The 71,810-nt window shown below is 49.1% G+C and overlaps 1 long non-coding RNA gene across 1 annotated transcript; it reads right to left on the bottom strand.

Annotated features, from left to right (window-relative positions):
• Window positions 1-34,221: 34,221 nt before the first annotated feature.
• Window positions 34,222-51,329, bottom strand: LOC115298041. The gene is made up of 3 exons (XR_003911575.1): window positions 51,267-51,329; window positions 34,529-34,708; window positions 34,222-34,281 (listed from the first exon to the last, which is right to left on the bottom strand). It is a non-coding gene; the product is annotated as an uncharacterized LOC115298041 (long non-coding RNA).
• Window positions 51,330-71,810: the final 20,481 nt, after the last annotated feature.

Below are 71,810 nucleotides of genomic sequence, written 5' to 3'. Positions count from 1 at the left end.
GGGCTGCAAATCCAATGAGCAGCGTCCTGAGAAGAGAAAGGAGAGATTTGAGGCACTGGGGAAGGCCGTGAGCACACAGAGGAAGAGGCCAGCGTCATCAGCCCCCAGAAGCTAGGAGACAACCACGGAACAGATGCCCCTTTGGGACCTCCAGAGGGGCCCACCCTGCCACCCCTTGATTCCAGATTCCTGTTCTCTGGACTAGGAAACAGCAAATGTCTATGCTGTTACAGCACCTGGTTGGTGGCACTTTGTTGCCACAGCCCTAGGAAACTGTTACTGAGAGAAGTCTCAGATGAGCACGTTCCCCAAAGCAGGTGGGGAATCCGGAAGCCACACAGCAGGCAGTGGGAGTCTAGGACTGACTCCCAGAAGATTACTGTGGATGTCAGAGAAGCTTCCCCATGTGGCAGTGATCCCTATGGCCAAACTGCATCCCCCACCCCCACCAAATTCATGTGTAGAAGCCCTAACCCTAGGGGTGGCCATATTTGCAGATGAAGCCTTAATTTAACCTTAGTTAAATGATGTCATAAGGAAGGGGCCCTAATCTAATAAGGTTGGTGTCTTATAAGAAGAGGGACAGACACCAGAGCTCTCTCTCTGCCACGTGAACTAGGAGGCAGGTGTCTACAAACCACGAAAAGAGGCCTCAGGACACAACCCACCTGGCTGGGCACCTTGATCTTGGACTTCTTACCTCCGGAACCAGGAGAAATAAATTTCTGCTGTGTAAGCACGCAGTCAGCGGTATTTGTCATGGTGGCCCGAGCTGAGCAAGACGGCGATGAATTCAACTAATATTCTGGGACACTTACTACGTATGTGCCGGGCACTGTTTGGATGCTGAGGATGCAGCAGGAAATGAAATAAGGAGAAATTCCTGCTATCATGGAGTTTATATTGTAGTAAATAGATATTGCTATATATATAAGCAGAATCTATACAGGATCTGTCTATCTACTTACCTATTTGTCTACAGTAAAACGTTGGTGTGGGAGCATAATTCATTCCAGAAACATGCTTGTAATCCAAAGCACTTGTATGTCGAAGCGAATTTCCCCATAAGAAATAATGGAAACTCAGATGATTCATTCCACAACCCCAAAGTATTTAGATAACAATGGTGACAGTACTGTAATGTAATACAAAATAAAAAAGAAAATACAAAAGATGAAGACAAAGAAACAAATTAACCTACGCTTCGTGGCTGGTGCGAGGGAGACTTATTGTTGTAAAAGATGGTGTTCCCTATCACTAACGGATGTTGACTTCAGTACTGTGTTAATGAACTCTTGTCATATACGGTGTTTAATGGAACTGGCACCAAGGCAGAGGAGAGGGTCTTTATCTGCAGGCAGCCTGACCTGGAGTGAAGCCAGGCGTTCCTAAGCTCATCTTGTCTGGGAAAGCAAAGGACTGTCCACAGGTACTTGGAAGTGACAAAAAATATGCCAGGGCCGGTTACGGGCACCTTCATTCTGAAAAATCACTGATTTCTGCCAAACACCTCAGCCTGAGACTGAGTATCTGAGCATGGGAGACGATCACCCACGATTTTGCAGTGAGAGAGGGAGAGAGAGGAGGGGGGAGAGAGAGAGAGAGAGAGAGAGAAGAACCATTAGCTCAGTTGTGATCATGTGGCATCATGTACTACTCGTATGGCAAGACATCACTTTATCAAGATAAAATGTATTAGAAATGTTTGCTTGTCTTGCAGAACACTCACGGAATAAGGTACTCACCATCCAAGATTTTACTGTATTTACTTATCACCTTTATACAATTATATATACGGTAAAATGTATACCGTAATTGCACGAGTCAGGGCTCTCCAGAGAAGGAGAACCGACAACGTGCACAGGCAGAGGGAAGGCAGGTGTAGAGCCCCTGACGTGAGCCATTCTCAGATGAACACAGGGCAGCAGGGCCTGTGTGGCAGGAGGAGGAAAGTGATGAGGCAGGGTCTCTGGGCTGCTGCTTCTGGGGCCTCCATGCCCAGGGTTAAGGACTTTGGATTTCATTCCAGTATCAGGGAAAGCCGCTGGAATTTCCAGATGACAACACTGTCCAACTTAGGCTTGAAAAGGGGCCCCCTGGCTCTGCAGGGACAGGCTGTAGGGACCCAAGGAGAAGGCAAGGAGAACAGAGAGTCTGTCTGGCAACTCAGGACAGACATGGCGGTGGCTGAGCCCAGGGTCTTGGCAGTGGAGTCAATGAGAGGGGCTTAGCTTCCAGACTGACTTTGAAGGTAGGGCCACCAAAGTTTCCCTGCAGGTTGGCTGTGAGGATGTGTTTGGGCCAGGGCTCGGGGCGTGCTGGTGCTTTGTGCTGAGCCTGAGAACAGAAGCACTGGGTTTGGGGATATGGCATGGCCGGTGTGGGCACTGGACCTAGAGGGGTCTGTCGGCATCTGGTGGGTGCGTGCATCAGAGTCCAGACACCGGCTGGGATGAGAATCTGAAAGCTGAGGCACAGAGGTCGAAATGAAGCCACACATCACCCAAGACACAGAGGGGGCACTAGGTCCTGGACACCCCGGGTTAGAGGTCAAGAGAGCAGAGGAACTGAGTGGGAGCAGCTGGGGACAGGATGAAAATGCGCAGTGTGGCATCCAGCACACTTTGGGAAGGAGGGAGACAGGAGGCACCTGCCAAGTGTGCTGGGTTGAACACTTCCCCTCTCAAGTCCATGTCCACATAGCCCCTCAGTATGTGACCTCAGTTATAGGGGCTTTGCAGGTGTCATTAGTTAAGATGAAGTCATCCTGGATCCAGGTGGGCGCTGCATTCAGTGACCAGGGTCCCTCAAAGAGGAGACACAGAGACACATAGGAAGAGGTGATGTGCTCACAGAAGCAGGGATACAGCTATGAGCCAGGAGTGCCACCGTGAGCTGGCAGGGGTGAGGATGGGTCCCCTCCTCCAGGAGAGAGAGCATGGCCCTGCAGACACCTTGATTTTGCATGCCTGGCCTCCAGAACTGGGAGAGAATAAATTTCTATTCTTTGAAGCTGCCTGAGTTTGAGGCGCTTTGCTCCAGGAAAGGAACACAGATCCCTCTCTATCGCCAGCCCACCGCAGGAGACATCCAGAGAGTTATCCAGAAGGTTGGCACCTTGACCCACTCTGCCTTGTCCCCTCTGTCTCCCTCCTACCCTGACCCACCACAGCTGAGACCTCTAGTGACTCTCTGTGGGAGTCTCTAGATGAAACTTCTGTGTCCAGGGGGCCAGGGTTCGAGTCCTGCTCTGCTACTTTTTAGCAGAGCCCGTTCCCCACTCAGAGCCTTGTTTCCTCACCTGATGAATGGGAGCCACAGCATCAAGGAGCACTTAATTCACATGCAGAAGTCTGCCTAGAGGGCCTCTCACAGAGAAGCCTCTATCAGAAATAGCAGCTTTAGCTCCCCGCAACGCCCGGGTGGGGACTTGATCTGCAGAATTCACCAGGGAGGATAAGCCCAGCCCCTTGCATCACAGGATGTCATGGATGGAAAGAAGGATTGACGAGAAGACTGTTGGTAGGCTTTGCTGCAGAGGAGAATCTTTGCCTGGGCCAGCTTTGGAGGTGGGGGTGTCTCTGGGCTACAGTGTAGCTTTTGGCACCTGGGGGCACAACACACCATACTCTTAGGATTGACAGTTAAATACAGGATGCCCACTAAAATCAGAATTTTGGATAAACACTAAATAATTTTGTAGTGTAAGTATATCCCAAATACTGCATGGGATATACTTATGCTACCAAATTGTTCGGTGTTTATCTGAACTTCAGCTTGAGTGGGGCATTTTGTGTTTTTATTTGCTAAATCTGGCAACCTTTCATTTGCTAAAGCTTGCTTCCCCCCTCACCTAGGATTTATGGCCAGGTTTTGTAAAGAGGCGACCCACCAACCTCTTGGTTAGAGAAACGCAGAGTCCTCCCCTCACCCACCTCGGCCTCTCTCCACCTCCCACATCTTGGCTCCTTGTCTGCCATGGGCTGAACACTCTTTCCTGTTACACCTACGTCCCCAAATATGAGGAATCAATAACAATTTTAGGGAGAAAATACAGTTGTCATGGGAAAAAAATGGAGTGAATTCAGAGTTCATTAGGCAAGCTAATCAAGTTGTCCAGCCGTGCCTTGCTGCTTCTTGGAGCCATCTGGCCCTCCTGGATCAATGCTGGGCCCAGTGGGAGGTGTTCTGGAGTGGGGGAGGAGCACAGACATGCCAGCAGGGAACAGGACGGGAGACCCTGGCAGAACCCGAGGCCCTCGGAGTGTGTTACCTCACGCAGGGCAGAGCAGCTCAGTCTGGACCTCCCACCAGCTCCCATGCTTCTTTTCTCCTGAGCTTCCTGCCCAAGAGAAAGAGGAGCAAAGGGCCGCCATTGGCTGAAGTGCATCTGCTCTCCCGCCCATGTGTCCTGGGCTCCTGCCCTGTCCAGCCACCTTTCCAGGCGGTGAGCCAGCCAGACCCTGATTCCGTGTTCCCAGGGCTGATAGCCCAGACTGGGTGGGTGGTCAGCATAGGAGCAAGCACAGAAGGCACAGCTTCCTGAGCTGCAGGGCTGCTATGCCCCCACCAAGTTCCCTGGTGGGCCCGACCCCCTCCACAGGGGCCAGTGATCCGTTGTCTTGGTGGGTGCCTGACCCCACCAAATTTATCCTTTGCTTGGCTGACATGTCAGACCCCAGGGTCAGGGAGCAGGCTCACTTGTCCCCCAGAGCTCACCTGCTCTGGCTTCTCAGGAATTCACTCCCACTGTCTCCCTTCTCCCTGCTGAGTGTGCCGTCTGGGCCGAGGTGCCAATGCTTACCCAGAAATGAAAGTTCTTTTGTCTCCATCCTGTGTTCTCTTATACGTATGTGTCTTAGCTTGGGATCCCTAGGAGCAGACCAGAACAGGGACTCAGGTGCAGGTGGTGACCGGGGAGGCAGGAATTAAAGAGCACGGAAACCAAGGTGGACAGGGAATCAGAAGGGCATGTTAAGGAGTGGGTTCCCATGAGAGCTGAGACTCACAGCCGTCCCACCAGGAGACGATTTAGCTACTTATCCCCCGTGTTCCATTCCCCCACAGCTGATGCTGATGCCAAGGGTGTTAAGTCCCCGGATTGCCTGGGCTTCTCTGCCCCCATTAAATGTTAACTGCCCCTCCCCCATCCCCTGGAAACTAGCATTTTACTTCTCTACTGTTCTACCATCTGACGATCCTAGGTCCCTCATATAAGTAGAATCATACAGGATTTGAGCTTCTGTGACTGGCTTATTTCACTAAACATAATGTCTTCAATGTTCATGTGGTAGCACATATCAGAATATTCTTCCTTTCTAAAAAAATGTTTATTTATTTTTGAGATAAGGAGCACCAGTGGGGGAGGGACAGGGAGAGAGGAGGACAGAGGATCCAAAGCGGGCTCTGCACTGACAGCAGAGAGCCTGATGTGGGGTTCAAACTCATGAATCATGAGATCATGACCTGAACCGAAGTCAGACACTCAACTACCTGAGCCACCCAGGCACCCCTAGAATTTCCTTCCTTTTTAAGACTGTATAATATTCCACTGTATCTATAGACCACATTTTGTTTATCTACTCATCTGTCGATGGATACCTGGCTTGCATGTACATTTTAGCTATTATGAATAATGCTGTGATGAACATGGGTTTACTCACCAGGGATTTTTTTGAAGAGACTTTTGAATGAAGGGTCTGTTTACTGAGTTAGGGGCAAAATGGAAGAACAAAAAATGGTGATACACCCAGAGACTCCCAAGAGTGGAGAGTCATTACCACCTCCAGGCCTGATGGGCAAGGTCAATGAGAGGTGTTGGCAGAATCCAGGGAGTGTTTGGGGCGGCTCAGCAGAAACTGTAGCTTCTAGAACCACAACGAAGCAGAGAGATGGCAGGACCATTGGTGCTGGGGTACTGATGCCCTGACATCCTTCCTCCAGCTATCTGATCTGGTGAGGCCTTCCAACAGAGCTTGGGTGTGCACTGGTCAGCTTTTGTCATTGCCATGCTCGTAACATAAAATTCAGTTGGCTTCCAACAAAAATCATTTATTCTCATGTTCAAGGGTATTCAGCTCAAAAGGGCAGCTCTGCTCCATCTGTCTCATATCGCATCCTGTGGCCCAGGCGGAGGGGCCACAGCTTCCCAGGGTGTGTCCTTGTCATGGGTGAGTAGAAGCACAAGAAGGTGGGTCCAACTGTGCAAGCACATTTGAGCCTGGGTTCCTCAGGTCCGTTGGCTTCCCGTTGGCCAGATCAGTGGGTGGGGAGGACCAGTCTGCCTGCCACCCAGCCATGACAAGGGTACGGAGGTGTATTTCTGTATTAGGGAGTGAGGAATCATGAGCAATAATCCATCACCAGGGAAGGGGAGGGATAGTCTTCAGAGTCAGGTTCTGGAACCCCAGGGCAGGGGGGCTGGATGGGCAAACAGAGTGGGAAGCAGCCCCCATCCCTCTGCAGGCTCATCCCAGCCCCTTCCCACATGAGCCTGCATCGTCCCCCCTTCCTGCCACCAGCACACACGTTCCGCAGAGAGGGACTTGGCGTGTGGTGCTCTCAGCCGCCGTGGTCAGAGGCCGGGAAGGGTTAACCGGAGAAGTGCACCAAATCACAGAGAGAGACTTTTTCAAAGACTTGATAAATAAATCACCACTCATGTTTAATTCAAAGCCCCCGCTGCCTACAGAGAACACAGGGAAGCGGCGATCTTTCAATTAAAACAGCTCTGAGGGGCTTCTCCTGTTCTCCTGGGGCTTTCTGGCCTCTCTCTCTGGCCGGAGGAGGCCGTAGCAGGGAGAGTGATCCCCGCAGTGTGCCCAGGACAGCTGGGAATGGAACGCAGATCCCTCATCCGGGCCGTCCAGGGGGCCCAGTCTCGGCTCACCGGCCACCCTCCTCCCTGATCTCACCCTCCCAGGTTGCCCCTTACTGGTTCCTCTCAGAACCCAGTTTTCTCTTCTCCATAGCTCGTGTCCTGATGCAAAGTTTCCTTTGTAGGTTTTCCTTATTTCCTTATCGTCTGTCTCCCCCGCTAGAATGTCACCTCTGTTAGAGCGGAAAATGGGTTCATCTCCTCCCTGCCAAGTCCCTAGCATCCAGGACAGCACTTAGTAACACAGTGGGTGCTCAATAGATGTGTGTCTATGTTTGCACCTTTCCACTTTGAGGCTAAACACCCCCAGCTCCTCCGGTTTCCAGCATGAAGCAGCATGTGGAACATTCCCTTGGCCTCCTGGATTTCTCAGAGCTTAGGTCGGAGCAAGAAGCCCAGAGAAATGAGGGGCTCCACGTTGCAACAGGTCAGCACCATGCTGAGCACTTTGCATGGATGGAGCAGCCCATCATCACCAGAACCCATTTTAGAGATGAGCCAACCAAGGCACACTGAGATCAAGTCACCTTTGCCAGGTGGCACCATTAGTAAGTGTGGTGGAGGTAGGACATGAACCCAGGCCCAGAGCCTCCAGAGCACGCACCCTGAGTCACTCTTCTCAAAGGGGAGAGCTTTTTATAACCCCTGGGTGCTGTGAGGGATGAGTTACCACACACCTCAGGAAATCCCAAGTGGCAAAGTCAGGCCTGGAGACGAAAGAGAGACGGACTATTCTTGTAGGCTGGGATCAAAATAAGTTCTCAATCAATATTTCAGGCTTAAAACCTGTTCTTTCATGTTTGTCAAAAATATATCCTGTTCCCAGTATAGCTCTCTCTTTTAGGAGAGATCTAGGTGCCAGCATTCAGCACACCTTAGGTGATTTATCTCAGCAATATCATGCAATTGGTATTTTTTAAAAAGATTTTATTTTTAGAGAGAGAGAGAGAAAGCATATGAGCAGGGGAGGGGCTGAGAGAGGGAAGCAGAGAATCCCGTGGAGCCTGACTTGGGGCTGGACCTCACCAACCATGAGATCATGACCTGAGCTGAAACCAAGAGTTGGATGCTCAACCGACTGAGCCCCCCAGGTGACCCCATGCCATTGATAGTTTAAATCTCCATTTTCTCTATAAGAAAACTGAGTCCCCCCAAAGTTGAATAACCCAGTCATCCCACTTGGGAGTGTCAGAGTTCTGACCCCAGAATCATGTTCTTTCTATAATCCCAAGTGATTATACTGTTTGCTGCAATCATCCTCACTGACATTTAATGGACACTTACTGGGTGCTGGACTGTGTGTTCAATGATTACAGTTGTTAACTCATTGCTCCTAATTACAGCCCTAGGAGGAAAATACTACTTTTAGCCCCATTTTATTTTTTTCAAAAATTTTTTATTAGTTTATTTATTTTGAGAGAAAGAGAGAGAGTGAGTTGGGGAGGGGCAGAGGGGGGACAGAGGATCCGAATGAAGCAGGCTCTGTGCTGACAGCAGCTAGCCCAATGTGGGGCTTAAACTCATGAAATGTGAGATCATGATCTGAGCCAAGTCAGTTGATTAAACATCTGACTTATGATTTGGCTCAGGTCATGATCTCACGATTTGTGACATTGAGTCCCCCGACAGGTTCCACGCCGATAGCACAGAGCCTCCTTGGGATTCTCTCTCTGCCCCTCCCCCACTCACACTTTCTTTTTCTTTCTCACAAAATAAGTAAAAAAAAAAAAAAAGATGAAGGTCTGGATGGTTAAGAAACGGTTTTAAAATGTAGGTCGTATTAGCATTCAGGTGTGGTGAGGCCACCAGATCAAGAGACAATAGGCATTGAAGAGATAGTTTGTTGGGATCCCGGGTGGTTGAGTTTGTTGAACATCCTACTGTGGCTCAGGTCATGATCTCCTGGTCTGTGGGTTCGAGCCCCGTGTCAGGCTCTGTGCTGACAGCTTGGAGTCTGAAGCCTGCTGTGTATTCTGTGTCTCCCTCTCTCTCCGCTTCTCCCTTGCTCGAGCTGTCTCTCTCTCAAAAATAAACATTAAAAGAAATTTTTTAAGAAAAAAGAAATAATTGTTCCTCCTGGTCCCCAAGAGGCCATGCCACACCACACCACTCCACACCACGCCACACCATGCAGGTTAACAGGGAATCACCATCACTGGGCAGAAGTCATGGAGAAACATGGGCAAGAGACTTTATTGTGGTTTCCAGGGGAAGACAACCTTAGGACTGGCTAGTTTGAACAATTTCAGGAGGCTCCAGAGCAAAGGGCTGTGGCTAGTTGTCTGGTACCTGGCTGAGGGGTGATGAGGGCAGGGGCTGGAGGCCCAGAGGGTGAGAGGCTGGTAAACAAGGAGGTTGAGGACGAGCTCCAGCCAGGTTGGTGTACATGTAAGAGACACACGAGGTGAGCACTTGAGTCCCTAGGAATTGGCTTAGCCCCGGATGGAACGGTCTCTCCGGGGTCAGCAGGCTCCAGGTGTCAACGTCAGCAGCACAGGGTCCCTGTAAGGACGCGGGTCTGGTTCAAGTTTCCCCTCTGACTTTGGAGGCCTATGTGTTGGCTTCTCAGAATCATTAGACAATAGAAGGCACACGTTGCCCAAGGAAGGAGGGACAACCCTTGTAACACCCAATCAGGAAAGGCCAGTTAACACCTTTTAACATTTCTAAGGGCAGGCCTAGAGATACAAGCTACGCCCTCTGTGAGGGTCCTGGGTCCACTCTGTAATTGGATAAAGTTACTGCCAATGATGTTATGCTATAATGATTGGACCCCTGTACCTGTGTCACAATTTCCTGTAACTCCCCCTTCCCAAAAAAGGCCCTGCCGCACCATGTTCGGGGCTCTCCACATGGATCCACTGTGTTGGTGAAGTCTGTGAGCCCGAGCTTGTAAGCCCGTAATATTAATAAAGCCCTTCGCTTTTGCATGTGTGACTCGGTCTCCCTGATAGTCTCTGGTTTTGGGGGGTGATATTGGAAACTTAGGTATAACATCCTCAGGGTCCCCCAGCACAGAACCAGAAACCTAGTTCGGCTAGGTTCAGAGCCCTTGCTCGTAGCCGGCCTACAGTGAGATTTTCTCTCTGCAGCAAAGGGTTGCTAATGCAGCACTTTGAGAGAGCTCAGGGGAAGTTACACAAACACCGAGGTGTGAACAGGAGTCCAGCGGAGGCTGCAGGTGGGAATAGGGTGGGGGGCAGGAGCCAGGAAGGCTGTTTGGGGTTTTCTTCAGCCAGACAAAGGGCCCCGGAGAGGCTGGTTAATCCCCGTTGATTATATTGTCATTTCAGTTTGGCAGAAAGCAGCCACGCCTGACAGAAACTTGAATCCCACCTCCCCACCCCCATCACGAAAGAGCCCAAATTGGATCCAACGGACCCCTCTGCTTGGCTGGGCCGTGTCCTGGTTGTGTTCTGACACGGGAGCATAGTTGCTGGGCTTCCAGATGATTTGGATGATGTGCCTGATCTGGGATAGGCAGCTGGGACGGGAGGCCCTACTGAAGTAGCAACATCTGTTGGAAGCTCCCAGGAGAAAAATTCTCCTTTTGTTGTATATTAAGTCATTAAAACGCAAAAAAGAAAAAGGGACATTAATTTCCCCACCATATGCAGACAATATTTTAATGCAAAGGTACCAAGGGACGTGTCACCTGCGTTCTGCTAACAGTCTGTGGAAGGAGTGTCAGGCAGATGGGGGGCCGGGGGAGGGTGACCCTCCACAGGAGCCAATTTGTCCCCTGCGGAGAGGGGACCCAGGAGCCTGGACTGGCTCTGCCCAATCCCGTATTCCGAGTTTCTTTCTGCTTCCTGGGCCTGAGTTTGGCTTCAAGTTCTGGCTTGTGCTTACATCATTGTCCCAGATCCTTTTATTATTTTATTTTATTTTTTTAATTTATTTTTAAACATTTTAAAAATTTATTTTTGAGAGGGAGAGGCAGAGTGAGAATTAGGGAGGGGCAGAGAGAGAGAGAGGGAGACACAGAATCTGAAGCAGGCTCCAGGCTCTGAGCTGTCAGCACAGAGCGCGATGTGGGGCTTGAACCCACAAAGTGTGGATCATGACCTGAGCCGAAGTCAGACGCTCAACTGACTGAGCCACCCAGGCGCCCCTATTTTATTTTATTTTTTAATATATTTTTTTGTCAAATTGGCTAACATACAGTGTGTAAAGTGTGCTCTTGGTAAAAACCAGAAGTCCTGCACTGGAGAGGCTGCTCCAACCACTTAAATGGCTCTGTGACTTCGGGACTTGGCATCTCAGGGTCTCCATGTTGTAGAATGGAGGCCGTTGTGCAGTGACGGGTTTGTGAGGTCTGCAGCCAGCACTGGCATCTGTGCAGACCAGGCGCGCCCAGAGCTGGGGAGCAGGGGAGGGGCACCTGTTCTCTCACCTTCTGATGGATAATCGTTCCTGCCCCAACGTGCTCAGCTGGGATCCCTGCAGGCAGAGTGCGAGGTGGCTTCGTCCAAGCTGGCCCTTGTCACATGACCCCTCGTTGCAGGGGCTTCTTGCCCCACTGTCTCTGATACCTTCTGCCAGGAAGCCCGTGCCCTCTACATGGTGGCAGCAGTGCAGCTAATGTGGCGAGCCTCTGCCTGTTTCTGTATTGAGGGAGCAAACCACCCACAGGCCCTGGCCTCTGTCTTCCACCTTCCCTGACTTCCTTGGTCCAGACAGAGCATCCTTCCTGCTCCATCTCCTGGCACAGGGGCCCCATCTCTGCCCTGAGCTAGACATCCGGCAAGCAGCTTCTCCAGGCAGTGCCTGTCCAGGCCAGGCCAGCCCTTGGCAAAACCTCTTTGCATCTTGCATATCAGCCCCCACTCAGCCACCGCCTTTTTACTTTATTTTATTTTTAAATAGAGAGAGTGAGAGAGCAGGGGAGAGGGGCAGAGAGAGGGAGAGAGAGGGAGAGTCCCAAGCAGGCTCCACACATAGTGCGTAGCTAGATCATACCTACCGGGCTTGATCTCACAAACCCTCAGATCATGACCTGTGCTGAAATCAAGAGTTGGATGTTTAACCAACTGAGCCACACAGGCACCCCACAGCCACTGCCTTTTGTGTGCCTGAGGCAGCCCTTGTGGGTGGTTCAGAGCCAACCTCTTCCTTCCAGGATGCCCTTGAGGCCCTCCCTTGGGGGGAAGATGGTCATTTGTTTTCTACCCTAGGAACAAAAAGCCCAGAACAAAGTGTCATTTGCAATGGTAGCAACCACCCCAGCCAGGATCCTGTATCTTATGACCAGTTTACTGAGTACTTGACCTGGAAGAGCATATTAGTCAGGTTAAGTGAGGCTCTATGGCTGTAATAAACACTCCTAAATCCCATGGCTTTAACCCAGTTGATGTTCATTTCTTGCTCACATAAGTTCCCATGCTTGGACAGGGGATTCTCCAGACAACCATCCTCTAGATCCTAAGAATACAAGCTCTGTGGTCTTCAGTCCCCCATCGACATGACCTTCCCAGGGAAGAGGGGTCCTAGAGAGTCACACTAGCTTTTATGGGGTTTCACATGGAAGACCCCATGACCCTGCTGCTCACATTTCATTGGCCAAGGCAAATGATATGCCTGGTTCCAGAGGAGGGCAGGGAGGTGCAAGCATCCTCAGAAGGAGAGGACAGTTGGAAGGTGGGGGGCAGTAGTAATGATAACAAAACCCTCACAGCACTTACCGTGACCCAGCAGCGATGTGTGAACCCGTTGAATCCTCACAGTGATCTATTTTCACCCCCCTTTTACAGATGAGAAAACTGAGGCTCAGATGAATGCAGTGACTTGCCTAAAGCCTGCACAGCCTGGCATCCAGTGGGTGCCGCCTCCAGATAAACAGCGCTGATAGGGACACAGGGAGCAGACCCCAATCTTCTTGGGTTCCCTGGGGAGCTGGCTGGGGCTGGAATCCAGTCTCCCTGGAGTGGGGGAGGGGCAGTGGTGGCAGCAGCCCAGCAGGGTTTAAACTGAGATCAGCACCAGATTCCCAGCTCTCCTGTTGGAAGCAGCTTTTCTGCAGAGACCTCAAAATCTTTGACCCCAGTAATGACATGGTAGAACCACTAAGGAAATGGAAATTTCTACCCCTAAAATTCTCTGGACACTCTGGTGGTGTTTTGTAGGTTGAATCCTTGGCTTTTTGACAAATTGAAGTTCATTCTAATGCTGTTTTCCAGGGCCCAGCCCAAGCCCCCTTGGATGGGCAGCTTCAAAAGGGTGTAACACTATGGGCTTTGGAGGCCAGGGTGAGTTATTTTTGTTCCCTCTTAAGAAACTACAAACCCAACAAATGGTAGATGAAATAAGAAAGAAGTATCTTTGCCTCATGAAACATGGATTGGGGAAGCCAATCCATGCGTGTCATCAGAAATCCGGATTATTTCTACCTTCCTACCCTGCCATCCTTGGCATGGGGATTTGACTGAATGGTTACAATATGGCTGCTGGGCCTCCAGGTGTCATGCCTGAACTCCAGACAGAATAAAGGGCAAAATTTGAAAGGTCAAATTTGCTCCCAGAACTTCTTCCTGGTCTTTTTTGCTTATGTGTTGATGGCTGGAACTGGTCACTCAGTCACTCCCAGCTGCAAGGCAGTCTGACAAGATGAGGGTTTTCGCTTTCCATTCTCTTTGGGAGAGACAGAAAGCAGGTCGGGAATGGCTCTGGGCACCTGATCCTCTGGCTGCCAGAGACAGACAGATCTGGCAACATGGCTTACAATGACCTTGCACAAAGTATTCCTTTGAACTTGTATTTATTCACTTGGAAAATGAGGACAATTATAGTGCCTCCCTCCCACGGTTGCAATGTCTGGAATACAGAAAAATATTTAATACATGGTAAATATTATTTTAATTATTACAATGGGAAAACAATATTTACATCAAAGGCGGGCAGCAGACCCAGTTAATACATTTCTGGAAAATTATTGAACTGTCCCAAATCACATAGAAATATATTCCGAAAATCCCTGTAGAGGTAGCTTGGAGTGCTGTTTGAAGAGGCCGGAGGGTGAGGGCAGCAGACTGCTGGGGAGCAGATCAGGGAGGAGGCAGAAGGAGGGTGCGGCCAGCACGGGCCCAGTGCTACAGCTCCGAGCCTGCCTGGCCCGCGCAGGACTCCGGACTGGGCAAGATGGGCAGAGTGACAGAGCTGCAGGAGTCCAGCCGCCAGCCTGGCCCACCTTTACTCACCGGTGGAGCTGGGGCCCTCCCCACCCCTGCTCGTACTTCCTGTGAAGCATTTTTTTGCTTGGAACACACAGATGAAAGATGAAAGAAAGCTGGGGGCGGCTGGTCCTACCAACTGGAAACATCTCCGAGCAGGAAGCAGCAGCTGAACTGATTGCCCTTTGGAGCTGTGGGCTGCAGCCCTGATTGCCCTGGGGTTCCTGGGGTCCATGAGGATGAGAACCAGAGAATGAGCAGAGCAGGCAAGCTGAACTCTCGCTGAGGAAGCTCTGGTCTTTGCTTCTCTGGCCCAAGAGCCCCCAAGGGGTCAAGAGAAGGAGAGCGGAGGGGAAGGACCATTTGACCCCTCGAAGACCATTCTGGTTGGGGCTTGTCTCCTACAAGCCCTGGTGGCCACTGGTCCTGAGGAAGGAACGTGGAAGTGTCCTAGGGTCGTGTAGAGGCAGCAGCCATAAGCCATGTGGGCCAAGTGGGTAGGCACGGTATCTGGGATGCGGTGGGTGCTGTGGAGGGCCAGGCTGGGGTGGCAGACGCTGCTCCAGGAAATGCACGCAGCCACTGCTGAATTGGCTGGAGGCCTGGCCTGCCTCCCTGTGATGAGTGACCTCTGTCCTGCCACCTCCCTGGCTGGCACGCCTCCTCCAATGTCCCTTTGCAGCAGGAAAACCAAAGGGGGACTAGAAACTGAGCATCCTGACTGGTGAGATCATTCACGCCTAGTGAGCATACATTGAGCGCCATCTGTGTGCATGGCCCTGGGCAGACGGGGACACCACCCAGCGTTGGAGGCTGCCGCAGGTCTGTACCTAGCTCTTGATTTTCATTTAAAATCTGCTGTTTTTCACCTCTGGCACGTTCTTCTTAGAGACGACTCATGGAGTTATCACTCAGAGAGACACAAAGGAGAAATTAAATTAGGAGTATTTCTTTCCTAATGGCAAATCCAAACAGACACCAAGCAGCTGGCTCTCTTGGGGAATCAGCTTCCCCACGTGGGCCTGGATTTGGGAAAGAAACCAAAAGCTGTTGCCTGACACATGGGTCCTCCTTCTGGGACCTGTGGGCTAAGCTGAGACAGGAAATAGCATCCATCAGTCCCTTCCTCTCCCTTACCAGTCCCCACCCATTCCCAGAGCCTGACCTACAGCTTTGACTCAGTTATTTGATCTTCTCATTAACCTTCAAGGTCATTCCTGCCTCAGGCCCTTTGCACTTGCTCTGCCCTCAGCCAGGGAACAGGATCTCCCCCAAATCTTCGCAAGGCCCATTCTCAGGCTTCAGCTGTCAGCACAAATGTAACAACGTCCTAACAAAGAGTGTCACTCATCCCCTACACCCTTTCTCCTGTTTTATTCCTTACTAACACTTACCTTGAAACGTCTCCTTTGTTGCTCACTTGTTCACTATTCTCCCTTCACCAGGGAGCAGGTGCCATGGCTCCAGCACCTAGAAAGGAACGTGCACATAGCAGCGCTCAGTAAACGTTACCGGGCAAATGAAAGAACCCTATTTGGCAGATGACATAACAGAGGCCCAGAGGCTAACAGAGTTGCCAAAGTCCACCCAAGATGAGTCAGCGTCAGGATTCAAATCTGGGTCTCGGGTCTCCACATCTTGTGTTCCTTCCACCTAGACCCACTCTCTTGAGGAAGTTTTCCAGGTTCCTTATTTCTGTCACAACTTACCCCTCCTGGGTCCTGCTCCCTCAAGAAGGGCAGTGACCTTTGAAGCTGGGCAGTGACCCTGGGAAGCATTTGGTGCATCGACTAGGCCCAGAGGTTGGGCGGCCTGAGCAAAAATCAAGAGTCGGACGCTTGACTGACTGAGCCAGCCCGGCGCCTCATAAGGACTCTTGTTTTAAGCTGAGTGTTGGGATGACTTTTGAATGCTGCAGTAGATAACTAATGTCGTGTTAAAAAGTCCACCAGAGGGGCGCCTGGGTGGCTCAGTTGGTTGAGCGTCCGGCTTCGGCTCAGGTCATGATCTCACGGTTCGTGGGTTGGAGCTCTGCGTCGGGCTCTGTGCTGACAGCTCAGAGCCTGGAGCCTGCTTCGGATTCTGTGTCTCCCTCTCTCTCTGATCCTCCCCTGCTCGTGCTCTCTGTCTCTCAAAAATAAATTAAAAGAAAAAACCTCCACCAGAGGGCATTGCACTCAGATGGGGTCACTGCAAGGTGGTGCTCTACCCTGGGTCCTGGGGTGTCGCCATCGGATTAATTCCCATATCTCCCTTTTCCACCCCATACTCTCCTCTCCCAAATAAATCACTTGTTCTCAAATCCTTGTCTCTGAGTCAGAGAGGCCTTCTAGAGGCCCAACCCAAGACACAGGGAATGCCAGTCTCCACCATGGGGTCCTGTCTCCCCTCTGAGCATCACTGCCCTGGTGGAGTCCTAGCCCCGAGGGCCTGCTTCTTCCATGTGTCTCTCACCTCCCAGGAAACTCATCTCCTCCGTCCTGAGCAGAAAATACCTCCTAAATCCAGGCTGGTGTCAGCACTCAAGGCCTGAGGTTCCCAGCGGCAACTCACACCCTTCCCTCTCCCCTCCTGTGCCCAGCGTGCTGCCGAGAGTTCCTACTGGGGTGGAGAATCTGCCCTCCACCCCCCACTCTGCAGCCGGCATAAATATAATCTCCCCACTGGGGATTACTTTTTGAATGTATGGAAATGCTATGATAAAGAACTTTTAAATTCTTTTTTAAAATGTGCCTGTTCACCCTGTTTATGGCGGCACTACTGACAATAGCCAAAGTATGGGAAGAGCCCAAATGTCCATCAACATGAGTGGGTAAAGAACATGTGGTCTATGTATACAATGGGAGTAGGACCCAGGGATCAAAAAGAATGGAATCTTGCCATTTGCAACAACGTGGATGGAACTAAGTGTATTATGCTAAGTGAAATTAGTCAGAGAAAGACAAATATCCTATGACTTCACTCATATGTAGAATTTAAGATACAAAACAGATGAACATAAGGGAAGGGAAGCAAAAGGAATATAAAAACAGGGAGGGGGGCAAAACATAAGAGACTTAAATATGGGGAGCAAACTGAGGGTTGCTGGAGAGGGTGTGGGTCGGGGCATGGGCTAAATGGGCAAGGGGCACTGAGGAAGACACTTGTTGGGATGAGCACTGGGTGTTCTATGTCAGGATGAATTACTGAATTCTAATCCTGAAATCATTATTGCACTATATGCTAATTAACTTAGGTGTAAGTTAAAAAAAAATGTGCCTGAATTCATTCAAATAGCTGTTTGTCCTCTACTGGTGTCTCCATCCACAGGCTACGTGGATTCTTCTAACATTACAAAGGGGTCCATCCTCCCCCTGAATAAGGGATCCTGTGGTGCAACATAGGCCATTAGCCCAGGGTAGCAGTGTGGGGACAGCCGCAGGCAGTGCCAGGTCAGGAAGGGAAGTGGGAGGTGGGGGACGCTACCTCACAGGTAGGTGATGTCCAGGTTTCCTAGGACAGCTGAGACTCCACAAAGCGATCTTGTTGTCAGCTGTGGGGCCTGATTTGTGTTCTGAAGTTGAGGTCACTGAGGCCTCAGTGGCATCTGCATGGGCTGTCCCCATGTCAGGATGCTTTGCCTTGGTCCTGGTTGTTGACTTTTCTGATCTTGATTTGGGGGGGAGGGGCTGCAGCATCTGGGACCCCCAACAGGTCTGTTATATACAGTTGTGCAGGTTGTAGACCCATGATCCTAGAGGGCTCCATGCACAGGCATTTCTCCAGAGCATTCCCGCCGTCCTGCCGTCCTGCTATTTTCTGGCTTTTCACTTGCTTGTCTGCGCCCCCCCCCCCCCAGCCCTGAGCCCCATGCGAGCTGTCTTCACCACCCCTGTGCTATGTGCCCAGCTGAGGTCGGGCCATCACATAGGCCACACGTGTGATCTAAATTCTCTAAGAGCCATTTTACAACAGCAGATGCAGCAGAGGAGATGGATTTTAATATTGTATTTTATGTACTCCAAAATGTTTATCATTCCAGCATGTGATCAATATAAGATTTATTAATGAAATGTTTTACACTTACTGCATATCCCAACTCAGACGCCTAAATTTTTATCAGAAACACCTGATCTGTATTTAGACTTCATAAAATTTGCGGTTGAAACAAAAAAGCAGATTCATGGGGCACCTGGGTGACTCAGTCTGTTAAGCATCCGACTTCAGCTCAGGGCACGATCTTACAGTTCATGAGTTCGAGGCCTGCACCGGGCTCTGTGCTGACAGCTAGCTCAGAGCCTGGAGCCTGCTTAGGATTCTGTGTCTCCCTGTCTCTCTGTCCCTTCCCTGTTTGCAGAGTTTCTCTCTGTCTCCCCAAAATAATAAACATTAAAAAAAAATTTTAAGCCAATTCAGAGGTCCGAGTTGTTCCAAACATCCTTGAGGATTTTCCAAGAACTGTGTCAAGCATCTACTTTAAAATTTAAATGAATGGAAAACAGACAAAAATTTAAAATGAAGCATTCAGCTCCTTGGTCACTCTAACCACATTTGGGGCCGGTGACCATTGTACTGGGCACCGCAGATAGAGAACATCCCAGTGGGCAGAGACTTCTGTTGGGCAGAACAGATTCCAGCCTTCTTGTCCTTTGGACAGAGGCACTTATTAACAATGAATTAGGGGGTGCCTGGGTGGCTCAGTCAGTTAAGTGTCCGGCATCAGCTCATGATCTCACGGTTCGTGGGTTCGAGCCCCGTGTCAGGGTCTGTGCTGACCGCTAGCTCTGAGCCGGGAGCCTGCTTCAGATTCTGTATCTCCCTCTCTCTCTGACCCTCCCCTGCTCGCACTCTCTCTGTCTCTCAAATATAAATAAAAAGCATTAAAAAAACCAATGAATTAGGACTGTTCTGGACGCTGACTCAGACCCTCACCTCACCCCAGAAGGGGTTTGGGGTGGAGACTTACGCTCTGCCAGGTCCCCAAACACACCCCCACCCGTGAAACTTGTGATGCCTTTACCCTCAAACACAATTCTGCCAATGACGTGGACAAGAAAGCCCAGAGTGAGAAGGCGGATTGATTCAATATTCCCCCTAGACCTTTGCGTTCCAGACGGGGCCTTGAAACCTAAAAATTTCAATATGCTCTTCAGAGACCATTGCTTCCAAGAACGTGTGGAAAAGCAAAGTCTGAGACAAGCACATCTTTAAGCACTTCCCGGGTGGGGCCCATCTAGTTCATTTTTGGTGACACTTAAGGGCAGCGAGGGGCTGTCTGCCCATTAAGCCGGCCACAGGCTGCCGCTTTAATTTACTTTCCGCTATTTCAGGGCCTTGGTCTGCTTGTGTGGATTTTCTCTTAGCCTCAAACAAATAAATAATTCATCCCCAAAGTGGCACATTTGCTGGTATTGCTTAGATTAAAATCCTTAAAATATGTATTTCATTTGGATTTGGTAGGGGCCGTTATCAGTCTCAGATAGCATTGGAGCTAAAATAAAATCTGAGGTAACCCACAAGTCAACTCCGGACGTTCTCTGAAACTGGATTCTTCGCACTGTGGTGTCTCCTAATGACTGGTCTGGAGACAGAAGTGGCGGTGTTTTTATAGCACAAGCTGGTCCTCTGGCTGGGTCCTCCTAATTACCGTGTTGGAGAGCATGTAGCACCTGATATCTGGGCTTGCAGAACTGAGGAAATGTGTTATGTAATATTTATGGTTCCTGTAAAATTCACAGAATAATTTGTGGTGCTTGGCATTTGGTGCCGTTTGTCATGGAGGCTCCCAGGCTTCGGGAGGGGTACCCTCTCCGCCACCTTCCCTGGGGTCAGGCGCACCTGCTCAGGGATCTGCCCTCCTTGAGGGCGTGTGGTCGGGCTCTCCTGGCTGGCACTGGCCTGGGAATTTGGGTCAGTGGTGGGATTAAAACCCCATTTAAAGATGCTCGGCAATGTATTATTAGACTTCCATGAATTCATTTGAAATCCTCACATCTGTCCTGTGTTGACCTTCATCATATGTCTGGCAGAAGCTAGAAGAGACCAGAGAGGAGAGAGTCTTGAAGATAGTAGAGGTGGAGGGGAGAGGGGGACCTCAGGAGACCCAAGATTCTGCCGACCTTCCTCCCTGTCTCCTTCCTTCCTTCTGGTAACATTAAAATAATTTTTTAATGTTGAAAGAGAGAGAGAGTGTGTGTGAGCAGGGGAGGGGCAGGAAGAGAGAGGGGGAGGGAGAGAATCCCAGGCAGGCCCCAAACTGCCAACACAGAGCCCAATGTGGGACTTGAACTCATGAACTGTGAGCTCGTAACCTGAGCCTAAATCAAGAGTCAGACGCTTAACTGACTGAGCCACCCAGGTGTAACATTTAATAAGTACTTGTAACATTTAGTAAGTACCTACTAGGGGCACCTGGGTGGCTCAGTTGGTTAAGTATCTGACTCTTGTTTTTGGCTCAGGTCATGATCTCACTCATGGCTTCATGGATTCGAGCCCCATATTAGGCTCTGTGCTGGCAGTGCAGAGCCTGGTTGGGATTCTCTCCCTCCCTCTCTAGTTGCCCTTCCCCCACTCATGCTGTCTCTGTCTCTCTCAAAATAAATAAATGAACTTAAAAAAATTTTTAAATAAGTACCTACTCTGTGCCAGGCACCCATAAAGATGTCAAATATTACCAACAATGGAGCCACATCCTTGCCAGGAAGAAGCACACACCTGGAGGGGAGGAACTACCCTCAGGAATCACACGTGTAAATTCGCAGTGGTGCCTAGTGCTGCAGAGAAGCATCTGAATGATCTGGTTTTTGAACATGTCAGAGTTCGGGGAGGCACAGGTTTTGGTCCTTGCCGGCCTGATACCCGTGTGGGCACAGGGTAAGGACTCTGGATGTCGGGCATGTGGGCATTGTGACCCAAGCCTGTAAACATCGCATTGTCTGTGCCTTCATTCATTCCCTCCATCCACAAGCATTTGCTGTGCAGACCTCGTGCTGGGTGCTGGGCGGGCAGATTCACTCACAGGCGACGCTAACCCAGCGAGGAGACCCCAGTGCCAGGAGTGAGCTGTGGAGGATGAGGCCTCATGCTCAGGGAGAAGGAAGGGAGGGTCAGTGTGGGCAAAAATGAAGGCCCCCATAATGAGGACCAGCTAAGGCTCTTTATTCAGAACCTCCTAAAGCAAATAAACCTCTCATTTGTGTTTGGCAGAGACGCAAAGGTGGGCAGAGGGGTGGTGGAGCTTTACAATGGGCCATAGGGAAGGCTCAGACTTGCCCTGGCTGGGGTGCCTAAGGAAGCTGGAGGTGGGCTTCCAAGAGGTGGGACATCCTATGTGATTGGTTGGGGGACCATATTTGGCTTTCTCTGGTTTGTGCTAAGTTGCCATCATGAACAAAAATTAGTGAAGCCACCAGTCGACTGGGGCTGGTTGCTGCAGGGAGTTCAAGTTCTATCTTCACATGCGATCTGGCCCACGACTGGCATTTCAGTCTCTCCTCCTGAGTGCTCCTCCTCCATGCCACCATTCCACTGAGCTCTCCTTTCCATGTCCTTACTCCGATCAGGAAGGCATCAGAGCCGTGGGTGCGTGAGCTGAGTCTGGAAGGGAGAGGAGAGAGGAGCTGTCTTGGGGAAGGGAACTTGGGGCAGAAGAAGCAGCGTCAGGAAGGAGCCCGGGACCCCGGCAGTAGTGAGTACCTGGGGGCGGGGGCCCCAAAGGCTTCATGTCAGCAGAGGCACCAAGATGGGATGAGAACAGAGAGCAAGAACCCGGGTCATCAGGAGGCTGGAGGCCACGTGAGACCAATAGGGAGCCACCCAAGGGCTTTCAGCAAGGGCAGGCCACGATCTGAAGTGAGTACTAGAGAGCAGATGTGGCATCCTGGGGACAGTTCACTGTTGTGGGCTGGGGTGGGAGGGAGGAGGTGCTCAAGGGGAGATGGGAAAATCTGCTATGGCCCTTGTGTGGCCAAAATACAAGGAACCAGAGCCATAAGGACAGTCACTGGAGACAGGATGGGCAGCCAGCCATTCCTGTGGGGGATCCTGGGTGTGGAGATGACACAGAGACACTCCTGGGTTCCACACAACAGCCTGGGTGTCCCCAGGAGCACCTCTCAAGATGTGTAGGGCCATATTCTCCACCTCGTCCCTATCAAGGTTAATGACAACATCTCTCAGATTTAGTTGACAGTCAGCTCACAGAGTTCATGTGAATGTGGCAGGCAGGCTGAGACGTCTCCTAACTGAAATGGTACAGGGCAGTACCTTGTTGGCTTGCACAAATGACCACGGAGGCCGGGGCCAATCACCGGTTGTCTCTGATGGGGTGTTACGAACGAACGCATGCATGAGTGAGTGAAGGAATGAATGAATGAATGATACAACAAAGCCCCTTCATCCAACCAGTGCGCTTCTTGCAGAGCGAGAAGTCGGCTTCCTCAATGACTGGGATGTAATTTAGTTCCTAATGAGCCCTTGAGTGTGTATCATAATTAGGGAGCGCTCTGGCGGGTGAACCTGTCGGCCGGACTAACCATTTCTTCGTTGAGTTGAGCTAAGATGGTGATTTACCAAAGTGAAAACTAATGAGATTCCACAGTCACCAGCTTTTATGTGCAGCCATATAATACGAGTGTAATTATACGTGCGCATCCATAAATTGGACGCAGACCTGAAGAGCGTGCTTCTGGTAGCAAAGCAAAAAGAGTCACAAAGCCATAAAAGCTACACGGTACCCACCGTGTGCATGTGAAAGCTGCCATTGGTGGGATGTCTGTTTCCATGAACTCCGTGATCTGGGGGCTGTTTTGTGATTCAGCAGTCTTGCCCTCTCTCCTTCAAGTCAGGCGACGCCCAGGCGTGGTGGCCTCCCTGCGTCTCAGCCGCTGACGTCCGCGAAAGCTTTGTGCGGGCTGGGAGTGTTTCTTGCACTGTGTGGGTTCCTGCCGTGTTGTTAGTTAATCACAGAGCTTAAAATGTGATCAGATGAGATCTGACTTTAGCCTTTCTAAGCTGGCAATTTTGCAGAAGGCCCACGGAATGACATTCATTACATTAATCGTAAAGGCCTTGAACTACTGGTTATACCTGAAGCAAACAGAGGGGCGGGGGCAGGGGGAGGACGAACAGTAAGCCTGCCCCCTCCTTGGAGCCATACCTTCACCTGTAAAGGGGGGTTGGTCCAGTCTGCCTCCTTGTAAGACCTCCCCTAATATTCTAAGGCCCTCATGACTCCCTAGGACATGGCTTCTGTAACTGTCTGAAGCCCACCTTGTGTGAACCAGTATGGAATTGGGTGAAAAGGCTGAGAAACAGATACCCAGGGCATTTTGGCCTCTTGTGCTCAAATGACTCTGGGAAGATACTCTTGTGACCCATTTGCCAAGTCGGGTTGATTCAGCCTGGCCCTTGCAGGCTCTTTGAAACCCTGGAGGGAGAATCTGTTTGGGGGACTGAGTTGGGGTTTTGGGGGGTACCTTCTGTGCATATTTCCCAGTGCTTTTGTAGCTAATCCTTTGTGTCAGCTGCCCTCTAGGGAGGCTGTGGGTGATTCGGGGAATCAAGCTGTTGATGTTCTCTGAGGCCTTCCTGGGGGAGGCAGACAGGCAGTACCTCACCAGCTGGGTGGGATTCTGTTGGACAGAGAGAAAGAGACAAGGCACTTGGTGTTTTCATCTGGGCAGTGACCACCTGGTTATATGCACAAAGATCCACTAAGCCTCTGGAATACCCTACCTGCCAAGAGTGTATTTGCTTACTTGGAGGCCTTGGGCAATGGCAGAGAGTCTAGTAATATGATTTAGAGCGGGGGCTTTGGGTCACAAGGGTCAGCTTGACCTCCAGAGGGGCTGGAGACTGAGGTCAGCCATATGTAGGGAGTCAACTATGTCTATGTTATAGATCCCCAGTTAAGACTCTAGGGGCGGCTGGGTGACTTCGTTGGTTGAGCATTCAACTCTTGGTTTCAGCTCAGGTCATGATTCCAAGATCATAGGATCAAGCCCTGTGTCAGGCTCCACGCTGAGCATGAAGCCTGCTCAAGACTCTCTCTCTGTCTCTCTCTCTCCCCTTCTGCTTCTCTCTCCCATTTGCATGCTCTGTCTGTCTGTCTGTCTGTCTCTCTCTCTCTCTCTCTCTTTCTCTCTCAATTAATAAAAATAAAAATAAAAGACTCTGGACACCAAGACTGGGAGGTTTCCCTGATTGGCAGTATTTCACGCATACTGTCCCTGGGTGATATAGTGCTCCCCTTAACTCCACTGATAGGCGACAAGTGGAAGCTCCATGTTTGGATCTTTACTATCCTCTACCCCATGAGCATCTTCCTGGTACTGATTTTAATCTGTATTCTTTCACTGTGATAACCTTGACCTTGTGGGTAACAGTTCTTGGTGAATTCTGTGAGTCCTTTCAGTGAATTCACCAAACCTGAAGCTGGTCTTGGGAACCACTGATGTCAAAAGTGAGGGTGGTCTTGTGGTCTGTTCTCCTAACTCTGGAAATGGCCAGGCCCTCAATTGGGTTTTCCACCAGTTGCAAAATATACACTCAGCCCAGCTCACACTGGCCACCTGCACCTGGAGCAGATGAGGGAGGACCAGGGGATGGGGGGAACGTCCCTTGAGGCCCTTTCTAGAAGCTATTTCTCTTTAGAAGAACAGGTCACTGCCACTGAGTCCTCACACAGAACCCCCCCCCCCCCACTTCCCTGCTTTGATGCCAACAAACAAAGAAGCAGACGATGCACTCCTGATCCGCAGAGTTACGGACCCTCCTTGGGAAACGGCCCTTTGAGTCTCATCCTTCCGTTCCAGTCCCTGTCTCTCCTCCCCAGTCACATGTCCCCGGAGGAAAGTGAACGTTTCCAAGAAACTTCCAACCGCATGAGGTCGGTTTCTTTAGATCCCATTGGACTTTTCTCCCCTGCTACCCACAGAATCTGAAAAAAAGCAAATGAGTTCTGGAGAAAATTTATTGGGAGAAGAGAAGATAGCAAACAATTATGTGTATCTGTTGGTTTGTTTTTCACATCTGGTCACCAGGCCAAAGAAACATAATTAATTTTTTGGTTCCAAAGAGACAATTCCACCAATGATACACATCTTTAATTAGCCCAGCTCGACAATTGTGCCCCGGTACTTTATTTCAGGGAGCTCCACGCTGACACGTTAATGGAAGATGGTGCCAGACTCCGGGGTAGGAATAAAAGTGATTGCACGGGCCCGAAATGAAGGTGGTCGCTCATGCAAGATAAGCCCTGGTTTCATTCTAGAAGTGATCTAATCGGTTGTGCATCTAAGAGTCACATGCAAACGGACAAGAGCAGCGTAGAATCCATTAGGGGGGAAGGAGAGGGAAGCCAAAGCGGTTTGGGGACTGTCTTCGTAAATCGCTTGAGATGGTATTTTGCACGTGGTGGAAAATCCAATATGAACTAGTATGAGCATCCAGGATTTTTGTCCTCTTACCAATCTGAAGAGTCCTGTGGCGGGGCTCTCCGAGCGGGCTCTGAGCCGGTTCCTCTGCCATTCTCTCGTCTCCCTTCCTCTGCTTGTTGGCTTCCTCCTCATGCTGGTCTTCCTCGCCGTCACAAGATGGCTGCCTGGGGACATGCGGCCGCAGGCCTCCTCCTTCTTGTGGGGGGAGGTGGGGGAGGTGGGGGGAGTGAGCAGGAGAATAGCTTCCCACAACCACCAGAGTCCTGAGCTCAGCTCTGATGGGACCAGCCCCTGCCAGGGCCTGATTGGCTTAGGGGGATGACCCATGAATGTGCCAATGACCACACAAAGAGAAGCTGAGTGTGGTCAGAAAGGAGGGACCATGTGAGGGGGGCCTGGGTGGCTCAGTTGGTGAAGCGTCTGATGCTTGGTTGAGATCATCAGGTCATGATCTCACAGTTTGTGAGTTTGAGCCCCGTGTCAGGTTTTGCACTGAAAATGCAGAGCCAGCTTGGGATTCTCTCTCTTTTTTTCTCTCTGCCCCTCCCCTGCTTGATCTCTCTCTCTCTCTCTCTCTCTCTCTCTCTCTCTCTCTTTCTCTAAATCAATAAATAAACATTAAAAAAAAAAGAAGTAATGGGTTGATACCAGCAGCATTTAGGAACACCAAATAGTAGGCTAATTTGAGGAGAGCTTACTAGAGACTCGTCAGAGGTATGAGTAGAGGGAGAGGAAAACCATGAGGCTGAGGCAGTGCCCTGCGCTCCATGACTGCCCCTAGGCCTGTGGGGGCAAGGGACGGGCATGGTCACTGACACTGGCAATAGAGGGGCCCGAGGGGAGAGAGCCACCTGACAGGACCCATGGCCCTGGTTCGGAGAAGCAGACAGCTGGTGATGACAGTGTGATAAAGAACTGAGAAACAAATTCCCAGACCCGACTCTCTTCCCTCACTCTGTCACCTGCCAGGCTTCCCATTGCCAAACCTTAGAAGAAGCCAGAGGGCAGGAAGCCTCAGGGTGTGGCCAGCAAGGGCAGTCCCGGGCAGAGAGCAGTTTGGATGAACCTGGAGGAGGGTCCCGAGGGCAGGAGACAGAATCTCGCCCCAGGCATAGGGTGGGTGCACAGTTCCTGGCTGTGTCTCCCTTCAGGAACCAGGCCGGGCCATCAACAATGGGTCAGACTAGGTTCCCCAGCAAGCCTGTTGGTCCTGATGTGTGAGCCCTCTAGGACCAATAGGGGAAGTTTGCTCCCATCATCAGAAAGTTGCACTGTGATATCTAAACTGGACAGATCAGGTTTCAAATCGTGGCTTTGCCATTTACCAGCCTTATGAATAAAAGTTAGCCTCTTTATAATCCAGCTTCCTCATTAGTAAGAAGGAAAGGATAACACAACCCACTGTTAGCAGCATTAAGTTAAATAATGTGTGCCAGATGGCTGGCATGTAATATGTGCTCAATAAATGCTGTCACTGTTTTTCACCATGATCCATTGTGATGTATTTACATTGTGATACAATGTGATACAACACTTATAAAGATTGAAGATGATGCTCTACATGGGACCCTGTGCTGCCATCTTTTTTTTTTTTTTTTTTTTTTATGATTTCTCTGAAGACGTGGCATCTCAGCTAGACCAGAATGGGCAAGAAATTTTCCAGGTGAATGCCACTTTAAGGAAGATCTTTCTTTATCTGCTCCTTGATCATATCATTGTGCTGCTCAGACACCTGCTATGACTCCCTATTTCCTGCCGTAATAACTCTGAGCCTGTGTGGCCTGAGTTCCTCCATCTGTCCGCACCATCTGCATCCTTGGGAAAGCTGTGCCCAGGGCCATCTGGGTAGTTCTGGGCAGCTGGAAGGCCTCCCCCACACTGCCATCTTCCCAATTCCATAAATCCCTCCCACTTAAGCTTCAAGACTCAAGGAGCCTCCCCGATCTGTGCAGCCCTGTTTCCACACCCACACGTCCCTCCCCCATGTCACTGCTGCTCTTACTCACCAGCTCTGAGTCGCCGGATGAGTTCAGAATCCTGGCACGTAGCCGTGTCCCCAGTAGGCACTCCATAAATGTTGGTTGAGTAAATATGTCATTATTTGCAACTTAATTAATAACTTCATATTTTATTAGTTGTGGTAAGTGACCATTTTTCTGGAGTCTAATTTTTCTTTGGCAAAGTGGACAAAATATCTCATAAGGATTATGATGAAGAATTAACTGACATGAGTTCACACGTTTGGTATTCAGATTCATCCCAGGGAGTCAAAATATATGTTCCCCCTGACACCCCTGAAATGTAAGTTATCTGAAAACACGCCCCCATGTTCTCCAAATGCTTCTTAAAAATCCATTTTCTTGGGGCACCTGGGTGGCTCAGTCAGTTAAGCGTCTGACTTCGGCTCAGGCCATGATCTTACGGTTCATGGGTTCAAGCCCCATGTCAGCCTCTGTGCTGACAGCTCAGAGTCTGGACCCTGCTTCAGATTCTGTGTCTCCCTCTCTCTGCCCCTCCCCTGCTTGCTCTGTGCCTCTGTCTCTCAAAAAAAATCCATTTTCTTGAGGTACAATTTACATATCAAAAAATGCACACATTTTTGTTGGATGGGGTTTGACTGTATGAACGCACATAATTACCAGCACAATCAAGATGCAGGAGGTTTCCACGACCACAAAAAGGTGCCTTGAGGAACCCCTTCCCACTAAACACACATTCACCACAGACTTCAGGTGACTATTGATCAGCTGTCCAAATGGAAAAAAGTTCTGTTCCCTAAAGTGTAATGAAAATGGAATTATATTGCAAGTGCTCCTATTGGATTGGCTTCTTTTACTCACCTCGATGTTTTTAGATTCATCCATGTTGTTGTATTCCTTTTTAAGACTCAGTAGTATTCCATATCATGGATATACCACAATTTGTCATTTGTCAATCTGTTCATTTGTTGATGGACATTCGAACGTTGTGTGATTTGGGTTATTATGAATAAGCTTTCATGAACCTTTGTGTAGGAGTCTTAGCGTGGACACATGTTTTCTTTTTTTTTTTTTGAGTAAATACCTAGGAGTGGAATCCCTGAGTTGGACAATCAGTGTATATTTTAGTATATGTGCTGCCGAAGCAAGCACTATAATCAGTGTATATTTAACTTTATAAGAGACCACCAAACTATTCTCCAAAGTGGGTGTCGCATTTTACATTCTGGCCAACAAGGTATAAGAGTTCTAGTTGTTCCAGATCCTTGTCAACACTTGGTGTCATCAGTTGTTTTCTTTTTTAATATTTATTTTATGAGAGAAAGAGACAGAGAGAGAGAGAGAGAGAGAGAGAGAGAAAAAGCATGAGTGGGGGAGGGGCAGAGAGCGAGGGAGACACAATCTGAAACAGGCTCCAGGCTCCAAGCTGTCAGTGCAGAGCCCAACATGGGGCTTGAACTCATGAATTGTGAGATCCGGACCTGAGCCAAAGTCAAGTGTTTAACAGACGGAGCCACCCATGTGCCCCTTAGTGTTGTTAGTCTTAAATTTTAGCCACTCTTATAGATGTAGAGTAGTATCTCACTGTGGTTTTAGTTTGCAATTCCTTGGTCGTTAATTATGTCGACCATCTTTTCATGTGCTTGTTGGCTATTCATGCATTTGCTTTTGGGAAGGGTCTGTTTAAATCTCTTGTCAATGCCTATGGTTTTGAAGCCCGCCTCCCACATAAACCAAGAAAAGCCTGAGTATTGCTTTCCCAGCATCCCTTGCAACTAGCCTGCACTCGTGAAATCTGGGATTGACCAACCCGAGGCCCCTGGCCCAAACTGTGCTTTCAGAGCTGGTGATTGGATAAGTTGGGCCATTTTTGCACTAGTGGTCATACTAGCTGCCATGGTACCAGTGGCCACATATTGACCAGTGACCTCTATCGAGTCTTGAAGTGAAGTCCAACCCATTGGATTTTTTAGAGCCCAGCAGCAGGGGTCTCACCTTGCCAGACCTATGGCTGATTCTGAACCAGCCCCCCACAATCCTGCCTGTGATCCTGGGGCCACCCAACCTCCTTTTAGTGACCTCCTTTCCTGCTTGCATCAGCCACATCTGCTGAGTCTATTTCTTTTTTTTTTTTTCAAGTTTATTTATTTCTGAGAGAGAGAGAGAGAAAGAGAAAAAGTGTGAACTGGGGAGGGGCAGAGAGAGAGGACGACACAGAATCCGCAGCAGGCTCAGAGCCTGATACGGGGCTCAAACTCACAGACTGCAGGATCATGACCTGAGCTGAAGTTGGCACTTAACTGACTGAGCCACCCCAGTGCCCCGCTGAGTCTGTTTCTATTAGGGCACAGCTTGGAGCATGGTAGGTTGGTTTGTTGATTTCTGGTGTACTGGGAATTGTCCAAGATTGTGACTTTCTCGGTCAGAATGAGAACCCGTGAATTAGCATGCTGCTTGTCACTGCTGCCATTATAGGCTTGGCTTGTTCTCAACTTCTTTGCCAAAGGGCTTGACAATAAAAGATACTGTTGAAAATGAAATCTTATAATTGCCTTTTTTAAAGAGGGCTCTATTCCAAGGCCTGGATCTCCGCCTGCATTTGCATTTGGATTTGGGAAACCAATATAGTATGATAAGTATTTATTTTTAATAATCTGATAGCATGCAAATACATTTCCCATTTCCCAACTCCTTTCCCTTCACATGAGCAAAAACTCAACTAAAAATGCAGCTGTGGGTTTCTCCATCACTGTCCTTTGAGAGTTACTAGAAAAGTTCCAGAGTTACAGACTGGGCACCCTACTTTAAGTACATTTTGGGATAATACTTCTCAGGGCAGGGTGGGGTCTAGATTTTTCAGGATCTAAAACTTCTATGATTTGGAGGCTAAGAAGAGAATACAAAACTACCACAAAAGCATCAGAAGCAGATATTGGAGCGGGTGCCTGGGTGGCTCAGTCCGTTGAGCATCTGACTTCTGCTCAGGTCACGATATCGTGATTCGTGAGTTCGAGCCCAGCATTGGGCTCTGCACTGACAGTTTATTCAGAGACCAAAGCCTGCTTCAGATTTTCTGTCTCCTCTCTCTGCCCCTCCCCTGCTCATGCTCTGTCTCTCAAAAATAAATAAATGTTAAAAAATTAAAAAAAAAAGAAGCAGGTATTGGAATGGGCCCTTGCAAGGGAGGGAGCTAAAGCCTGAATTTCAGGAGCTTCACAGTATGTCTATCTCTCACTACCACTGCTATTCTTCAAACATCAGTAACAAGTTCAATTCTAGAAGCTGTTTGCTTCGTCCCATGTTATTGGTCTACCAGTTGGTTGAATTGCCACCAGCGTTCTGAGCTTTCTCCACTTTGGTCTGATGCCCAAACCAGGTGAGCCAGGGGACACAGATTTCCATGGTCTGTGATCAGGGGCAAGTGTAAGTCCCATACTTGTACAAGCGGCATGGGGTCAACTCATTCTCAGCCAAGACCCCACCCTCAAGCAGCTGAATGCACGTGCTACATCCGCATGGCCATAAGAGCAGTGGATGACGCCTCACCACATGACTCACTCCGAGACTTAGCACAAAGACAGAAGAGGATTTACAGCGTGACCTTACATTTAAGATCGTGTGCGTAGCCATCCATATCATTACAGTGAGGATGACTCTATGCTCCAAAGACAGCAACCACCTCACCTCCTCTCCCCCCAGCTCTCCTGCAGTGTGACCTTGCTACTCCCTTACCACGGGCTGGGAGGGTCTAATTCTCCTCCCCTTGAACCTATACTGGCCTTATGGCTCACTTTTAACTGATAGAATGGAGAGGAAAGGGAAGCCCATGACTTTGAGACTCTTGAAACTCTTCGTCTCCTGACCACTTCCTCTTGGGACACTGCACAAATTGGCTGCTATCCCCAGGGAAGCCACACACAAGGTCATGTATAGGCATTTCAGGAAAAATCACTTCCAGGTGGGCCCAGCCTTCCAGACATCCCAGTTCAGACAGCGGATGCCTCAGTGAAGAAACCTCCAGATGATTCCAGTCCCCTGTGGCTTTGCGAATCTTTCCAGCTGAGGCCCCAGACATGTGGAACAAAGCATGTTCCCTGCCTGAATTCCAGACCCACAGACACCATGAGCTTCCTAAATACTTGTGTCTCATGCCACTTAGCTTAGGATAGTTCATTGTGCAGCAACAGATAATGAGATATATAGCTATTTGTTTGTTCAAGATAATGTGAACAGAGAAGGGGTGGGTTGGATATATGCCAGGCCGCTGACATCGGTCAGAGATGAGGGAAGGCAGGGGAGGGAAGGAATGGGGAGGGGGGAGACAGAAGACAAATCAAAGAAAATTTGCCATGATTTATGTCTTAGCACATGTCAGTAAGTGAGGACTTCGTTCATTTTTATGTCTGAATCACACCCTGTTGAATGGATGTACTCCATTGTGCTTATCCATCCAACCATTGGTGGATACTTGAGTTTTTCTATCTTCGCTACCTCTAGCTTTGTGGAGTCCTGGGAGTGTGTTTCTCCTTTCAGATACAGAACACTTTTTCCTTGACCAGGACTCAAACTCTGTCCTGGGGACATTTCAGGTCTGGAGTAGGGGGAGGACAGGTGAGGAGGAACAGCTGTGGATACAGATGGAGCATCACAGGTGGCTGGCCGCACCTGCCAGTGGCTAATGGAGACTCTGGGTCATTCCCTACACACCAACTCAGGCTAATTCCTCACCCTCTCCGGAATTCAGTGTGTTCATGAATGCCTCCATGTGGGCTGCTGTGAGGACAAAAATGGGATGTGCAGATAGAGTGCTTAGCCCAGTGCCTGGTCCGTGATGAGCACACAATGCAGGGACACTCCTCCAGCTGGCACCACCTGCATCCCTCTGCCTGTGGCTTTCCTGGCAGCCAGAACCTGCTCTGATGGTGCCCATGGCACAATAAACAAGCAGGGAGATAAAGCCACCCCCTTTTCCAATGACCCCTGCCAACTGTGTGTAAACACCAGCTCCCTTACACTTGCATGGGATTATCCAGGTGCATGTTCCCTAGCACTTCCCAGAGTCCTCAGTGGGGTGAAGCTCCAGTTGTCCCTGGAGGGAGGCTGGCTTGGTGTCACCCCCTCTGCTGGCTGTCTTCTCTTCCCCATCTCACTTCCCCTCTCTTCCCCTCACTTCCCTGGGCTTCCTGAATAAACTACATGCGCTTGAATCCTTGTCTCAGGGTCTACTTCTAGGCAGAACTCCAATTAAGACCACCCATAGTAGTAGGAGTAGCAGCAGCAGGAACTGTAAATAGGGTCCCATCTCAATCTCCACCTCCTCCAAGAGGCCTCCCCTGACTGCACCCACCGCCAGGACCACCCTCTCCTACAAAGTTGCAGCCCTCTCGGCTGTAGCCTTCATGTCTCTCTTCAGCACGTCCGCCTTATTTTATTCTACGTCTCATCAGCCGCATGCAGAAAATGCTAATTCTGTGGGCTGGCCCAGGGGGCCGACGACCGCACGCTCTGAATCTGTGATGAAGCCATCCCGCCTTTGATGGAGACAGAAGATGAAACGTGGCCACAGCGCATCCCGGGGAGATGGGGCCTGGCATGCAATATTTAAACGGCCCTTTCAAGAGAGGGAGCTACCCAGGCTCTTAACAGTGGTGTTCAAGAAAGTCAGACTCGATTTTTAGCCTCAGACTGATGTTTGAGTGCGCTTCGTGTTTTAAATACTCATTTCTGTGGCCTTGATGTTTTAATCCAACTCCTTTCAAGTTTTACAAGCCCAAAGTGCTGTCGTAGGTGCTTTGTTGGGAGACGGGGGTGAGAGGTAGGGACTTGTTCTATTCGAAAAGGGAATTCCACTGTCCCTCAGGTCAGTAAAGCTGGCGCCTTCCACGTGAAGACATGAGGTACCTAAGGCATTGTGTGCACGAAGCTCGAGCTATTTGTTGAAAAGTGTGGAGCTGATTCAGGGACTCTTGTCTGTTCTTCCTTGTTCTCTTCCCTCTTTGTTTCCGCTTTTTTATGAAGATATAACTTATGATAAAGTGGACAGATCTACACACACAGCTCAATGAGAGTGTGTGCATGTGCCCCGGGTAACCACCACCAGATCAGAATGTAGGGCATTCTGTCACCCCAGAGGGCCCCCCATGTTCCTTCCCATCCAGAACCCCGAAGGTAACCACTGTTCTCACCTCTGTTGCCTAAAATTTGTCTTCCCTGGTTTTAAACTTCACATAGATGAGGGGCGTCTAGATGGCTCAGTTGATTAAGTGTCTGACTTCAGCTCAGGTCATGATCTCACAGTTTGCAAGTTTGAGCCCCACATCGGGCTCTGTGCTGACAGCTCAGAGCCTGGAGCCTGCTTTGGATTCTGTGTCTCCCTCTCTCTCTGACCCTCCCCTGCCCACACTGTGTCTGTCTCTGAAAAATAAACAAACATTTAAAAAGTAAATAAACAAAACCTTTAATCTTCATATAAATGAAACCTTGCTTCACTCAACATGTTTCTAAATCCATCCATGATGTCACATGTCTCATTAGATGGGTTTTTTGGGTCTAATTCTTACATAATATCCCTTTGTGTGAATATGACGCAACTCGTTTTATCCATTCTACTCTCAGTGGGCATTTGAGTTGTTCTAGTTCGGATTATGTCTGAGTTCGCCCAGGCTGCCATAACAGTACCACACACTGGGCTGTTTACACAACATATATTTATTCTCTCATGGTTCTGAAGGCTGGAAGTCCAAGATGAAAGTCTCAGTAGGATTGATTTTTCCTGGGCTCCCTCTTCTGACTTGAAGATGGACTTGTCAAGGTGTTCATGCCATCCTGATGGTCTCTTCCTGTTCTTAGAAAGCCATCAGTCATACTGGATTAAGATCCCACCCTTTCCACCTTAGTTAACCTTAATTACCTCCTGAAAGACCCCTGTCTCAAAATATCTCCAAATACAGTCACACTGGGGAGTTAGTGCTTCAACTTATGAATTTGGGGCGAGGAGGGGGACACAGATCAGTCCATAATGGGCTGTTTAGAATTATGTTGCACGGATCTTCATGTACAGGTCTTTTCATGAACATAGGCACTCACTTGTAGTGGATGTACATCCAGGTGTGGAATCACTGGGTCCTACAGCATCAATGACTTCAGTCCATCCTGCTGAAATAAACTCTTTCCCAAAGCGGTATACCAGTTGACTCTCCCACCTGTTGGTGTGAAGTTTCTACTTGTTTGGCACCTGTGTAAGTATTTGATGGTCTTGTAGCCATCCTAATGGGGATGCAGAATAATTTTTTAATTAACTTTTTGTTTTTGAATAACTGTAGACCTACAAAAAAGTTGCAAAGATGCTACAGAGTTCCTGTATTCTCTTCACCAGCTTCCCTGAATGTTATCAACACCAGAAAAACCATACAAATACATATATACATAAATATTATTAACTTACTCATACTAAATCCTTTTTGAAAAAACTTTATTAAGTTTATTTATTTTTGAGAGAGTGGGGAGAGGCATAGAGAGAAGGGGTCAGAGGACCCAAAGTGGGCTCCTTGCCGACAGGAGGCAGTTTGAACTTACATACCATGAGATCATGATCTGAGCTGAAGTCAGACACTTAACTAACTAAGCCACCCAGGTGCCTTTTAACACTAAATCATTTACTAGTGTCATGAATTCTCCAGGTTGTCTAAAAGTCAGCTACAGGGGCGCCTGGGTGGCTCAGTCAGTTAAGCATCTGGCTTCAGCTCAGGTCATGATCTCGTGGTTCTTGGGTTCAAGCCCCACGTCAGGCTCTGTGCTGACAGCTAACTCAGAGCCTGGAGCCTGCTTCGGATTCTGTGTCTCCCTCTCTCTCTGACCCTCCCCTGCTCTCACTGTCTCTCTCTGTCTCTCAAAAATAAATAAAAAGCATAAAAAATTAAAAAAAAAATAAAAGTCAGGTACATTCTCTTCTGAAAAAACAAATACCCCCAACCTATTATACACAGTAACTAAATCTGCTCATATGCTTGCAAATGTTAATATTTTCAATGATATCAATGAATGATATGTCACTTGTTTAATGAAAATATCTAAATTACACAGGCACCTTAAAATGAGCTTAGGCCATACATTCATTTTAATGACTGGATTATTTGGAATTTTTTCAGGATAATGAAAGTCTTCATATTGCTCCTTATTGTGAGTAGAGAATTAATCAGTCTCTGCATGTATCAAACAAACTCTCTTTATTTAAAAATGTTTTTAATGTTTTTATTTATTTTTGAGAGAGACAGAGACAGAGCATGAGTAGGGGAGGGGCAGAAAGAGAGGAAGACACAGAATCCAAAGCAGGCTCCAGGCTCTGAGCTGTCAGCACAGAGCCCGACATGGTGCTCAAACTAACAAACTATGAGATCATGACCTGAGCATGAGTTGGATGTTTAACTGACTGAGCCAGCCAAGTGCCCCTGAAAAACTCTCTTTAAATCATCCAATTTTTTTTCTCTTTACCCCTAAAATCAGAAGAGAAAAATGAAACAAAATTATCAAATGCCTGTACGGGTATAGTTCACTCTTTAATTTTTTTAAATTGTGGTAAAATACACACCACAGAAAATCTACTATCTTAACCGTTTTGAAGGGTACAGTGCAGTCACATTAAATACATTCACACTGTCATACAACCAGTCTGCAAAACTCTTTTGTCTTGCAAAACTGAAACTCTGTACCCATTTGGAATAACCTTATTAAAGTATAAATCAGATATTCTCTTGCTTAGAGCCTTCTGAAGATTTTCCATTTCTCTTATGATTAAATCTAGGCTCCTAACGATCAGACCTGGCCGAATCATCCAAGGCCCTGGTCTTCTTGTTTCTTGGCCACATGCAGCCCTCCCGACTACTAAGGGCCTCTTCCGCATCCTCACATGGCTTGGTTCTTCCTTTTTCATTCTACTCACTGCCATCTGAAGTGATTGTGCTCCTTGAAGGATGTGTGGTCTGCTGTCTGCCCGCCCTACTGGATGCAAATGCCAGGGCTGCCTTCTCGGTTACTGAGTCCCAAGGGCCTAGCACTGGGCCTGAAACTAGTAGGTACTCAAGGAGGATTTGTTGAGTGAATATTCAAAGGTCTATGGTGACAAGAGAAGATGACAGAGTAGATGCTCTAGAGGAGCACACAATCCACTGAGGCAAATGTGCCCCATGACCTGCCCCCTTGCACCTGCAGGAGCACCAGCTGGGTAGGCATGAGAGGACATGAACGGTGGGTGGTGGCGTATTAGTACTGTTGGTGTCATGGGCTGAATTCACCCCATTCACAGGTTGAAATCTAGTCCCCCAGAATGTGACTATATTTGGAAGTAGAGTCTTTAAAGAGGCAATTCAAAGAAGCCAATGCTACCAGTGCCTTGGTTCTGGACTTTGAGCTTCCAGAACTGTGAGAAAATTTATTCTGTTGTTTAACAGAATGGTATGTAGCCCTGGTTAAGTCATACAATAGGGTTGACCTTCCCCCATGGAGGACCTGAGGGGCTTGTGACTTGTGGCTTGGTAGGGGCAGGTATGAGCTGGAGGAGAGAGGAGGGAGGCAGGACAGACTGGGCCTGCCAGGAGACCAGGACCCATGGGGACTGGAGAAGCTGGGGCTTTTGTTGCAGGGCCCAGCACACGGGGGCATGTGGCTTGAGGTGGAGATGCTTCAGCTCTGTGGCCAGAGCTGGAGGACCACGCTCACCTTCAGCGAGCTCCTCCATGGCCTGCGGGCCAGACCTGGCTGCCTGGGGACTTGGATCTCAGTTAGTTCCCCAAGCAATCAGCGGATCAGCCTCCTGGTGGTAGGATGGGATGCCTGGGCCATAGGGTGGCACCGATTTCCTAGACTTTTATAGACAGGTATGAAGGGTGCTTCTGATGGGCCAACAGGTGCCCAGTGACCCAAGTCATCACATGGCCCAGAGGCCGGTGATCGGACCCTCATTCCTCATGGCCTTTGTTACTTCTGTGTTTCATGGCATATTGAACCAGTTTCTCAGCCATTGGAGATTTAATCCATGGATTCTGTCCCTTTGTGTGTGCTGGCTACATCTTAATAGGAGAAGCCTCTTCTGGCAGCTACTTATCAATGGAGGTGACTGCATCTCAAAATAAAAGTTGTGTGTGTAATTTGCCATGGATTGCATGGCTGAGAATTTAACAAGATACAGGAATTTTGAAAAAATGCTTTTACTTATTTATTTTGAGAGAGAGAGGAGAGGGGAGGGGCAGAGAGAGAGAGAGAGAGAGGGAGAGAGAGAATCCCAAGCAGGCTTGGCACTGACGACATGGAGCCTGACATGGGGCTTGAACCCATGAATAGTGAGATCATGACCTGAGCTGAAACCAAGAGTGAGACACCTAACCAATCGAGCCATCCAGGCGCCCCAACAAGATTCAAGAAGTTTTAGAAATATGCTACCATGAGTGTGTCAGCTTTTCCAGAATAAGCTTAGCATACGGAACATCAACAAGCCAACCTTGTACCAAATACAAGCAAGTGTGGATCTTCTGTGTGGCTGGAACATTAATGCTGTTACAAAAAAGAACCATAAACCTTAAGAGCTGAGCTTCTTTTTCAAATGTAGTTTTTAAATCTCAAACCAAATGATATCTTAAGTAGACAGAGACTGATTTTCACATAATCCAGGGATCATCCGTCTCAGTGGCTCACAGACAAGCCCTCATTAGCTGTTCCACAATATACCAAAGTCGAGAGTTATCACTTACATTAAGCACTGCAAATGAAAGGAAAGACCTGATTTCCTTGGAATAGAATACTCCGTGTGCCACATCAAAATCACAGAAATAATTGGGTGTCAGAAATAAACAAATTACTGCTGCTGATGTCTGCCAATAAACAAATTACTTTCTACCAAACTGTGTTTGGGGGCATCTGGCTGACCCTTTAACACCAGGAAGAAGGGTTTCCCAACAATGAAAGCTTCAGGGCAATTTCATGTTGTGATTAGTGTTTCTTTCTCATGCCACCGCATGGTTCATCGTTGGGATTTGGGTTTCATATCAAGGCAGGAAATTAATCACATCATGTACAGGACTCCATGTAAAGAAATACTTCATGAGGTCCCATTTATTTCAAAAAGGAAAATGTAGTTAAGCGTTTAAATTAAATAAACGGATCGATGTCACAGCAATTCCTGGGGAATGATTTGTCACATGGCAAAGAGAATGCACTGAAGATATGAACAGCTGTTTCTCAGTTTAAAGTTTATAGTGTTTCAAAATTTAGGAAATGACTCTAGTGTTCTGGTTAGATTCAAATTTGCAAAATTAGCAGAACCAGCCCATAATACAGCATTCTGAATTATAAAGACATTTGGATATATTTACCAAAGTACAACATTTTGGCAAAATGGCCTAGTTGTCTGTAATGCAGTTAAAGCAGGCTTTGTTGTTAGAGTTCAGTTTTATGATAGTGATAATTTTCACTACCAAGATATCATTTATATACCAAATCCAAGCACATAGCTTTGCGTGGCAGTTGAAAAAAGAGCGAGGAATCACTGAATTTAATGCAACAGGATAATTATAGTATAAAACATAAGTTGCTTTATTCTGAGGTTGGTTCAAAACTAACATCAGTCATCTGAGGCCTAAGAATCTTTGAGAGCTCTCCCTGGAGAGTGTTTTTAAAAATAGTTTTTAATGTTTTATTTATTCTTGAGAGAGAGAGGACACAGAGCATGAGTGAGGGAGGGTCAGAGAGAGAGGGAGACACAGAATCCAAAGCAGGCTCCAGGCTCTGAGCTGTCAGCACAGAGCCCAATGCAGGGCTTGTGAACTGTGAGATCATAACCTGAGCCACCCAGGTGCCCTCCCCTCTCGGAGAGTGTTTGATATGCTGGTAAGTACGATCAAGCACACCCATACCCCATCTGAAGAACAGAAGCCCCAATCAAGGGGTTTCCCCACCAAACCCACCCCAGCTGATCCCTCTGGTTTGTGCTTTTTTCCCCCAAGGTCTTCACCAATTATCTGCTTTCTTATGAGAGGAATTTTGAGCCTCAGTGAGAAAAATCATTGCAATGATTGAAATAACTAATTATTTTGTAAGTTGGTTAATAAAAACAGGGACAAAAATCAAGCATTCATCCTGCCTTCTCTATATAAATGTTTTCTCAGAATAACCAAATAGTTAGGGGCATTTTTTCCTTTGTAGAAATCTAGCTAATATGCACAGAAGAGAACATAGATATTACAAATTAAGCAATGAGACGGTCTTAAAGAGAGGCCATCTGCCATAAAACATGTCCTACTGTCACTCATGAAGTGATCTTGCCAAAATCTCAGGCTGAATCTGACAAGTCTCTGGATTCACTTGATTAACTTAAATACAGGGGACAGGGGAACGGGTTACAGGACACCAGGGAGCTGTTATCAGCAAACTCCAGAATGGGGAATCCAACAGAACCAGCAGCTGAGTTTCTTCAACAAATAAATCAAGGGGGCGGGGGGGGGGGGATACAGAGAAAGATCCAAGGAGGGGAAATCTTCCACAATAAAAGAGACATTGGGTGATCCCATTGCAATGTGTAGACCCCATCTGGACCCTGATTCAAACAGCCTGGGAGCGGGGGAGCACCTGGGTGCTCAGTGGGTTAAGTGACCAACTTTGGTTCAGGTCATGATCTCATGATCTGTGAGTTCGAGCTCTACAGTGAGCTCTATGCTGTCAACACAGAGCCCACCTCAGATCCTCTGTCCCCCTCTCTCTGATTCTCTTTCTCTCAAAAATAAACATTAAAAGAAAACACCTTATCTGTTAGAGATTTGAAATTTTATCTGTTAGAGGTACTGAAACACTTACTGATGAAAGATGATGGCTGTAGTTTACTTCAAAACAGCCCAGTGTTGGGAGGGAGGGTTGGGGGAGAGCAGAGGTGGAACACGAGTGTAACTGAGCCCAAGCTTCTGCTCACAGGACAGGCCAGTAAGTCAAGAGGCAAGATGCTGGGGCAAGGAAAGCAACTTTATTCAGAAAGCCAGCAAACTGAGGATATGGTGGGCTCTTGTCCCAAACAATCAACTCCTCTCGCCATGAAATTCATGTCAGCAGAAAGGGGGATGGGTCATGGGCATTGGAGTCAAAAGGTGACTGACCTCTGTAGACTAGGGAGGAAGGTCACGCAACTTTCTTGTTCTCGGTCAGTTGACGTTGAGGTACAGGAAGCCGGTCAGGCCGTGCCTGTAAATCTTAAATATAACAGAGTCGTTTCTGTATGTGCTTCCTTGTCTCCTGGAGTGAGGTAGGTTTTGGGTAAAAAGCAGATTTTGCAAGTTTGAGCTGTAAGCAACATTCCTTCAACGAGTAATAAGCCAACGTGCAGGGCTAATCAGAAGTTCCTAAGCTAGAGGGGCACCTGGCTTTCAGATCCGGCTCAGGTCATGATCTCACGGTTCATGAGATCGAGCCCTTCATCGGACTCTGTGCTGAAAGTGCACAACCTGCTTCGGATTCTCTTTCTCTCTCTCTCTCTCTCCCTCTCTCTGCCCTTCCCCCCCCCCCCACTGCCTCTGTCTCTCAAAAACAACAACAACAACAAAGTTCCTAAGCTAATAGGTCACAGCAGCAAGAGAAACAGAAGCAACATGGAGTCAGAAGTGCTGTTTGGCCCTGCCACGGGAATGAGCGTGAGTTGACCATTTATGGAAGCTAAGGTGGGGGAGGGGCAGGTACTTGACATTTACTTTCTCTATTATTTGAATTTGAAATTTTCCTTAATAAAAAGATTTTTTTAAATTTAAGATACAGTGAAGTTCCCAAATTAGTAACGACTTTTTAACCAAGTTCCGAAGTTAATTTTTAATTGACTAAAATTTTGATTAACAAATAGATTTTCTTTCAGTGGAAAAAATGTGTCCTACCCCCACCTCTGTGATGATTTCTCAGGAATGCTGCTGCCCAGCCCCCTACGCCCAGGGTCCCTGTGCCTGCCATGGCAGGTCCCCTGATGCCTCAGCCTTTCTTAGGTACCACCCTCCTCAAACCTGCCCAGGGTCCCTGTGCCTGCCATGGCAGGTCCCCTGATGCCTCAGCCTTTCTTAGGTACCACCCTCCTCAAACCTCCTCAGTAGCTGCCAGTGATCGAAGGCCCTGCGCTTCCCTCCAGCCCCTCGGGGTGTCTCTGAGGCCAATTCCGTCCCTGGCTTCTGCAGCTTTAAGTAAAATTGTTCTTGGAGGTGTGGCTTAGAAAAGAATCTTGCATTTACTGAAGCTGTGGCCATAAAGGGACTGCTCGTAGGTCAGATTTCACCATTGCCCCTGCAGGCTCATCTACAGAAAAGCTTTGCTTTTTGCTGAAAGGCACACCCCTCTGGGCTGAGGGACCAGAGTGCCCGTGGGAGTTAGATATCTGTCCAGTTCATCAAACCCTTGGATTTGGTCCCCAGGAGTCAAGAGCGTGGCACTGCATTTGTGGGAAGGGTTTTCTGTAGGTGTTTGAAGAATGCCCCAAAGCGGAGGTCCTATGCCACCAGAGGCCTGAGAGGTGTCTGAGGACCCCTGCTCCTTGACCGTGCGTCTCAAGGAGGTCTAGGGTCATGAGCACTTCCTGGGATCTGAGGGGTCCTTCGCTGTCACCCTGGCCTGCATGTCTGGGGCAGCTGCTGCGGGAAGTGATCTGGACCCGGAGTCATCCTGCAGAGAGCAGGGAGGGAAAGCTGGCCCTGACACAGCATCTCTGAGCCTTAATTTTCTTGTCTGCAAAATGGGGAGAGAATAAGAGTACCTACTGTATGGGTTTCCTGAGGCCTCTATAACAAATGGCCACAGACTTGGGAGCTGAACACAACAGAACTTTATTCTCTTACCATTTTGGAGACTAGACATTCAAATCCATGTCCCTGGCCTAAAATCAGGGTGCTGGAAAGACTGAGCCCCCTCTGGAGGCTTTAGGGGAGGGTCCAGTTCTTGCCTCTTCTAGCCTCCAATGCTGCCTCCATTCCTTGGTTTATGGCTGCATCACTCTGTGGGCTCGTGGCTTCCTCCTCTTCTGTGCCAAACATCCTTCTGAATCTCTGTTATGAGGACACTTTGTGCAGCATGTTAGAAATGCACACTCATAAGGCTCACCTCCAGAGATTCTGATTCCTTAGACCCAGGGGCAGGAATCTGCATTATTTTTTAAATTATTTTTATTTATTTATTTATTATTGAGAGAGAGAGAGCAGGCTGGGAATGGGCAGAGAAAGGAGAGAGAGAAAGAGAAATCGTAAACAAGCTCCATGTCATCAGTGCAGAGCCCAATATGGGGCTTGAGCTCACCAACCACAGGATAATGACCTGAGCCAAAACCAAGAATTGGAGGCTTAATGGACTGAGCCTCCCCGCCGCCCCCTCCCCGGATGCCCCACGAATCTGCATTATTAATGCAGGTCAGGTGGGACTTGGTGAAGCTCTGTTCAGGGCTATCCAGGATCACACATCCGGACTTCAGCCGGGAATGTGGCTTGTGCCCCCTGCTATACAGCTGGGCCCCCAATCCTGGGTCGGACTTTTGGACAATCAGCCTTCGGGAACACATCCATCAAGACCTACATGCCCAGGGCCCCGCGTCTGCTGTTAGGGAGCAGGGATTCCCCAGAAGCAGACCCAGAGGGAAAGATGCAGCACCGGTGACATACTGGAGAGGTGTGCTCATTGCCGGGCCGTTCCAACAAATTCCCGCAGGTTTGGTAGTTGAATCTCTCGCAGTTCTGGAGGCCAGAAGTCAGGAATCAGGATCTCCGGGCCGAAATCATGGTATGGGCAGAGCTGCCTTCCCCCTGAAGGCTCCATGGGAGAACCCGTTCCTGTCCCTCCCAGCCTCAGGTGGCTGGCATCCCGTGGCTAATCTCAGCCCCTATCTTCACGTCACCTTCTCTTCTGCCCGCATCAAAGCTCCCTCTGCCTCCTGTATTTGAGGATGCTCGTGATTGTGTTTAGCACCCCTCCCGATATTCAGGATAATCCCCCACCTCAATATCCATGATCACAGTTCCCTAGACCCTTTGTCTTTACAGGAGAACGTCTATAGGTTTCCAGGGACCGGGTCCTGGTATCTCTGGGTGGTGACACCAGCCTGCTCTACTACCCTATAAAACAGGGGTGAACATTCTCAGGTTATACTATAAAGTGCTTAGAAACTGCACCCACAACCAGAAAGTTTGCAACCCTTAGTACCCCCGCGGTTCCATGGGGAACTGGAATCCGATACCTCAGCCTGGCCCAGAAGCCATGCTCTGAATCTCCCCCCGCACCTTCTTCCACCTGCTAGCTTGTGATCCCTGGAATCCTGATGGTGGCCCCTGGAACCCAGTCTGGGCAGCCCCCCGGGGACAAAAGGGCCATCTCATGTACAGCCACTTTGTAAGCAAGTAGCGCGGAGATAAGCAAGCAGGTGACAAAGCTTGTCAGTCAGAGTTTGTCCAAGTAAACTTTTTCTGAAGACCTGAAGCCTGTCCTTTTAAATGCCCACATATTTAGAGCTTTGTTTTTTTAAGCTGATTTATTTCTTTTGAGAGAGAGAGAGAGAGCACAAGAGGGGGAGAGGCAGAGAGAGAGGGAGAGAGAGGGAGAGAGAGAGACAGAGGGAGGGAGAGAGAGAGAGAGAGAGAGAGAGAGAGAGAATCCCAAGCAGGCTCTGCAATGTCAGCACTAAGCCCCATGCAGGGCTCGAACTCATAAACTGTGAAATCATGACCTGAGGCAAAACCAAGAGTCAGATGCTTAACTGACTGAGCCACCCCGGCACCCCTAAGTGTTTAGAGCTCTGATGAAAATGTTTCTGAAATGTATTACGTATTCCAACAGTGATTCAGGACGGGAGCTCAGGCTTTTGCAGCTAATGCAGTGATGGCCGCCACCTGATTCTTGCTGTGTGCACCTGTCATTGGACCAGCCCAAGAGGTGGAAAGACAGCGAGGTATCTGCTCCAGCCGGAAAACACTGGACTTCTGTTATACTCAGGTTCCGCTTTTTAATTTTTTCCAGTCTCCTTCCTCCTGCTTGGTAACTACTGTTTTCATCTGTAGCTGTCCCTCCTGTAGGCAGACACCCCCTCTCTCTTGTTTCCCCTCATTTTATTTTGACTCTTCTAGTAGCTGTGGGCTAGGAAGTGATACAACTGAACCTTGATAGCACTTTTTGCAAAACAAGAGTTAATGGCCCAGAGGTAAGAGCCTAGAGGAGGTCTCTGAGGACAATCATCTTATTATTACCATTATTTATTATTTATTTATGCTATAAATATATTTATTATTATACTTAATAATGATTATTATTATTTGCTTATGTACCTTCCTCCACCACCAAAAAGAAACACTTTGTAACCTCTCACCTATTTTTAGTGGGAGTCAAATTTTTTCATGCATTTAAATGGTTACAAAAGATAAAATGCGTTACAATTGTAAATATTAACATTGTAAAAAGAACACTATGACATCACTCTTTTAAATGTATCCAATGAAACCTAAATGAAGATACACGAACAAACTCTTTTCTTAATGGTCAAAAATTGTCTAACTTTTATGTCTCTCCTTGAACTCATATTTCCATTCCATTTCTCCCACTGAATTACAACCTCCTGTAATATATTTTTATGCTTGAAAGTATTTTATTAATCATCCTATCATAATTCAACAAAAAGTACAGAAGTTAAAATTACATTTTTTAATTACCTGTGACCGTAAAGGTCCAGAGTTAATTTTTTTTTCCTGGTTTGAACTAACAGTACAATCATGACCAACCAATTTATCAAAACCAATTCATGATGCACTTTTATAAATAATTATAAGCATAAAAATAAAATTTTGTTAGAACAACATCTCTTAATGAGTTGGATGAGGCTGTCTTTATTCTCTGTTAGTTCAGGAATCCATGGACGAGCATAACCCTTGCTGCAAAGACCCAGAATTTAGCACTGATTTTTCTCCTGTTTTTATTTTTTTAAATGTTTATTTATTTTTCACACACACACACACACACACACACACACACACACACACAGAGCAAGTGGGGGAGGGGCAGAGAGCGGAAACATGAAATTCGAAGCAGGCTCCAGGCTCTGAGCTGTCAGCACAGAGTCCGACATGGGGCTCGAACCCACAAACCATGAGATCATGACTTGAGCCGAAGTCAGACGCTTAACCCATTGAGCCACCCAGGCACCTCCAAACTGTGCCTCTTCGGTGGGTGATGTCAGGAAAGTTTCGGGGTGGGGGCACCTTAGTGCTCCTGATCTCCCCAGGTAGGTGCCCCCCAGTTCCCCATCTAAACCAGAGCCTGATGTTGGGCCTTGTGGGGTTACTGTTCTCGCCTGACTGTCCTTGTCTTCTTGTCTCTCTGTTTCTAAAACAGCAGGATTTAGAAAGCTTAACATTTGTTGAGTGTTCCCTCCTGAGCCATGAGCGATGTGATTTTTCAATCTTTTTCTTGTTTCTTTCTGTCTCTCTCTCTCCCCCAGCCCTTTGCCCACCTCCCTTCTTCCTTCTCTCCTATCTTTTATTTTTTCATTTTGAGATCAGATTTATCGAATCACAATTTACATACAATAAAATTCACTTCTCTGCTTGGACATTTCTATGAGTTTTCACAAACGCAGACAGCGTGTAACTCCCATACTCAAGATACAGAACATTTCCATTGTGCAAAAAACATAGACCTCCCGTGCACCCCACTGGAATCACCCACTCCCCTCCCCCACCCTGGCAGCCACAGACAGATGGACAGATGTGTCCTCCGTCCCTAGAGTTTTGTCTTTTCCAGACTGTCATATAGATAGACTCATACAGAATGTTGCCTTTCAGTTCTGGCTTCCCTCAGCATACCAGACACGTGACTTCCGTATGAACTACTGGGTGTTGGTTCAGTCTCCCGCTGAGGACGCCTGGGTTGCTTCCAGTTTGGGGGCAATTAGGATAGATTTGCAGGGGACATCAGGACATCAGAGCACAGGTCTCCATGTGAACATGCGCTTTCATTTCTCTTGGATCAATGCCCAGGATCGGGAAGGCTGGGTCAAATGCTAAGTACTCTTAACTCACTGGTTCTCAACTGGGGGAGACCTTGTCCCTCAGGGGACATTTGGCAACACTGAGACCATCTTTGGTGGTCACTCTGTGGGTGCAGACAACAGGCCCCACGGCAGAGCACTTCATGGCTCAAATGTCCGCAGGGCTCAGGGCCTCCACTTTTTAAGAAACTGCCAAGCTGTCCTCTAGGGTGGCCGAGCCGACACTGACTGAGTGTTGTTGTTCTGCATCCTCGCTGGCATTTGATGCTGTCAGCCTCTCCTTTTTAAAATAGTTTTTATTTTAGGGGCGCCTGGGTGGCTCAGTGGGTTAAGTGCTTGACCTCGGCTCAGGTCATGATCTCTCAGTTCATGGGTTTAAGCCCTGCATTGGAGGCTGTCCTGACAGCTCAGAGCCTGGAGCCCGCTTCAGGTTCTGTGCCTCTCTCTTTGACCCTCCTCAACTCACACTCTCTCTGTTTCTCTCAAAAATAAATAAACATTTTAAAAAATTGGGGGGGGCGCCTTGGTGGCTCAGTCGATTAAGCGTCCAACTTCAGCTCAGGTCGTGATCCAGCAGTTGGTGGGTTCGTGGCCTGCATTGGGCTCTGTGCTGACAGCTCAGAGCCTGGAGCCTGCTCCAGATTCTGTGTCTCTCTCTCTGATCCTCCCCTGCTCTCTCTCTCACTCTCTCTCTCTCTCTCTCTCTCAGAAATAAATAAAACATTAAATTTTTTTTAATTTTTTAAAAATATGTCTTATTTTAGCCATTCTAATAGGTGGGTGATCATGTCTCCTTGTGGTTTTAATTTGCATTTCCCCGACAACTAATGATGCTGAGCAGTTTTTTAGGTGCTTGTTGCCTACCCACGCACAGGTGACCCTTGCATGATGCAGGGGTTAGGGCTGCCGACCCTCAACCCCTCTCCCTTAGCTGAAAATCCACATATAACTTTTGATTCTTCCCAAATCTAACTATAAATAGCCTACTGCTGACTGGAAGCCTTATGGATAACATAAACAGTCAATTAACACATCTTTTGTATGTTGTATTATATACTGTATTCTTACAATGAAGTAAGCTTGGGAAAAGAAAATGTTATTAAAATCATAGGGAAGAAAAAGATACATTTACAGAATGTACTGTATTTATTGGGAAAAAATCTGCCCGTAAGTGGATTCATTCGAACCCGTGTTGCTCAAGGGCTGATTGTACTGACTTGGTGGTCTGCCCAAATCTTTTGCCCATTTTTAAATGAAATTATTTCTATTCTTTAGTATAGATGTTTCTTATTTTTTCCCTATTTGAAGCCTCATAATAATCCTGTGAAGTGGATTTGATAACTCACATTTACACATAAGGAAATAGAGACTCTGAGGTGTCATATGACACATGGGAGACCCCAGGGATCTCTGACTCTTTCCCCCCACCCAGGCATGTTCGGTGACACAGCCCCCACGCTCCAAGCCATACAGAGCATCCAACCACTTTCCTCCCTCCCTCCCTCCTTTCCTCTCATCCGTCCTCTCTCCTTTCTCTCTCCTTTCCTCCATCCCTTCCCTCCCTCCATCCCTTCCTCCTGCCCTTCTTTCCTCCCTCCCCTTCCTTCTTCTCCCCTTCCTTCCCTCTTTCCTTCCCTTCTTCCTTCCTTCCTCTCTCCCTCACTCCCTTCCCTCCCCCTCCCTTCCTTCCTTCCTTCTTGCTCTGTCCCTCATTCTGTCTTTTCCCCTCTCCTTTGGCAGCCAAGTGCTCCTTGAATGAACAAGAAGGAGGCTAAACCAATTCTTTTAAGGAAACAAATTCTGTGTACTTCTTGATGAATGCTGGCCTACTTAGCTCAAGGGAAGAATTTGAGAACAGAAATTTCTTTGCTTTTTCCTGGCCAGAACTCATGCTGAGATGGGGGAGGGGGTTAGATTATTATTTTGACAGAGCCAAGAATTATTTGGATGAAAAATGGATCCCCACTTGAGCGGGAAAGAGTTCTCATGGCAAGAACAGAGGGGTGAGGTTACTGATGGCCTGATATACTAAGACTCCAAATTAATAGCTTAGCTCCCACTTTCTTGCAAACCTGAGATACTGGTCGTCTTTCCTTGGCTGTGACTTAATAATTGTAACCTGTGTTCCAAGGAAGGCCGTGTTCTTCTCTAAATGAGCAACATAAAAAGCCAGTTTCCAAATATGTGCAGCGTGAGACACATTTGGTAGAGTTAGCATCAGAATCTCATCAACAACAAAAGAGAGGAAGTAACACTTGGGGAGGCTGCCCGTTCGAATGATCCAGTAAATTCTCCCAAAGAAGCACCAGGGTCCCCAGTGTTGCTGCTCACATGCTGGGATGCCCCTCTGCCAGTGCCCATGACCCTGGCCGCTCCCTGGAAGAAGCAGGAGGACACCAGTGTGCAGCCCATCATGTGGCCAGGCTCGTGGGCAGAGTGGGCTCACTGCACGTTGGAAGCCCCCAGATCTCTGGCTGCTCCTTCATATCCTCTCCCAAATGTCTCAGCTTGTGAGGGCTCTCTGATGTCCTTTTCCTTCCCGACACCAAAAATGTGATGTCCTCTCCAGCACTATCCAGTTCTCCAACTCTCCACACAACAATGGGATGTCCTGCAATCCAGCCTTATTGTGACACTAAGTCCCCGGGTGGCACAGAGCCCACATGTTAAGGACTCAGCCCCGCAGGACTGCCCCCGCTACTAAAGACACCAGTCACAAGTCCCAGGGGCCACCTGCACTTGTGGTTGACCGGCTGTCAATTCAGGGGTGCCCACACCTTTTCCTCAGGTTTGATAATTCATTAGAACAACTCACAGAACTTAGGAAAACACTTTGCTCACGTTTACTGGGTTTATGATAAAGGATACAACTCCAGACGGATCAGGGGAAGAGGTGAGGTGTGGGGGGAGGGGTACAGGTCTGCCATGTGCTCTCCGGGCTCATGGCTCCCCCACTGAGTCCATGTGTTCACCAGCCCGAGAGCTGATGTATTTTTATAACCCCAGCACCCCTCCCTCCCCAGAGGCTGGGGGAAGGGCAGTGAGGCTGAAAGTTCTCCCCTTCTTCATTTTTTAATATACTTTTTATTTCATTTTTACGTTTTATGTTTATTTTTGAGAGATAGAGAGAACAGGGGAGGGGCAGAGAGAGGGGGACAGAGGATCTGAAGTAGGCTTTGGGATGTCAGCATAGAGCCTGACAAGGGGCTCCAACTCACAAACCATGAGATCATGACGTGAGCCGAAATCATGGGCCAGACTGAGCCACCCAGGTGCCCCATTAAAGTCCACACGCTCTGATCCCTTGTTTAGTCTTTCTGGGACCAGCCCCCTGAAGCTCTCTAGGGCCCATGCAGAGTGACCCTGTTAGTATAAATTCAGGTGTGGTGGAGAATGGTGATGAGGGGCCTGAGAGTGGGCTGGAGGCAGGGGTGAGTCGGGGTGGGGTGCAGACATGAGCTGGGGGGGCCTGAAGGTGGGTGGCACCAAAAGTAAAAAAAAAAGTGGGAAGAGGGAGAGACTGGCAGGAAAGAGGCTGGGATCAGGCAGGCAGTTAGCACACAGGACACACGGGTGCCCTGTGCACTACTCCAGTTGGCCAGCCCTACCCCCCACGTGTCCTGCTCTGGCAGCACCAGAAGGTTCACGCACATTAGAGGGAACGAGGCCCGGCTTTACCAAGGCCTGAGGGAGGCGTGGCACCAGGGGTCAGGAAAGTCGATCAATCCACAATTCTGTCCATCCAGCTGCCGCCAGAGACAATTAGAATTTGCTCCAGGGGCTCCTGCTGATCCCAGGGAAGAGACCATGAATTAGAAGCCATAGCATAAAGGGTGCCCGGGGCAGGGCTCAGTCAGCTGAGCATCCTACTCTTGATTTCGGCTCAGGTCACGATCTCACGGTTGTGGGATCGAGCCCCGTGTTGGACTCTGCACTGAGTGTGGAACCTGCTTGGGATTCACTTTTTCTGCCCCTCCCTACTCTCTCTTTCTCTCTTTCTCAAAAAAAAAAAAAAAAAAAAGCTAGTGCATAAGGGCAAATGTGAGCACCACCCCCTTGAAGGCCAGCCTGCCCCAGGCCATGGGACTCACAGAATTCACAGCTGCCCCCTTCCCTAGATCCATAGCCAGATCTACCAATGGCTCAGAGGCAGATACTACCCCTCCCCACTTACTGTGCCACTTGGAACCTCTGGGCTCTAACGTTGACCCCAATAAAGGCTGAGGCCCCGGGGGGTCCTGCCAGCTACCAGGTAACAGGTAGACGAGGCCCACATGAGTCTCCAGGAGTCATGATGAGCATGTGCCAAGCCCCTGTAGCCACGGAGGTTCCTGGGGAGCCAGAGCCTGGAGATACCATGACTCATTAGCTATTATTTTTAGTTTTATGCCACAGAAGATGTGCAGGAACGAGATCAGCTTAAATGTCTTGCTATAAAAAGGATGATGGATGGGGGGTGGTGGAAAAGACAGAAAGCCAGACGGACATGGACAGACAGAGACCAAGGGGAAGAAAATGAGAAATACACCAAGATGTTAGAAAGAGTTTTCCCTAACTGGCAAGATTAGGAATAATCTTAAAATATTTCTATAAAGAATTTATATTATTTTTATAATAAAAAATACATGTCAGATAAATGCACAAGGCGTGAGAAGGCCTGGAAAACTGTTCTAGAACCGACATTGCGCACGCCTTCCGCCTGGTCACTGGCCTTGCTGGCGATGAAGACCTCTCCCAGGGATTTGAAAAAAGTTCTGGAAACAGCATGAGCTGCACATGAAACTAAAACGGATTTCTCACCTCCTGGAGTTCACCCTGGGTAGTCCCGTCTCCATGGACAGGGCTGGTCCATGTAACCAAGAGGATATTGCAGAAATGAGTGAGTGTGACTTTAGAGTCGAAGTCATAAGGGACATTGTAGCTTCACCTTGTGCATCTTAGAGCTCTCACCGTAGCCAAAGCCAGCCACCGTGTGATCAGGATGCTCCAACAGCCCTGTGGAGAACTGAGGCCTCCTGTCAACAGCCAGCACCAACTTGGCAGTCACATGGGTGAACCACATGGAAGGGGTCCTCCTGCCCCAGTCAAGCCTTCAGATGATGGCAGGCCTGGCTGGTCACCTGACTGCAATGCCATGAGGGACTGGGAGCCAGAACCACCCAGCCTAGCTCCTCTGGAATCCCAGAGCTACAGAAACCATGGGATCAGAAGTGTTTCCTTTATTCTTCTAAGCCAGTAAGCTTGAGGTAATAGATAACACAAATGGTGACTTTATTTTTTTTAATGTATATTTATTTTTGAGAGAGAGAGAGAGCATGAACAGGGAAGGGACAGAGAGAGAGAGGGAGACACAGAATCTGAAGCAGGCTCAGGCTCTGAGGTTTCAGCACAGAGCCTGACATGGGGCTTGAACTCACAAACTGCGAGATCATGACCTGAGCCAAAGTTGGATGCTTAACCAACTGAGTCACCCAGATGTGCCTATTCTTTTTTTTTTATGTGGCCCATATTCTATTTCTATTTGGGTGGCACTTTCCTGGAATCTTCTCTGCTATTTTCACCAGAATCATTTCCTGAGTACCCTTAAGCTGAAGAGGAACTTCTCTTGGAAACTCAGCCTGGACAATCCTAATTCATCTGGAGGCTTATCAACATCCTTGACCTCCAAAAGAGAAAAGCATGGAGGTGAAATATTTGTAAAATATGTCTCATTTTTGGCCTATCTACCCATCACTCCCTTCCATGGGAATGGAGAGACTCATGTCTTCCAGCACTTTCTTTCTGGTCTGTCTTTCTCTCCCCTCTTGCTCTGCCCTTAGGTGGCTTCTCTTCTCTGCCACGTCTAGCAACCCACAGGTGGGTCCTCGGACACCTGAAGGGTGTTAGGAAGAAGGGGAGACCTGGAAGGTGCAGCCAGCAACCTAGGATAGAAACCGCTGGATGCAGGTTTCAGCTCCAAGAGAAAGAAATGCATGGCCTGCCACAGCCACAGCACGTGAGACAGACCTCCTCGGGAGTCTGAGCAGAGGCCAGATGACCAGCACCGGGGTTACCGTGCAGCACAGGCTCTCAATCTGTCATCTGCAACAGAAAAGCCCAGAAAATACCTTCAAAGAGCAGATTCCCAGGGATCCACGCCCCTAGAGTCATCAGCCTTGAGGTGGGACCCTGAAGTCTGAATTTTTACAAGGGGATCAAAGGGCCACATTTTGAGAAGAGGAAACCCCTCTGCTGAATGGGAGCAACTCTAGTAGGCTGTAGGGCTGGGTGCTAATTTGGTGTTTGTTGACTGACCACATGAACAAAGAAATAATGAGTGACTTTGAAGACATTAATACTCCTCCAGCCTCCACTCATCTTGGGTGAGGAGGCAACAGCTGTCAGAAAGGAGCCTTTACCTCAGTGATGACCCTCTGAAGTCCTCGGGGGCCTGACAAGCTTGCTATCTTCAACAATGTTATTTTTAAACTCTGGGATAATGTGACCTTGGGACAGAACCCTTCCGGCTCTAGTACCCTCAGCATTCTCAGATGAGCCCTGGGTCTGAGTTAGTGAGAACAAACAGGCTGCTTTACCTCCATGGGCCATGTGAGTGTTACTCCGCTCAGGCCGCCGTAACAGAATACCACAGACTGGGCGGCTCGAACACCTGAAATTAAGTTTTCTCACAGCTCTGGAGGCTGGAAGTTTGAGGTCAAGGTATTGGCAGGGCGGGTGTCTCCTGAGGCCTCTCTCCTTGGCATGTGGATGATTCCCTTCTCTCCATGTCCTTGGTGGTCTTCCGTCCACGTGTCTGAGTCCTAGTCTCATCTTTTTTTTTTTAAATTAAAAACCTTTTACTGTTTATTTTTGAGAGAGAGAGAGAGAGAGAGAGAGAGAGAGAGAGGCAGAGTGTGAGCAGGGGAGGGACAGACAGAGAAGGAGACACAGAATCCAAAGCAGGCTCCAGGCTCTGAGCTGTCAGCACAGAGCCCGACATGGGGCTCAAAGTCAGGGACCATGAGATCATGATCTGAGCTGAAGTGAGAAGCTTAACTGACTGAGCCACCCAGGCTCCCCTCTTCTTTTTTATTTTATTTTATTTTTTTATTTTGAGAGTGACTCCAAGAGGGAGAGAGAGAGAAGGGCAGAGAGGGAGAGAGTAGGAGAGGGCCAAAGAGGGAGGGAGAGAGAGAATCCCAAGCAGGTTTTTGGGATCATGCCCTGAGCCAAAATCAAGAGTTCAATGCTCAGCCAACTAAGTCACCCAGGCACCCCTGCTAATCTCTTCTTATAAGGACACTGGTCCTCTTGGATGGGGATCTACCCTACTGACCTCATTTTAACTTAATTCCCTCTTCAAAGACCTCATCTCCAAATACAGTCACACTCTGAGCTCCCAGATGTTAGGACTTCAACATATGAATTGGGAAGGAGGCCCAGTTCAGCCTGTGACCGTTTGCAATCAGAAATGTCTGATTTCCAAAGACTGGTAGGTCCCCATTTATTGGAATGGAGCCCAAACCCCAAAACCCGCAGAGGTCAGGGCTCCTGTGGACTCCTAGAACTCACCAAAAAAAGTGAAACAGAGTCATTTTCATATGTTCTGAAAATGGCGTGGTCATAATGGTGGGTGCATTTCTGTGGTCTAAGAGGTGGCATATGGGATCATTTCCTTAGTCACCACACAGCAAGGGCCCTGTCCTGCCTTCCCACCCCACGGAGACCCTTCCTGACATGACCCCCTCTCTGGGCACAGCCTCCCTGTCCCTGATCTTTGTCACTCTCTTCTCACACTTGGGCTTGGAGAGGTTGAGTCACTGAAGGAGCTTGACAAAATGGCTCACAAAAGTGTTTTTATTTTAATAATTATCAGCCCCAGATGCTTCCCCAGTGAGGCTCCTCACTTGAGCCGTGATAAACACAGCAACCGGAAAGTCACTTGATTAAACCATAAATGTTTGCCACAAATCACAACTAAATTAGCCCTCGGTGGAAGATACACAGAAGCCCGGCCTGCTGCTTCCATTCCGTGAGGCAGGGAAAGGTAACAACACGCTTTGAACACTGTCTCATTAAGCTTTAAAAATCCCCAGTGCCTGCGGGTTTGGGCGTGCGTGACATAAATGCACATGTGCAGGCACGTGTGTGTCAAGGATGTTGAGAGCAGAAGGGACAGGAACAGAAGCTGTCTTTGTTGCCAGCCCAGGCACACGGGTCCCTGCCTCCGCCCACCTGTCCATCCTGCTGCCGAGCAGAGAGCCGACAGCGCGGGACCAGCCCTGCCCCAGGGGGCCCCATCTCCCTCCACTGTAATGCCCACATCTGAGCAATGACCATCCAGGGACCCAACGCTGCAACAACTAAGCCGGGAGCCCCTTTCCAACGTGTTCTTGAGAATCCCTGCTTCTTTCCCTTGGACTCCATTTTTTCAACTGTAAAGTGGAGGAAATGGGGTCAATTAGTGGTTTTCAAACCATACCCCATGGAACCCTAACAGAGACACATCAGAGAGCCTGGTGATGATCCGGGGCAGTCTGAGTGGGCAGGCTCCAAGCTCCCCACTTCACTTCCTCCTGGACAATTCTACCTTTACCTGTTTTGTATGTTGCGGTCCTGGACGGGACTTTTTTTTAAGGGGTCTGAAACCAAAAACTATTTGAAATACACTTGACCTAACAGCCTCTAGGGAGGTTTCTGATTCTAGGCTTTGTGAGATTGTGATTCATTCATGTGATTCTGGGGACCAGAACAGACTTTTGGTAGGGAGGGTTTATTCCCATGCTGCTGGTCAGTGGATGGTCACCTCCACAGCAGGCTGGTGGTAGGGTCTTGTGACTCTACCTGGTATCATGATTAGCCCAGCACTTGCTGCTTGTTACTATGACTGATGTCTCTTATGTCCCCCGGAGAGCCTGACTATGGTAAGTCAGAGAAATAAGGGTGCATCTGTGACACAAATACCCATTCCTGTGCCTGTGGCAGGCATCACCAATCACCACACTTTCCTGCTGAGCCCAGATTGAGGCTCAGTATCCTATTCATTCCATTGTTCCAGAATGCCCCACCAATTGATATGCAACAGCATGTAAGATGCAACCTATTTGCCATGATTTACTCCTTCCCTTCTTGATAGAAAAGTCCCTGAAAACGTGGGAACAGGCTTTGTTGTGGCTTGTACATGATGCTCTCCAAAGGGAGCTTGGGGAAAGTCTTCTGTGTCCGTGGTGGCCCATATCCAAGATGGCCCTGATGGTTCTCTCGTCCTGTGTGGTTCCCCTCCCATGCTGAACACAGCTGACCTGCATAATCAGTGGGAGATTGTGGAAATGACAGCATGACTTCAGACTTTAGATTATGTAAGGCCTTGTGGCTTCTGCCTTGTTCTTTCTTGATCACTCACCCTGGAAGAAACCAGCCACCATGTTGTGAGGTGGTGCCCTGTGGGGAGGCCCACATGCCACCAGAAGCTGACACTTGACTTGCCAGCCATGTGAGTGAGCAGATTTTCCTGTCCTGGTCAAGCCTTCAGATGATGACAGCACTGAAAACCATCTTGAATGGACCTTGTTAGTGACCCCCCTCCCCCAGATAAGCTGCGCTCCCATTTCTGACCCACAGAAATTGTGTGAGATGATAAATGTTTACTGTTTTAGGATGCCAAGACTCTGGGGTAATTTGTTATGCAGCCATAGATAGCTGTTACAGTATCTGAATCCACACGTTCCTGGGGCAGGGGTGGGGGGCACTCCAGCACAAGGAGAGGTACCGTGGTGATGCCATAAGTACTGATGGATTGTCACAGAGCTCTGTAAATAGAAGATAATTTGACCCCAAACAAGGTGGAATGTTAGTCAGGAAACAGAGTGGGAGTTTCCTTGGCGTGGCTCTGACTCGCCCGGTGATTACTCGCTATGGTTTCCTTCTCCTTCCATCGCTGCTTGTATAAGCACACGTCTGACTGTATTCACAAATCAAAACCAGAAAGCCTCAGATCTCTCCCGCCCTGAAGAACTTATTATCTAAAACCACAACCAGGAGGCCTAAATAAAGGGAAAAGAAGGAACAAAAGGAAGAAAAACGAACGTTTGGTCTCCCACTGCCCTTTCTCTTTTTATTAAAATACTTGTCCATCATGGTTATGAATCTTGAACCCTAATGAGTCACCAGCATGGCTGGTGTTTATTGCTGTGATGTGAGGTCTTTTTTCATTATTTGTTTGGACAGAAGCTAAGTTATGGATTTACTGCTTTCCTCGTGACCGGTCTTAAAATGCGTGATTTAAGCTGCCAGAATGCAAATAACTCCAGATACCCTTGTAAATGGAGACACCAAGGAGCTTTTTATTGTTGGAAAGAAAATAGTGGATAACCAGTAATGCTGATAACAGTACAATGATCTCTGTATCCATTAAAGAAAATAAAAAAAGAAAAGAAACACCAAAAGAAGGAGGAAAAGAGGAGAGAGAGAAGTGTTAACAGCTAAATTTCTGGCAAAACTTCACTATAAAATCCACAGAACCAGCCTCCTCTCCATCAGTGGTCTGTGAAGTTTAATGCCCACTTTCCTGGCCTGTGGAACGTCTTCCCCACCAGCCGACCTACAAATACCTTACATAGAGAGAGAGAGAGGATCCATGACCACACAGTAGGTCCAATCTGTGGATTCTCTGCTGCATATCAGGGACGCTCAGTGCCCAGCTGCCAGCACGGGTGCCCAGTAAGCACAGCTGCTCAGCAAATGTTTGTCAAGTGACCGAGTGAATGAAAGATGTGTCCTGTGTCTTTAACCGGCGCTTGTGACTACGATCACAGTGCAGTCCTGCCTGAGCCTGGCAAGTGAGATATTATTCCCATTTTACAGACGAGGTTATAAGGCAGGGCTGAAGCTCCAGGGCGTTGTGGTGAGGAGAAGTGGGCTCAGTCAACCTGCAGCCACTTAGTACACCCTGCAATCAACAGGCATCCTATAGTGATGCCTTCTCAGCCACAGGATGCAGATTCCAGACACTGGCTGTAACTTCAGAATATTCCGTTCCCTTCCTCTGAGAATAGCATCTTTCATGTTTGGACGCTGGGAAGGAAGGGAGAAGGCAGCGCGAGCTAAATCTTCTTCCAAAGTGTCGGCCTTGCCTCCTGTTTCTTGTCTCTGCTCCATGCCCCTTAGCAGAGCTGTTCTTAACCTGATAGCACACTGGACTTACCTGGGGAGCTTTAAAAAATACCACTGCCCCACCCTGCCGCAGAAAGTCCATAACTCAAAAGCACACCAGGACTGAGAACAGCCGCCCCAGGGAGAGATGCTCACCTTTTAGGAAGAACATTCCAGCTTCATGACCCCCAGGAAATACCGCCGCCTTGATGTTGGAGGTCTTGGACTTCGGTTCTGGAATCTGGGCCTCACCCCAGGCCACCTGGTGATCTGTTTGAAACGACGGACCTCGTCCCCAGCTTCTGGTCCAGTAGCCTGGGTGGACCCGGGAAGCGGTGGCTCTGTGAGACACCCGTGGCTGGAGAGATTCAGGAACCAGGCTGCTAAGATGGAGAGAAGTGGCTCTTTTCAACTCTTCCTTCAGCTGTGTCCTCTTAACCACGAAGGACAGGAGTGCTTATAACTGCTATTTAGGATTAGATGGAACCAAATCACCTGCAAGCAGCCGTTACTCACTGTTAATGGGGGAAGGGCCTCCAGGGAGCTGCTGAGCCCAGGATTAGGGATGTATGTAGATGTTACTTCTCAGAGTCGGTCTGCCATCACCGAGGTTGTGGTGGCCCCAGTGCAGGGCTGACTGCCATTCCGGATCTGCCAGGAAGGCCTCCACCCCCAGTGGGTGCATTTGGATACAACCAAACCAATGGGCACTGAACCCCACTGTGTGCCAGGCACTGCACTGGGCCAGGGAGACAAGCACGAGGGACCCGGGGCCCATGGGGTGACCAACCAGGAGTCAACAAATGATGATGCTACATGAGGAACAGATACTAAGGGGTTGGGGAGTAGGACCATGGGGGCTTCATGGGAAATGTAACCTCAGGGGAGTGTCCTGGAGGAGGGAAGTTTCCTTAAGTAGACACTCGATAGGACAGAGTGACAGGAGTTGAGGAGGTAGTCCTAAAGCCTCAGCTAGGGCCCGTGAAGCCAAGCCAGGGGTATAAGCCATGATGTTAAGAGCAGGAGGGAGGCTTTGAAGGGTTTAATGGATGGGTCAGAAGAGGGCTGACCGGAGGGGCCTTCACCTCTGCCACTGGTCAGGGCTGAGACATAGGCTCTTGAGTCTGGAGGCCAGGTGTAGACCCTGGCTGTGTCACTTCCTGTGGGGCCATCATGGGCAAGTTCTCTACTCCCCTTAGTTCCCATTCCTGCTATTGTAAAATGGGGGTGAGGGTACCTGCCACACGGGGTGGGCCAGAGCATGAAGTCTTACAAAGCCTGGGAAGCATTCAGCACAATGTCTGCCCCATGACAGGCTCCCAATAACTGTCAGCTCTTATAATTATTCCCCACAGCTCCTAACACAGTTCCAAACATATCCTGGTGTTCAGAATATATGAATGAATGAGTGAATAAATGAATGAATGTATGACAGGCTCATTTTTTTAAAAGTTTGCTTATTTAGGAGCCCCTGAGTGGCTCAATTGGTTGAGCGTCTGACTTTGGCTCAGGTCATGATCTTATAGCTCATGAGTTCAAGCCCTGCATTGGGCTCTGGGCTGATTGCTCAGAGCCTGGAGCCTGCTTCAGATTCTCTCTCTCTCTCTCTCTCTCTCTCTCTCTCTCTCTCTCTCTCTCTCTTTCTCTCTCTCTCTGCCCCTCCCTCACTTGTGATCTGTCAAGAGAGAGAGACAGAGAGAAAGACAGAGAGACAGAGAGAGAGAGAGCATGAGCAGGGGAAGGGCAGAGAGAGAAGGAGAGAATCCCACGCAGGCTCTCACTGTCAGCACAGAGCCGGATGTGGAGCTCAAACCCATGAACTGTAAGATCATGACCTAAGCCAAAACCAAAAGTCAGATGCTTAACTATGAGCCACCCAAGTGTCCCAGACTAGCCTCATTTTACAAACATAGGACCTGAGAAGATCTGGTCAATCAAAACTATGAGACCCAGGGAAACACAGGTCTCAAAAACGGTTTAAGAACAGATTTGTACACTAAGCATAAAGGGCCAAAATAAAAACCCAAAGCCCTCCAAGGTACCACAGTGCCTTCATCAAAGCTCTCTCAGGAGAGACACAATAAAGCAATGATCCAAACTGGAGTTGTCTCTGAGTCTTGCTATATTTCTCTTGTTTTAAAGTTCTTACATGAGTCAGTATAGGAGAAACTTTGTGCATTAACAAAATAATCCTAACATCTCAATGACTTAACACAACACAGATTTCTTTCTGGTTCACAGTCTATGTCCAGTACATGTAGGCAGGACCGGATCTATTTTCTCCATGCAGTCACTCAGGGATCCAGGTTGACAAAGACCCTCTCAATCACCTGGACAGGGGAAGGAGAGACTGGAGGATTGTGCCGCCTTTTCAGTGCCTCTTCTCGTATATCAGCCAGACCTGGGCCGACAGCAAGGGTGCAGCTGCCAGGAGCTGGGAAGAAAAGGAGACCAGGAGACGAGCAAACAGGAGAATATCCACCCCAGTTCTTAACCCCCCCACCCTTGCTTTTTTTCTAATGAGAACATTTAATCAGTGCAACTCATTTGAAGGTTCTGGTGCAGCTAGGTGGGTCAGATTTACTGAAATCTGACCTGAAACTTAAAAAAAAATTTTTTTTACATTTATTTATTTTTGAGAGACAGAGGGAGACCGAGCACAAGTTGGGGAGGGGCAGAGAGAGAAGGAGACACAGAATCTGAAGCAGGCTCTAGGCTCTGAGCTGTCAGCAGAGTCTGATGTGGGGCTCTAACTCACAAACTGCAGGATCATGACCTGAGCCAAAGCCGTACGCTTAACCAACTGAGCCACCCAGGCACCCCTGACCTGAAACTTTCTTTGCCTCCTCTTTTCTCCAGGAGAGGACTGCAATTTGCCTGTATGACCTCTCTCTTTCTGTAGCTTCTAGAGACACAGGCAGAGAGCAGTACAGATCTATGGTGGCCTTTTCAATACGTTTTATGCTTTGATTTTATCTCCATGCTCATGTTCATTATAAAATGGCTATGCCTTTATTTAGCCAATGTTATGGCCACAAATCCAAGTCTGGATGGAGAGTAAGGGGTTAAATTAATCCGCTAACAATATCCTTGCTATTACAAGGGAGCTGGTAACATCAGTTGGGCTGATTTAACAAAATTTATAATGTATTCCGCAGTTGATGGCTTGAGCCTAATTGAACACAAATTTATAATACCATCCAGTGTTGTAATTAAAATGTGGTAAAATTAGCCCATCAAATATTGTATATACACACACTCTCGCGGAGCCATCAACGGCGTTGTTTTGTATACGGTCAATTACGTTTTCAAAGTGGAATCCTCAGAAGATTTCATCAGACAATTCCAGATGAAAGGAAACCGATGGAGGACTTAAGCCTGCTCTAAACCAACGAGGAAACGCTTGGAAAATTGTTTTCAAACAATGAGAGAAATTAATTTTCCAATGCGGTGATTTTGGGGTGCAATTAGTCTCCCACCTTATTTGAATGGCCGCAGGATCCGGAGGTGGCTCAGAGGCATGAAAAGGGAGTTGTCTGTGTCTCTCCGTCTAGTGTCCAGGCCATGCAGGAAAGAGCAAACAAGACGTCCTGCCCAGCCCCCCCAAACCATGATGACCCTAAAAAGGCTGGTCTGCTATAAGGATGGGTCATCGCATGGTTTTCATCTCTTACAATTGTTCTTTTTTATGCGACCGCATGTTCTACCACCAGGGTGTCTTCAGATCAAAAACTACATTTGTGTCTAGACATACTCTTTCCCTATTTTTTTAAATTTTTAAATCTTTTTATTTATTTTTGAGAGAGAGAGATAGCGTGAGCAGGGGAGAGTCAGAGAGAGAAGGAGTCACAGGATCTGATGATAGGCTCCAGGCTCTGAGCTAGCTGTCAGCACAGAGCCCGACGTGGGGCTCGAACCCACGAACCGTGAGATCATGACCTGAGGTGAAGCTGAACGCTCAACTGACTGAGCCACCCAGGCGCCCCTCCCTAACTATTTTAAAAGGAGAATAAGAGGAGCACGGGGCCACAGTGCTAGTGATGCGGACACCATTCTCAGCACCAGGGACTCGTGCCTGCATTTTTCTTAGCCTTCCACTGAGGTAGAGCCTAGGGGGCTCCTTCTTCGACTTGGAAAAAGCAGAGGAAGGGGTGGCCTAATGATGAGATGTGTGGTTGCTCTTCTTATTTGAGGCACACACTGATCTGTTCCAGGAGGCGGGGAACGGGGTGGGGGGTGCTCTTCCACCTGAGCTAGCCCCACTGCCTCCTCACTACCCCCTGGTGGCGTTGGGTTGAACTTAGCATTAGTGGAAGGCAAGGGTAAGATCCCAACTTCAAGTTCAGGGGTTTTCGGGGTGGATCATTCACTAGAACAACTCACAGGACTTGGGAAAGCACTGTACTTACTATAACAGTTTTATTAGAACAAAGGGAGTCAAAGGGCAAAGTCAAGCAGGAGCCCAAATTGATGCTTCTGCGGTCCTCTCTCCATTGAGTCCTGGATGGTGTTTCCCCCTCCCAGCTGTGATGTGTGACAATGGCTCAAAAAGTATATTGCCAACCAGGGAAGCTCATGTGAGTGTCAGTGTCCAGAGTTTTTACTCAGGTTTATGTAGGGATGATTGACTCCCCTGGCCACATGGCTGAGTCTCCACCTCCCTCCCCTCCCAGAGGTCAGGCTGGGAATCCTGCCTGAGCGCTCCCAGGGCTGCCATCACATCATTGGTCTTTGCGTTGTGGCCAGCCTCCACCCTGAGTCATCCTTTGACTTAAGCTATCTAGAGGTCTACCAGAGTCACCTCATTAGCATAAATGATCAGGTGTGGTCTGAGAGACCCATGAATAACAAAGATCTATCTATTACTTGGGAAATTCCCAGCGCTTGAAGGTTACCTCCCAGGAACTAGGATAAAGTCCAGACCTCTTTCTGAGAGAAGCCAAATTCCTTAAACACAAGGTGATATTCCTCCCTGGGAGGAAAAACTAACTGTGCCTCACTGGGTTTTACCTGTGGGCAGACTGAGCCAGAGAGGCCCAGAGAGGCCACGTCCATCTCCCCAGGACCCCCAGGCTGTCCAAATCATACACACTTCCTATCATGTCTCTCCACCCTCACACCTGGAGCTGCACCTGCATCTTACTGTGCCCTCTTCTTGTTTAAATTTGAGAGAGAGAGAGAGAGAGAGAGAGAGAGAGAGAGAGAGAGAGAGAGAGTGTGTGTGTGTGTGTGTGTGTGTGTGTGTGTGTGTGTGTGTGAGCAGGAGAGGTGCAGAGAAAGGAGACAGAATCTCAAGCAGGCTCCATACCCAGCCTGGAGCCCCACATGGGGCTTAATCCCACAAACTGTGAGATTATCACCTGATCCAAAATCAAGAATCAGATGCTTAGCCAACTGAGCCACCCAGGCACCCCTCACTGTGCCCTCTTCTTATAAGGACACCAGTCATGTTGGATCAGTGTTCATCCTAATGACCTCACATCGGCAAAGATCCTATTTACAAGTAAGGTCGCATTTACAGGTACTGAGGTTAGGACTTAAACACATACTTTTGGGGGGATGCAATCCAGCTCATAAGACAAAGGAAGACTCCTGGCATTTCTGTCTTGCTTATATCCTGTCCTGGACCCTCCCTTCCCCATCCCTTCAAAAGTCCCTACTGGAAGGAGAGCCAATGTCAGTACCAGCCCCACCCACCCCCGGTGCACCTGCTCACCAGATAGAACCTGCCCTGTGCCAGGAACAAAACAGAGACTCCAGTGCCCTCGGGGGCACCCAGGCCCAGTCCCTGGTGGGCTGGGGGTGGGGGGATACCAGGCCTCATGTCTACAGCAGGGCCAGCCCGGGCATCAATGCCCAGGCAAGGAAGCCCACTGAACCCGGAGTGGGTGTCAGCGTGCTGTGGGTCACCCACTCTGTTGTGGCTGGTATAGGGTCCACGCCTCCACATAGAGGGAGCCCACTAGCGACCATTTGTGCAAGATGCAGCAGGGTTGGCTGGGCCTTCTTCACCAGGGAGGGAACACGGTGTCTAGGCTGGGCCCGAGACGGGCCCGGCTTCCACAGGGAGAGCAACTACCCTCATTTCAGGAGACTGGTTCTTAATTACTTTAATCTCTCCCTCCACTTTTTGCAGCTTTTCTTTTATACAAGCAAATCAGCCCCCCCCAACTGCATCTTGGGAGCAGGTGGGCAGGAAGTCGGTGCCAGAAGACTGTCCCCAACCTCAGCTGCTCGAGGGGAGAGCAGGAGAGGGTCATCTCATCCCCGAGGTTAATCCTGAGGTCTGCCGTGACACACCCTCTCCCAGCGCATCCCGGCTTCCCCCGACTCCCCATGCACCCTGCACCCATGCATTGGCTTGAGCTGCTGTAACAAAGCACCCTCCCTCAGATTGTGCGGCTTTGACAAGTTCAAGGTCTCTCAGTTCAGGAGGCGAAAGTCCTCACTCAAGGTGTCTTAGGGCTGTGAGGGACAGTCATGTTCCAAAACTTTCTCTAAGCTTCTGTAAGTTCCTTGGCTTGTGGCAAAAGTCCCATCCTCACTCGGTGCTATGCATGCATGTATGCGTGCATGTCCCTGTGTCCATATATTCCCCCACTTTTTTAATGTATCTTTTTTTAAATGTTTATTTATTTGGGGAGGGGCAGAGAGAGAGAGAGAGAGAGAGAGAGAGAGAGAGAGAGAATCCCAAGCAGGTTCTGTGCTGTCAGTGGGGCTCGAACTCACAAACCGTGAGATCATGACCTGAGCCAAAATCCAGAGCCAGGCACTTAACCGACTGAGCCACCCAGGCGCCCCCACACATCCTCCTTTTTAAAAAGACATTGAGGGGCACCTGGGGAGCTCAGTTGGTTAAGCATCCGGCTTCAGCTCAGGTCATGATCTCACAGTTCGTGAGTTCAAGCCCTGCGTCGGGCTCTGTGCTGACAGCCAGAGCCTGGAGCCTGCTTCCAGTTCTGTGTCTCCCTCTCTCTCTGACCCTCCCCTGTTTGTACGGTCTCTCTCTGTCTCTCAAAAATAAATTAAAAAAATAAAACTAAAAGGACATTGGCCATGTTGGATTAGACCCTACCCTAATGACGTCATTTTAATTTTGTAAAGACCCGATCTCCAAAATAAGGTCACATGCTGGCGTCCTTCCATTTAGGATTTCAACATACAAATTTGGTGGGAGCCACGATTGAAACTGTAACACAGCGGTATGCAGCCTTCATGGGAGCCTCACCTGGGGGCATCCAGAGCCCTACTACTGGGGAGGTCCCCACGGGGACCCTGTGTCCCTTTAGAGCAGTTCCACAGGACTCTGGGACCAGGGCTTTTATCCAGGATATTGTTACAGATGGTGCGTCTAAAAGCTATGTTTTAATACCTCCTCAGCGGTCAGCCCTGCGCCTGCTGTCCTCCCAGCTACCGCCCGTGTCATTGTGGGCCCGCCAGCTGTTCCCGGTGGGCGGGGGGGTGGGTGTCTGCAATCATCTGAGCTGCTGGGAATGGGGGGCAGTTATTTGGGGGAACACATGGCAGGAGGGCTGGCGCCACGTGGCCAGACAGCAGCTGAGCCCGGACGCGCCTGGAGACAGAGCAGCAAGGCGTTGGGATTTAACCAGAAATCAGGTCCTCGCCCTCAGCAACATGGTTCTGTTCCCTGGCCTTTTCTGCAGGTGATCTGGAAGGTTCCAGCGGAGATATCCTGTGGGCACATCATCCCAGGGGTATGTCCTACCCTTACTCCTGCTCAAAGTGCAAAACACACACGCAGCCAACGCTCACTCCCACAGATGACAGCTTGGAATGGCCAGAGATTGCTCATCTGTTCACAGCCGAGCCTGGACCAACATTTCATTGTGTCCCTTTGACATCCCACGTTCAGTTACCTCTCGGCAAACAGTGGGCTCATATCTAAATTAAAGTAAACCAGACAGGGGCACCTTGGTGGCTCAGTCAGTTAAGCGTCTGACTTCGGCTCAGGTCATGATCTCCCGGTCCATGGGTTCGGGCCCCACATTGGACTCTGCTGACGGTTCAGAGCCTAGAGCCTGTTTGGATTCTGTGACTCCCTCTCTCTACCCCTCCTCTGCTCATGCTCTGTCTCTCCCTCTCTCTCAAAAAATAAATAGCTATTAAAAAATTAAAAATAAATAAACTAGACAGCTGTTTTTCATCAAAGGCAGATGGGCACATGCCTTTGAGTCGGACTTCTTGGGTGCATCTGAAGGGCTCCTCAAGGTCGTGGGGTCCGAGGACTTGCTGTGACAAGGGAACAAGTCATGCGTCATGTCCCCTAATCTGACAGGTATGTGGATTGAGCCGAAAAACCCTGTCATAGAAAAATAAACAGTACTGCCAGTGTTGGGTCAAGGGCAGCCTTGGGTCCCAGGGGGACCCAGCCCAGGAGCTGTTCCGCATTTGGGTGGGGGGAGGGGGCCAAAGGATGAACACTCAGAGTGCAAGGGCACACAGGGACCCTGGAGTTAACGCCTTAATCACCAGAACTGTTATTCATGGGGGGTTTGCCCCAGACTGAGTGCTCCGTATCCATTATCCTTTGATCTCTCGTTCTCTTTCCTCCTCTAGGACCCTGGGCGCCCAGGACTCAAAGTCTCACGGTGCCATGTGGAATCCACACCCCTGATGCTGTTTGTTGGCACGTCTGTTGGTGAGGACAGAGTGCAGTAGTTGAATCAGACAGACCCAGGACCTGAGCCCGGCTCTGCCATCCATCATTCACCGGGCGGCTGGGACTGACTGACCTCTTGACCCTGACCTTCAGGCTCCTGATCTGTGAGTGACCACCTCTCATCCACTCCACTGCTTTAGGGGACAAGACAGACAGCAGATGGCTACGGACAAGTGTTGCTCTGTGTGGAAAGCCATGGCTACTTAGCGGAACGTTAAACATAGAGTTAGCATATTCCCCTCCTAGGTATAGACCCCAAAAGAAATGAAAACATATGTCCACAGAAAAACTTGTATACGAATGTTTATCGCAGCATGATTTATAATAGCCAAATGGTGAAAACAAGGCTAAATGGATGAATCAATAAACAAATTGTGGTATATCCATAAAATGGAAATTTTTTTTGAGAGAGAGAGAGAGAGTGGGGGAGGGGCAGAGGGAAAGAGAATCTCCAACAGGCTCCATGCTCAGCGTGGAGCCCAACACAGGACTCAATCCCATGACCCTGGGCTCATGACCTGAGCCGAAATCAAGAGTTGGACACTCAACTGACTGAGCCACTCAGGTGCCCTGAATTGCATACTTTAAAAAAGAATGAATTTACTGGTATATATATTGTGTCTCAATTAAATTTTTTTCCAAAGGAAAAGAGACATAAGAGGTCTCGGAACACTGTAAAATATTATTGCTGAGAAACGTTGAAGCTCAAATAAGGATAGAACTACTCTGTTCACGTGGGAAGCATCAGTACTGTGAAGATGTCAGTTAGCTCCAAACTGATGCATGGATTTGCTGCGTCCCCAATCAAAATCTGGTCCCGTTATTTCCTTGGTGCTCGCCCAGGGTCCCATGCAGTTTTGGAGTCTCTGCTCTAAATGAGCCTTGGGCAACATTCTGGTGAAGGATTCGTGAGGTGCTGTGCACACACTGCTCACAGCTCTGGCTGGTGCACGCGAGGAAGCCAGGCTCTGGAGACTTCCCATCATCCACCTGCAGCAAAAGTCTTGCTTTTGGTGCAGCAGCCTTGGGGTACTCCGTTCCTTTCTGAGCAGGGCATTCCAGGCTTCTTCAAGCAACCTCTGCATGACTGTCTTCTAACCAGAGCCCCCCACCCCCACTTCTTCTCCAATGCCCGACAGGCCGTGCTTTGCCCAGCCAATAACAATGTGGTTGGAGCCTTGGAAGCCCAATCCTGGGAACCAATGGAGGGCTAAATTCAGGAGAAATAGGCACCTGTGATGTGTGGGGCATGAGCCCCGAAGCTTCATTGCAAGTCCAGGAAGTCTTCACGGAAGAAGAGCCTTGAGCATTCTGAGACTCACTCCCCTCCACCCTGATCTGTACCACTGAGGCAAGGTGGATGTGTGGGACTTGCATCTGGCAGTCACAGCCCTATCCTCTGGTGGCAGAGCCCAGATTTTCCTTGAGGGAATGCCCCCCTTTCCACTGGACATGGTCATGGCCAAAGGTCAGACACATGTCTCCAGCAGACCAGGTCATCTAGAATCTAAAGCAAGCAGCACAAAAGCTGAAAACATGTAAATCCATCTGGCCAACAATTGCACTCAAACTCATTGGCTCCTGACATCAGGTCCCTGGAACAAACGTGGTTTTTTTTGTTTGTTTTGTTTTTTTTAATGTTTTATTTATTTTTGATACAGAGAGAGACAGAGCATGAGAGGGGGAGGGGCAGAGAGAGAAGGAGACACAGAATCGGAAGCAGGCTCCAGGCTCTGAGCTGGCTGTCAGCACAGTGCCTGATGCGGGGCTCGAACCCACGAACGTGAGATCTGACCTGAGCCGAAGCCGGAGGCTTAACAGACTGAGCCACCCAGGCACCCCCAAACATGGTTTTATCCTTTCTGCTGCCCAGCTCTTCCCCTTGTCCTTGGGTCTGTGGAGTCACCATGTCTTTGCAATACACCCCTTTTCTGTCAAATTTAGCCAAGAGTTGGAGTCTCCTGGAGGCTTCTCCAATCTCCACTGCAATCTCCCCTACTGGGTGATAGCCATGGTGATTGTGGAGATTTGGCCCCACCCTTAGGTCTCGGTGTGGACCCTGATTGGTCTAAACCAAATCACATCATCCCATCCCCTTGCCACAGTGATTGATTTAAAGGCAGACAGAAGGCTCCAATTGGTCCAACAGCCCAGGATTTTCATTTTGTGATAAGAGAAAGAAGCCCTCACTGTTTTGTTAGATGTGATCGAGGAAATGTGCAATAATCCTGAAGGCAGCAGGGAGTGCATCTCCAGATGAAGCCAGTATGTGGAAGTAGAGAGACAGAAAGAAACAGTCTTTCTTGACATCTTTGAGCTACTGGATCAACCCTCACCTGACACCCACATACCTTTAATCTTTTCTCACAAGCGAATGAATTTCCTTAACTGCTTAAGCCATTTGAATTGAGCTTTCTGTCACATGCAAGCAGACCTTCCTAAGGAACACCCTTGGTTCTTTGTTGCCAATAGAGAAGGAGGAGGCTGTCACTATTCTCATGTCAGTGGAGAAAACTAAAAGATGACAGTGAGGATGTTAACCCAGAAATTCTGACCCTTCCTAGCACACTGCTTCCTTCTTCAGCACACTGACCTGAAGGCTCTTGCCTCTGTGAAGAAGAGAGTGGGGGCCCAGGCAGAAAACACTATAATAGCCTGTGTGGTAGTACCTGGGGTGAGGCAGGAGCAGTTGAGGTCCATGGGGCTGGAGCACAGGGCAGGATTTAGATAGGAGGTGGGCAGAGAGAAGGCTGAATAGCTGAGTCTGTTGTGATTACGGTGAGGAGTGTGGACTGTCCCCGACAGGTAATGGAGAGCCAGGGAAGGCCCATGAGTTGAGGAGAGAATGTTCTAGGATATCACTAGGGCCAGAATATGAAGGAGGTGACCATGAGCAGGGATGGAGGGAAGGGTGCATTCAAGGGTCATGGGAGGGCCCCGCTCTCCCTGGTGGGCCCCGCAGGACATCTGAAGGACCACAAGGCAGCAGCCCAGGGCCGCCTCTGAGGGCATGCAGGGAGGGGACATCCAGGCCCCTGGCCAGGTGTGCCCCAGGTAGAGCTGACGCTGGAACTACAGTGTCCAATCCAGACACCTGTCAACTGTGCTGGGACAGGCCAGACTCTGCCTGGGGATGTGACAGAGACTCGGGGAGACACCTTAGCCACTCGGGAGGCCTTTGAACCATACCCAAACCCAGCTTGTCCCAACACTTGGTGAGACCCTGACCTGCCAGCCAGCATGGTGGGAAGGGCCCAGGAGTTCATTCTCATTCTCAAGGCTGCTGCTGTTGACCTTGAGCTATGGCTCATCAGAAGAGAGGCTATTCCTTACAAGGCCTGGTCACAGAGAGAAGAAAGCTGGTTCCAGATGCTCCCAGCATCACCTACCTCCCTTCACAGCCGGGTCTTGAACTTGGGTCCTCAGGCCAGTGTGGCCTGAGTGCAGCCTTTAGCCGGGAGGAGGTAGCTCCGGGCCAATTCATCGTGAAGGAACCAACACCACTTGTGGGCCTCGAGGCCCTCGGCTCCCCCAGGGGCCAGGAGGTGCACCCCACCTTGGTCTCCTCCACCACAATGCCCCTTCGGCCGGGCCTGGCTCTTGAACTTTGTGGGACCGAGGTCATGGTGGACTCTGTGAGGTTGTGGGTTCCGTGCGCATATACCGACAGCTCTCTGGGTAGAACCCACTTCACATGAACAGGGCCACCACTGCCAGCCTTCAACTGTGTCTCACGCCAAAGGTGCCCTGGGGTTTTGTCCCATCTCTCTGGACCGAATGTCCCTGCGCTGCCCCCCACCCTCCCCGGTCCGGAGGGAGGCAGGGACACGCTGGATGGTTCTGCCCCTCACTCCCCTGCGTACTGGGAACACGACCCCGCCCCTCACCGGTGGCCCTGGGCCCGAATCCTCATGCCCTGTCTTCACGGAGAGGCCCCGTGTCAGCTTCTCTGGCCACTCTAATAAAGCACCGCAAGCTGGGGTGGAGATGGGAACTTACTGACTCGCAGCTGTAGAAGCCCAGCATCAAGGTGTCGGCAGGACCGCTTCCTTCTGAGGCCTCTCTCCATCCCTTGCAGATGGCGTATGTCCTCCCCAGGTCCTCACGTGGTCATCCTCCGGTCTGTGTCCTGACCCCCTCTTCCTATAAGGAGGTTAGGGCCACTCATATGTCCTTGTTCAACCTTACTCGCCTCTTTATTTATTTTTATTTATTTTTAGTTTATTTTTGAAAGTCAGAGACAGAGTGTGAGCAGGGGAGGGGCAGAGACAGAGGGAGACACAGAATCTGAAGCGGCTCCAGGCTCTAAGCTGTCAGCACAGAGCCCGACAAGGGGCTTGAACACGGGAACGGTGACATCGTGACCTGAGCCGAAGTCAGACACTTAACCAACTGAGCCACCCAGGCGCCCAGTCCTACTCACTCTTCTTTAAAGGCCCTGTCTCCAGTCGTGTACTGGGGTATGGGGGGTTAGGGCCCCAATATACAAATTTTCAGGGAAGGTGATTCAGCCCATAAGAGCCTCCTCCTCAGAAGGGCCTTCTCTGACCAGCCCTGACCCCTGTCACATCCCTCCAGGAGCACTCAGCGCCCCTGACAGACCCTGTGCCCCACCCCTGCTCCCCAGTTCCCCTCCCCACCCCAACCATGAGGACAGAGGCCCCTCAAGAGCAAGGGCGGACTGTCCTTGCCACTGTGTGGGCTGGCTCTGCCCCATGCAGGCTGCCAGTCCAGGGAAGGGCACTGGCATTCTCCTGAAGCTTCTGCATCTAGTGCCTGTAGTTTGGGAGGAGGAGGGGCTGGCCCATCACTTCTGGAAACAGAATTCAATGGGGCCGGTGGGAAGCACCAAGCTGTCCGCTCCAGCCCGCCTGCCTGTAGCCTGGCGGGCACGGGCAGCTCTCTCCCCCTCCGTCCCGAACCCCCAAGGGGCGGGCATCACAGGGAGCCCGTGCTCCTCACACCCGCTGCCTGCATCCGGGCCCCATGTGCCAAGCCCTCTGCTCCACGGGACTATGCTTCCCAAACCCACTGCCTAATTAGCTTGCTCCCACCAACCCCTGACAGGCAGTAACAACAGGGCAGGAGACCCTTTCTGTGGCGGATGTCACACGGCTCCCCCGAGCATCCCGGGCAAGAGCCGTGCACCTGCACGCCTTCATTAAGCAAATTAATCACTTGCCAACTCAAGACCTGATGGGGTCTTCTGCATCGAAAACTTCTGGGTCTGCTTTGCATCCTCGCAGTACTGGGACATTCCAGCCTGCTTGGGGCTCTTCTGAACATTCCAGAATCCCTGTTCATCATTTAGCCAAGAAATCCGGCCGCAGACTCGAGGGCAGAATGAGCAAGGATATTCATAAAAGGCATGAGGGAGGGGACAAGTATGTCATGAAAATGTTTTCCACGACAAACATACCCCATTTGCCCATGGAAATAGCTCTTCTCATTTGCTTTGGACCTACTGTGTGCAGGCGGGCCTGGCTGCAGGGGACCCTGGTATTTGCACCACGGCACAGGCACTTGCTGACCTG

Source organism: Suricata suricatta, chromosome 8 (genome assembly GCF_006229205.1).
Source record: "Suricata suricatta isolate VVHF042 chromosome 8, meerkat_22Aug2017_6uvM2_HiC, whole genome shotgun sequence".
Lineage (NCBI taxonomy): Eukaryota > Metazoa > Chordata > Mammalia > Carnivora > Herpestidae > Suricata > Suricata suricatta.
Note: the sequence above shows the minus strand (reverse complement) of the source record. Positions and strands in the feature narration are given on the sequence as shown.